At 41.3% G+C, this 60,948-nt stretch overlaps 5 protein-coding genes across 5 annotated transcripts in view; 3 read left to right on the top strand and 2 right to left on the bottom strand.

Moving 5' to 3' along the window:
• Positions 1 to 329, top strand: part of LOC307266949 (somatostatin receptor type 2-like) — a gene marked incomplete at both ends in the record, with an annotated part of 2,892 nt that extends 2,563 nt beyond the window's left edge. The window contains one exon of the mRNA XM_080049091.1: positions 1 to 329. This exon is cut by the window's left edge and continues 103 nt beyond it. Within this exon, the coding sequence (XP_079905217.1) occupies positions 1 to 329 (329 nt within the window).
• Positions 330 to 11,038: 10,709 nt separating this feature from the next.
• tnfrsf13b (TNF receptor superfamily member 13B) lies at positions 11,039 to 16,448 on the top strand (the record flags this gene model as incomplete). Its single annotated transcript, XM_080048594.1, has 5 exons — positions 11,039 to 11,060; positions 14,189 to 14,323; positions 14,834 to 14,950; positions 15,471 to 15,761; positions 16,180 to 16,448. 5 exons carry the CDS (start codon positions 11,039 to 11,041, stop codon positions 16,446 to 16,448), a joined length of 834 nt encoding a protein of 277 aa, XP_079904720.1.
• Positions 16,449 to 19,733: 3,285 nt separating this feature from the next.
• Positions 19,734 to 27,808, bottom strand: usp22 (ubiquitin specific peptidase 22). Its single transcript, XM_080048711.1, has 11 exons — positions 27,695 to 27,808; positions 27,238 to 27,339; positions 25,935 to 26,101; positions 24,988 to 25,135; positions 24,184 to 24,286; positions 22,736 to 22,894; positions 22,212 to 22,338; positions 22,017 to 22,108; positions 20,744 to 20,806; positions 20,036 to 20,185; positions 19,734 to 19,913 (listed from the first exon to the last, which is right to left on the bottom strand). The coding sequence occupies exons 1-11, from the start codon at positions 27,771 to 27,773 to the stop codon at positions 19,871 to 19,873; spliced, it is 1,233 nt and encodes a 410-aa protein (XP_079904837.1). The 5' UTR covers positions 27,774 to 27,808; the 3' UTR covers positions 19,734 to 19,870.
• Positions 27,809 to 36,928: 9,120 nt separating this feature from the next.
• Positions 36,929 to 48,464, bottom strand: cops3 (COP9 signalosome subunit 3). The gene is made up of 12 exons (XM_080048595.1): positions 48,316 to 48,464; positions 47,193 to 47,322; positions 45,271 to 45,383; positions 44,242 to 44,291; positions 42,624 to 42,716; positions 41,808 to 41,987; positions 41,569 to 41,709; positions 40,097 to 40,270; positions 38,985 to 39,071; positions 38,688 to 38,801; positions 38,457 to 38,537; positions 36,929 to 37,777 (listed from the first exon to the last, which is right to left on the bottom strand). The coding sequence occupies exons 1-12, from the start codon at positions 48,368 to 48,370 to the stop codon at positions 37,724 to 37,726; spliced, it is 1,272 nt and encodes a 423-aa protein (XP_079904721.1). The 5' UTR covers positions 48,371 to 48,464; the 3' UTR covers positions 36,929 to 37,723.
• Positions 48,465 to 49,573: 1,109 nt separating this feature from the next.
• Positions 49,574 to 55,319, top strand: nt5m (5',3'-nucleotidase, mitochondrial). The gene is made up of 5 exons (XM_080048609.1): positions 49,574 to 50,353; positions 51,512 to 51,612; positions 52,780 to 52,840; positions 53,091 to 53,205; positions 54,276 to 55,319. The coding sequence occupies exons 1-5, from the start codon at positions 50,087 to 50,089 to the stop codon at positions 54,413 to 54,415; spliced, it is 684 nt and encodes a 227-aa protein (XP_079904735.1). The 5' UTR covers positions 49,574 to 50,086; the 3' UTR covers positions 54,416 to 55,319.
• The last annotated feature ends 5,629 nt before the right edge of the window (positions 55,320 to 60,948 follow it).

Genomic DNA, 60,948 nt, shown 5'->3' on the forward strand with positions numbered 1-60,948 from the left:
GGCTCCCATTCTACATCTTCAACGTCACCTCAGTCACTGGCTCTATCAAACCCACCTCGGCCGTTAAGAGCACCTTCGACTTTGTGGTGGTGCTGGGCTACACCAACAGCTGCGCCAACCCCATCCTGTATGCCTTCCTGTCAGACAACTTCAAGAAGAGCTTTCAGAATGTCCTGTGCATCAAGAAGGTGGCGGGACTGGACGAGATCGAGCGCAGCGACAGCAGGGCGGACCGGAGCCGCATGGCTACCGACGCCGCCATCATCAACGCCAACTTGGAGACTCACAATGCTGCCCTGATCAATGGTGAGCTGCAGACCAGCATCTGATTCCACGTTGTCAGACCAATGGGCTGCCAGTGAACCGATGGTGACCTTTTTTGGTTCAAAAAATGCGGGGGCAGGAGGATGACGCAACAGCTGCTGTGCATAGAAGTTGACTCATGAGCAAAGTCCAAGAGAAAAATAAACAATTTCCTCGTTTTTTTTTGTTCAGAGATCAGGGAAAGTACACTGACACCAGCTCACAACTCTTGATATTTTGGTTACTGTGGCAACTTGAGCCTGAGGCTGATTAAAAAATGTTCATTGACTGAAGTGACTTTCATCACTCTAGGGACAAAGTGACGTTGAATCTTTACAAAAACAAGAATGCTTGTCAGCTTGAGGTTTCTATCAAGTTGTTAGAACTAATGCAGACTGAACCAAAATCGAAACAAGATGCCGGATTAGAGCGTGGATGGCTGGGACTCACGGGAGATAGCGGGGCTAGTTCCCTTGTGATAGAGAGAGTGATCTGAAGGGATTGAGCGCCATCCACGCCCCCTACCCCTTTGATGGAGATATTGAATGCTAAGAAGAGTCAGTATTGATTTCTCTGAATGTGGAAGTATTGCTGAAGAGGTCAATCATACATGTCAGTGGAAAACAGCTGGCGGAGACTTTGAAAAATAAATATCTGAAGACCACAACCCAAAGATGAACGATTTTAAGGGTCATGTTTTATTCATACCAGCCGATCAGTCTGGTCCTTACATGATCAAAAGAGCAACAAAATGGCAAAGCCCTCCTCGCTCAACACAACATCTTATTTGCCAGCGAAATGAAGGATGTTCTTTTTGCCCTTTGTAGCCTGCATCTGGGAGGATTTGCATTGATCTGTAAACTCTTTAACAGCCTGGATTATTGATTAGCTGGTAAGAATAGAAATCCTCTTGGCAGACACTCTGACCTATCCCCCAAATGAACAGCTTGACTTTGTATATACGAAACATTTTGGTGTATATATCCGGGGGGGAATTCCACCCATGGATGACTCTGTGTCGAAGCCAAAAGGAAATTCGAAGGTCATCCCTCCTGTAAAAAAAAATGTTCTTCTTCTTTTTTGTTGTGCATCAAAGACACCAGCTTAACTTTGTCTGTGAAAGTAGTTGCTACCTGTACCAGTGGTGCCATTGCAAGGAGCCATTTAAGTAAAGTGCTGTGTTTTTGACAATGTCAGATTTCCTCCTGAATTTGTGCGGTGGTCACCACCTTCAGCTTCACATTTGTTACAGCCATCGTGTGCTTGCCAAAAGTCCTACATTTAAACAGAAGGCAGGCAAATGAGGGGGGTAGAGAGGGGAAAAGGATATACAGAGAGTATGAGAGCGAGCTAAAGCATATGTTTATGTGTATCTACTGATTCTGTTAATGTGTGTGTGGGGGGAGGGCTGTGGGGGGGGACTTAACTCAAGACAGATTTGTAAAAGAACGAATTGAAAAAACAACAATGGATCCTACATTTCCCAACTGCAACTTGAAAGCGTCTTTAATCTAACTGGTAAATCCTACATTTTTGAAATTCAACACCCTCAGTCTGCAACACAGACTTTCTGGTGTAGTATTGTAGTGCCAAAGCCCAAGCTGAGATAACCTTAATGACATCATCAGGGGTTATTTTATCAGACTCTGGAGTGTGCTAAAATAAAGTGGATTTAGTGTTAAGTTACTCTTCAAATTTACACTCGGTATAGTCATAAGGCGTATTCCCACCTTTTATAAATTATATAAGCTTTATGCTCACTTGACTACATATCAAATAACACAAAAAGTATGCTATTAACAAGACCTTGACTGACTACATCTTGCATCTCTTAATGGCATTACATACAACGGATGAATAGTTAAAAAACACATAGTTAAGTGCTATTAAAACTCTTGTAGACTCCTTTTCTTAGTAGGCTATGTTTAAAAGCAAGTATAATGTCAGAATGCCTGATTAATTCAGGAAATCATCAGTCAATCAATCAGTGCAACATTGCAGAGTTTTGCGGCTCTATGGGCAACAATGCCGGTCTGTCAATCTACCACTTTGGCCCATATTAAAATATCTTAACAACTGCTGGATGGATTGCCATGTCATTTGGTACAAACAGGTTTGGTCTGGGCAGAATGAACTGTAATAACAATAGGGTAATTCCTTAACTTTCTATCTCGGTTTGGGTTGAAGACCAATTACCTGCAAAACTAAAGGGGTACCGATCAACCCTAGCCATGCTTTGTGTTTAATGCTTATTAGTAAAAAAGAGTTAGCATGCTAACACTTAAAACAAAGATGATGTGGTAAACATATACACATCTGCTAAATACAGTATCTGCATGTTAGCAATGTCGTTGTGAGTATGTCAGCATGCTTATGCAGGCACTGATCTCAAGTAAAGCAACAGAGCTGCCAGCCTTTTGAATTAGAATACCCATTCATTTGTGAAGGTTTTCCACACTAAAACCGTTCCAAAACCCATTAACTTGCTAGTTCTTTAGCAAACCAGTAACAGTTTGCATTGCCAACCCTGTCTCACTCCATTAAGCTGCAGCCTTGAAGGAGCCACAGGACAATATCTTGTCAAAATAGCCAGCATTTTGAAACTTCCTTATTCTCTTAATGTCGACTGGATGAGCCCATGTTTACAGCAGACATTAATTTGAATTTGAGCGATCAGGCTGCTGTGACTTTTCCAAGCAGCCCCTGTGGACCTCCTCCACACCTGGTTGCCTGGAGATTTGAAGCCTCCATTCTATTAATGTCATCCACCATATGCTGCAGTGTTACATTAACATGTTTTCAGTATATCAGTCAAGTCAGAAGCTATCAATCATAGCAGCCAAATAAATGAGGGACCAGACAGGGCTCCTCCTGGGAGGTGACTGCAGAAAGTAATTATGTGACGCGCCACACACACACACACACACACACACATACACAGGCCACACAGCCTACCATCTCTCATGACTGCTAGTAATAGCATGTGTGCAGGGTCCGCACTGTCACACTCTAACCTTATCGCTGAAAATGTGTCGCACAGGCATAGGCTCACAGCAAGCTGATAAGGTTTATCACCCACACTTACAAACATGTTCAGATTGTAGTTTAAAAAGCATATAAGCCTGTGAATCATTCTTAACATGCAATATATTTCTGTTTGTCTTTATTTGTCAGCATCAGTGGATACTCTGCAATTGTGCAAGTCACAGGTGCTGTATCACACAGAACAGTCACAAAGTGTGTGTGTGTGTGTGTCACAGGGATAAACTCAAAATCTCACCCATTACAATTAAGTATTTAGCATCCACAGTTCCTTACTTTTGCTCTCACTTTCTTTCTTTCTCTCTCTCTCTCTCTCTCTCTCTCTCTCAAGCCTGCAAAGCTGGTGAAGAATAATATGAACTAAAACAACTTTTACGCCCACACAAACTGAACTGAACTGATATATCTGAACCATACCGAAGGAAGCACACTATGCCTGTCATTGCCGCTGGCTATTTGGACCTAATGGACTTAATGGGTCATTCTGTTGTTTAATCCATGTTGATAAAACAGTCTGTGCAAAAACCAGTGTAAATGTAGCGCTAAGAGGACAGCTGAGTCAAATACGGCGTCTGTAGTAGCTGTTTCCTTTGTATAACTTTGTGTGATGAAGACTAAGATGTCTCTCTTCTTTTACGTTTTTATTTTGCAAACACAAGTCGATATTTTGCGAAGGGCTAGAACGTGCGGCATCCCGAGGATGCACCGTTCACTATTAACTCTATCTGTGGTGACCTCAGCTTGTTCTTGCATGGGGAAGGTTGAATATATACCACCTTCTGTGTCACCTCACTAGCCGAAACAGGTGTTACACACGTACTGGGTGCCCCCCTTCTTTTTTTTGCTAGATTACAAATCTCGGAGAAAAAAAAAAGAAAGTAAAAAAGCAAAAAAGGTACAGATACTGTATGTACTTTGGTTTGGGTTCACTTTTAGCAACAACCGGTGCAGCGTTGTAGCTTTTTGAGTTTCAACAAAGATTAAATATGTGTTGTTATTTTGGTCGAAGAAGTGAAATTGTACGTGGGTTTTAAACACTACATATTTCTTATTATACGCTACATTTTAGCCATACTGGGTGTAACTTACATGCTTGTTTCTGACTGTGAACAGCCATGGATTTGTACTTCTCTGTGTAGTTACTTCTATCTATGTGCCTTGGAACTTATTAATATGAAAATCATGTGATGACGTCAATGTACAGCAAAACAACATTGTGACCCGTTTCTCCCCAAAGCCAAGCAACCAAAGGCCTTTGTACTGTACAGACATGTTGGTAACCAAAACATTAACAAAGACCTGCTGTATATGGTTTTTAGTACTACAGTATTCCCCCCCCCCTCCCCAGCTTACGTTTGTGTGATGTCAGAAGCAGATGTTTATTTGTGACTCTTTATTGTTGCATAGAATATAATATAATGTGATCATTGATTGTAAAAGGACACGCTGATGTCCTTGTCTCTTCAAATAAAATGCAGGCTAGTTTCTGCACCCATGGTCGGGCCTGTATTTTTGTTTGTCAGTGACTGTGCAGCATGTGTGTGGGTATGTGTTAGTATGGACTCACTTGGCTGTGTATAATCACTGCGGCTGTATGTTCTAGAAATTCCCTGGAGTTGCAACTTGAAGGGGCCCAGTGTCCACTGTGCAATCCTTCCAGGAATACATTCACTGGAGGAACTCCAAGTTATTCCTCGATCCCTGAACACATCACGCAGGAAACACTATGTTGTATACACAGGGTACACAATTTGGGATTCAGGCAATTCCAGCATTTCTCAAGAGGCTTTTTTCAGGAACTCCTAAACACAGACGAGTTAAAATCATCACTTCCTTTGTCACAGGTGGCATGGCTCAAGTTTGGACAAACAGAGGAGACCACCCGTGAGTTTATTTATCCAAAACAAAAGAGAAATGAAGCTAAGAGGAAATAGATATAGCAAACAACCCAAATAAAGACAAGGGTGAAAGCCAGGTTGGGAGAGGAGATACAGACTATGTGAGCTTAGCCTCCCTGACTTCTGCACAGGGTTCTATTCAGTCAGGGTTATTGATATGATTGAAAAATATATGTCAAGACTGTTTAAATAGTCACTCTAACTACACTCAAATGTTGTTGTTAGCTCAACCTGTAAGTTTAAAGAAACATAGACATTCGGTTAAAAACCAGGCTAAATCTGCCACATCTAACATGATTTTAGCAGTTTTTTAGTGACTGAATGTAACAATATAAGAAATGCTTTGCCTCGAAACATAGTAAGATAAATAGACTACTGTCAAAAGAAACATTTTATATTTATTTTATTTTCTCTCTTTTCTTACCCAAATGTAACCCAGCTAGAAACATGATTTAGAAATGGCCATTTTGGTCAGACGGCCCACCAATTTGGACCAGACTGTTTGCAAATCACTACAAGTCACTTGACCCTCACAGTACTGCTATGTGGACTATAGACTTTTGTGTCTCAATACATTTTGTGTATATTTATACTTGGGTCCAGGGGGCTACCTCCTGAGTCATGTTACCACCAATCTGTATCACAAAGTCTTCCTTTAATGTATTTTGATCTCCGAGTGCATGTCCCCAAATGAAGACTCAAAAGGCACTGCTGATAAGAAGGTTGTATCTTTTTGTTTCAAATTATAGGTCACTATTGTAGGCCACTCATATGAGCTATTCCTTGGGAAAACATATTAACAAAAGCATGTTTCCAATGGTTTAATAGTAGATTCATTGAGATCTCCCCTGACACACCATTCCCTCATATAGCCTCTCCTCCTCTCTCTCTCTCCCTCCCTGGTTGCCTCCATATGACTCAGACTATGACAGTGTGCCAATTTGTACCGCCGAGGACTCAGAGTTCACTGTGAGAACAACTAATGTATTCTGTAATTATGTTGGCGCTCAAGGGGGGGTGTTCTATCTGTGCTGGTAGCAGGTGAAAAGATGAAAATGAGGACTGAAAAAGCGCAATGTAGAAGAAAGTGATTTTTTAGACCCACTTTAAACCAACATAAGTATGAGTTTCAAATGTTAATTTAGGTGTGAAAAATGTTAAGTCTGTGTTCCCTCAGTGTGGTCAGCAAAATAAATAGCATATATTACGGGTCAGAACTTTGGTAGCCTATGATCATGCCTCTGTATGTATGACCTTTTCCGATAACTAGATAGAAAAAATGACTTGTCAAGCTACTCCTGAAAAAATATTTTTGAAAAGGTCCGTTGCGTAATATGTGCTCACAGTAGAGACAAGGTTCAGGCAAGTAATAGGCCAAGCTAGAATATTGTGTGTGAGAAAAGTCAGGCAGCACTGCTCACATAAAGTGAGTAGGATGAGGCATTTTTTTGTACAGAACAGGATGGAAAAAGCGCACAAGATGTTCTGAAAGGGAAGAGGCTTCATTAAAGTCTCAGGTGAATCCCCCCCCCCCCAGGCCAGGAAGTTTAGTTTTCAGCTGGACTTCCTCTTTTGTTTTTGTTCTTTCTTTTGTTAACTTTTTCTGAAAGGTATTTGTGCTTCCTTGGCCCAACATAAAAACCTAAAACAACCCGCCTCCAAGGCTGGTGTTATAAGATCAAGTATTCTGGACTATGTATCATGCAGAACCTTGGCCTTACAAAGAATTCCCTCTGTTGAAGCTTTTCTGTTAGCCTCCAGTGTTTACTATTCTATATAAGGGATGTTCAAGGTGGGTTCAACGATTTTGTTGTCAAAATAACTTTTGGTCAAAATCAGTGAACTTCTCCTCATCATCTGCTACCTGTCTGTACTGTGTGTGTGTGTGTGTGTGTGCTAAAAGAAAAACACGTAGATTCTCAAGAACACTCCGTATACCTGATGGGAACTTCCAAATGAGGTCGGTAATTCAATATCAGTTAATCACTATGAGTCACCACCACTGTCACACACGAGTAATCATGTGATCCATTGGTAATTAAAGAAAAATTGTTTATAGCAGCTTTAATTGCTATTGATTATAACTGACAAGGTAGAACCATTGACATTTACTGTGGGTTTTAAATACTAATCAGATAATCAAGAGCAATTTGGAGCTATTATAAAAGTTTGTTGTATACGAGATTGTTGCGTGAACAAACTGTTTAGGGTTTGACTCCTAATAGTCAACTATTTAACAACTTTGATGGAAGGAGCAAAATGTGCTCATGAAACAACGATCATTCTATTCCAGCTATATTGGAGTGCTGAATGTCTGGTTTTTACATGGAATCGTTTAGTTTCTCCCAATAAATCATCATATGTCACCTATTGTGGTATAAAAATCAGCCTATTATACTGTTAATAAATAATTATCTCACCAGTGTGTGTTTAAATCGGAGTTCACAATAAGATACAATTATTATGCCAAGTTAAGAATGCAAACTGTGATTGGGTATTCTGGTGTAGAGAAAAAAACAAAGCCAATGTTGCAAATGAGAATATGGATCAATGAGCAGAAAAGGCAACATGATTCGACTTCAGAATCACCCCTAGTTGAGTTGTTGTGTGTTATCTGCTGAACTATTCATGAGATCAGAATCCCTACACCGCAGGCAGAAGGACATGCAGATAAATGCATGAAAGGGGGAACAGAAAGATGCCTTTCTCAACAAGTTCTTTGTGTGATAGCAGTCAGTTTCAAGGAACGAGATAAGAGCACCAAAGCCAGCACATCAGATATCTTTACACTTCACAACCTTCCCCCTGCACACATGTACGATATAAATAATGGGTCTGTTTTGGGTTTTCCACGCTTCTAGAAGGATCCAAGCACAATCAGATATTCCATCAGTATTGTAACGCATTGAAGGGATGAAATTGCAACACAGTCTGTCTGATCCAACCCCTTATGGCTGGAAATGTTGCTCGGAGGTCTGTTAGAATTTTAAGTAGTTTCAGCCCAGACATTCTTATCTTTCACACTTCATCTGATTATCAAAGTTGGGACAGAGAATATCTTTCTGTTTTCTTATCAGCTAAATTAAGTGTGGGATTGGGATCAATCAACAGAGTATTTCGCCGAGATCAAGGGATAGATTCATCAGTGAAAAGGATTTCTGTCAATCTGTGATAAGGGCACAGAGATTTGGCCGAAAATGATTGCCAGTCCTTCACCCAACAGTGTCGTTTCAAACATTGCAGGCTGTCTCCATCTACTGGTGTGATTCTGGTGTTGTTGGAGGAAATGTGTTGTATAGAATTATTTTTTGTATCTCCATGTGGGATATGTTGAGTCTATAAAACAAGGCCAGAAAAAAATAGCCCACTATCACAAACCTGACGTCTGCATTGGGCAGGCGGTACATTGCTTATATTTGGGTTGAGGACCTATTTGAATTCCTTATAAATTAACAATCTGTTGTCAAATGAATAATAGAAGAGCATGAACATTGCTCCTGGTTGTTGTTTGTGAATGCAAGGTTAAGCAGTTTTTACATAGCCTGATATTTGAATAGGTTGCCAAATTACTCGTATATTCACGAGTTGGCCATTTTTGGCCAACTCGTGAATATACTCGTGATTGATTTCTTCAATTTTTTATTCCCGGTAAAGGGTTTTTACTGGGAGTTTTTTCTCAGCCGAGCTAAGGGTGTAAGGGCAGGGTGTCATATTGTATCATATTGTATCGTATATCATATTGTATGAAATGTAAAGCCCACTGAGACAAATGTGTTTGTGATTTTGGGCTATACAAATAAAACTGATTTTGATTTGATTTTGTTGTTGTTCTGTTTTCCTTTTTGAACAGTCATGTGAACTAGCTTCCTTTTTAAAAACTTTTTTTTTCTGAATTTGACTACCCATCTGCAGCAGGTCTATTCTGGGCGTTCAGGTTTCTGTAGGTGGTTGTGATCCAGGCAACATAAGCACATTGTGAAGTGTGTCAGTTCTCGAGAGATGTTTTAGCGACTTGAACTGGCTGATAACAAAAGTCAAAGAGGGATTCCAAATGTACCATTAGAGTGGTTGTGGTTATTGTTATTGATGCATTGGCACCAAACTCTTGGCTTAACTACATGGACCAACTCTGTGTATCCAACACTAGCTATCAAATGTGTGAACAGTTTAACTCTAGGGCACATCCCATCTTTAATGTCTGTATCTCAGTGATGTTTAACTCATTAAAGTGGTCAGTCGTGATTTGGCAAGCAGCATTCTCTGGAATTGCTGACTGCACCTTTAAAAGTCATAAAGCAGAACCCATTAAAAGTTGGAAATCGAAACTAACACCTTTAAATGACTCGATACCAGAATTTCCGGCACCTTCAAACAGCTGCGCAGCAAATCGACCCTGAAACTCTCCAGGTGACATGTTTGATACATGGTCTGAAACCTAAAGCTGTTCACTGTTGATGTGATTTGTTGTGATCTACCATCATCTTCTCTCTTACTGAACTTGAAGTTCTACTATTTCAGGCTTTCTCTCATGACTTAGCTTTGATTTCTGCATATACATACATCATTGATTATAACAGAAGATATCAGCTGGGCAAAATGTGTGTGAATCAATAAATAAATGTGTAAATCACAATTGGACCAAAATAAATCTCATTTTGAAAGTCACTATGTACTCTCATCCTAAAACAACTCATTCTAAGCTACACATGGCTGGAGAGATCCTTGTTCATTTGAGAACCGAGCCAGAGATCACATACTGAAATCTGGCCTTGTGCTCATTGGAGAGTGAAAACATGCGGTGTGGAACCAGTTTCACACTGATGCACATTAGGTTTAGTCACCGTTTGACACACAGTAAAATCTGCCAACACTGAGTCACTGTGTGTGATCACTGTCAGTTTGGGCTCATTCAGTGTGACCTCTCTGAAGACTAATAAAGACAGATAGTTTTAAAATCATATTTAAGACAATTGTTTGAATTAAAATTGAATAACTTGTAATGTGGTGACAGTGATTTGAGTTGAAAATAAAGTCAATACAACTTTTTCATGGTTGACATTTTGACTTGTCACGGCAGGAGAAGAATGTGTGTGCGAGTCATTAAAGGTGGAGTCAGTGATTCTGGAGAACGCTTGTTGTCAATGTCACATTTTGGTAGCGGATGAGGAGATACTCACTGAATTTGACAACAAGCATTCTCCAGAATCGCTGACTCCACCTTTAACAATGGCCTTGGAACTGGAACATCTTAATTTATCGCAAGCTCCCTTATACTCGGAACTCGGAAATTTCCGATTTGGTAGTTCCGAGTTCCGACCTGTCTGTGTTCCAGTGCATCTGCTCGGGAAAGTATGGACGCCTACAACGTTTCTCATCCAAATAACTAAATGTTAGGCTCTAGCAATTTACCGTTGCCAGGTACCAGTAGATCCATAGACTACAATATGTAGTGAGGTCGGGAATTTCCGAGTTCCTTGTACAACTGGAACGCACCGTCAGAAGCCGGCTCATGACATATGTCACGACCAAACGTTATATGAGATTGGTTGGCTAAACCAGAGTGGCACTGAGCAGATCCAATAGTTTTAAACTTCAACAGACACCCGCGTCCAAGTGAGTGAACGTTTGCCAATTACAGCAGTTCCAGACCTTCTGTACAAATGAAATTAAGTACGATGGTCTGGTAGCACCAGGCTAATCTACTGGCTTAATCTTGTGGAAAAAGGCAACATTTTGAACAAATATCAGTAAATAAGGATACAAATTACTCAAATACTCCATCTATGTTTTAGATTATGTTGAAGATTGACTGTCCAGGTATAGGCAACAACCCAAAATGCTATAGAATAGACCAAGTTATTTGACAGTTATGTTTATTTTCCATTGGTCATTGTTAAAACATCCCAATTACTGTCAATCTGCTAAATAATGGCCCAAGGCAGAAAATTACTTTTTATACGCACTGCATTAAAGTCCAACCTAAGCGTGTGTGTGTGTGTGTGTGTGTGTGTTAGGGGAAGTGGGGTCCTCCTCACCCACATACAGGGGGAAGTCCCAGATCAAGCAGTGGGTTCATACCCAAATGAGCTTCCATACTGAGTTACAGTGCTGTCTCACTCTCATCTTCAAACCAATGATTCTCCCACAGCTGCTTCATCTCGCCTGGTGAGTGACCCCTCTCAATATATATATTTTTAACCAGCAGAAGGTCTAACAGCCTGAATGTAGTGTTACGATGTTACCAGTGTTTGTGTTCACTATGTGTGGTCCATGTGGGAAACAAATCCTGGGCCTCATCACAGTTGCTAACTATCATGATAACGATGAACACGGGATTTACTTTGGTTAACAGAAACATCTTTCTCTCCAGTTCTCTCTCTCTCTCCCTCTCTCACACGCACACACTAACGCACGCATGCACTCTCTTACACACACACACACACACACCCCGGTAACACTTTATAATAACTATCCGTTGTAACTCGTTAATAGATCATTAGTAAACTCTTAATTAATGATTATTAATGATTTGTTAAGTGTTTTTTAGCAGTTTGTTAAGGATTTATAACAATGGTAGATAGTTAATAGCTTAATAATTGAATCAGTTCATCTGGGAGGTAATCCGAGATTAACTGATCACGTCACGTTCAAGTCCATGGCATGCACAGTGTGTATTGAGTTTATTTAAAAATATTTTAAAATGGAGCTGCCCTCAGTTGCCCATGCACTGTATATAGTCTATAGCCTATTTCAGCCTCGTCGGTATCTCGGATTACCTCCCAGATGAACTGATTCAATTATTAAGCTATTAACTATCTACCATTGTTATAAATCCTTAACAAACTGCTACCAAACACTTAACAAATCATTAATAATCATTAATTAAGAGTTTACTAATGATCTATTAACGAGTTACAACAGATAGTTATTATAAAGTGTTACCCACACCCCTTACATGAGAAACTTAAAATAAATAGCTAAATATATAAAAAAAAGAATGGTACATTTAAATTATGAATTGGTTTGTTTAGAAATATGTACGTTTGTATTTGACATTAGCAAACAGTATTATTTTAGGAAACTAACAAATTATACTACCTTTAGGTGAAATGTGAGGGGCTGTAAGTCAGACACTGAGTGCTGATCAGCAGGGTGTGACAAATATATAACGAGAATAAATCTAGTTTGTAGGTCTGTGTGTGTGTGTGTGTGTGTGTGTGTGTGTGTGTGTGTGTGTGTGTGTGTGTGTGTGTGTGTGTGTGTGGGAAAGCAGCGGAGGACTGAAGAGGTTTAGATGTGTGTGTCTTTCACAGTCGGCTGACTCCGCGCTCCGCGGAGCGAAGAGGACAGTTTGTAAGAACAGAGACATGGTTTCTGAAAGGATGGGCTATGTGTTGCATCTGCAGCAAGGCCAGAATGTTGCTCAGGACAGGACCCTTGATTTGTGAAACTAGACGTTTATACACGTTCAAGGTCACTCTAAAGGAGTCGAGGTCTATGGGTCCGTTTAGCTTTTAAAGCAAATGCAAAAGAGAACTTCATAGTATAAAAGCCTTAACAACATCTTTCATATTAAAGTCAATGTCCCAACTCATTCAGCATATGCAGACTTATACAATATTCACTGATGGAAGTGAAGACTTAGGCAGTATTTTACAACTATAATGCAAAAGTGAATCTAACCTTCCGACAGTTTCCTACAATTTAACCAAAATTGTAATATAAAAAATATATCTTCTGAGCAGTTCCTTCTGTGAAAGGAAACATTTAACAAAGCTGCTATAAAGACATGGGGCTTGTATTATATTATATCCAATAGTACACTTTAATGTTGTAAACTAGTACTATACAGCATAATTATTAATACTCCTACTGTAATATACCTAATGGTACATAGTATAGTGCACTAGTGCAGTATAGAACAGTGTAGTACACTAGTACAATTTGTTAATGTATAGAGTGGCATACTTGTACGGAATAGCACACTAATATAGTATTATACAGTAGGCCTATGGTACGTCTCTGTAAACTTGTATAATGTAATATAACACAGTATGGTTTTGTATAATACGGTTTAGTACAGAATGGTATAGTTCTGTACAGCATAGTGGAATATAGTAAAGTATGGTATAGTATACTATAGTATAGTATACTGTAATATTGTATAGCATAGTTCAGTACAGGATGGTATAATTAAGTGCAGCAATAGTATAGTTCAGTACAGGAAAATGGTATAGTACAGGAAGTACAGTATTACAGTATTGTTTAGTTCAGTATATGATATAATACAGTATGGTTTTCTATATTACAATATGCTGTGGTATCATACAGTATAATATAGAATAGTTCAATACAGCATGGTGCAATATAGTACAGTGAATTGAGTATTGAGAGACTGTGTACAGCTAGTAGAGGTCGTCTTTGATTTATCACGTCTTTGAGCAAGGTATTCGTTTCCTGCCTGTTTCAAAACTGCCCCTGCTCTGCTATAAACAAAGCTTAGATCACATTAGGTTGCTGTGGATGGCATTACCTTTACCATTTGTCGACTTTCTTTTGACTGTGACCAAACAAAAGGGATAACCATTGATTTGAGATGAACAGGACTGACCACACACTACTTCTCCTCAATGGCTCTCTTCTTAGTTTGACCACATTTATGAGAGTTCTTATAACCAGTAACCTAAGCTAGTCACTGTATAGCACCTCCATAGTTAAGAGCACTGTCACCACTTCCTGCATCACATCAGAAGACACAAGATCCTTAGCAACTCATTTTAGTATATTTGTATTTATTTAGTACTGAACACTTTGTGAATCCAATGTGGACTTACAGGAAAAATCATTTCCCCACCTGTTTTTCCCTACATGCTACTTGATTTGCATAAAAAAGACAATATATTCAATATATTTCTGTGTATGTCTTTATGTGTTTTTTTTGTCAGTGTTAAGGTTATCAGGGCTGATGGGTAGAAGCTGTGATGCGGGTCAGTACTGGGATCCCTTGATCAAAAGATGTATGAAATGTAGCCTAGTATGCCAGTCGCCACAAGTCATCACCAGATGCACAACTTACTGCGGTGAGTACACATATACACACACATATATTAAAACATAAGATAAGAAATGTCAATGTAAACAGTACATTTCATGGTTGTTACAGCCTGTAAACACATTGTCACATTTACGTATGGGACTTTGATGATTGACGATGTTACCAGCCTATTGTCGAACTTACAGCATGCAAATCCTTTTACTGTATGTTTGTCGATCATTCTCTTGCGGTATCCGACTATATTAGATGGGTCTTGATAAAACCTGGTAAACTATGCAACAACAAAATAAATGTTATACAAGTTTCTAATTGTCCTAAAGCTTTAGTGCGTAAATTATGTCGCCCACATGAGGAATTCTGAGTAATTACAACACTGTCGGCCCCTACACATGAGGTAAGCCTTCGGTGATGGCGCATGGATTTTATTCCTTCTGCTGTACGTCCAGGTTTTTTCTTAGCAGGATATCAACAACTGAAACATTTATTGGGCTATTCTTGCTTGCTTTTACACCATGTTCCTTCCTCCTGTGTTAAGAGTCCGCAAGTTGCAATGGACTGCCTGGCCACTACTACGATGGGCTGCTAAATAAATGTATGAGGTGCGCTGAAGTTTGTGGCAGACATCCAGCACAATGTGCCCAGCACTGTCAGGGTGAGTACTGACCCATTATTGGCCTGGAGTAGTTTAAATAAGTAAGTGACTTTCCCTTTTCAGGATACTTCTCTGTTCTTTGGGGGCATAAATGTTCTTCTGAGTTAGACCTTGCAGGATACAGTAGAGTTGTCAGAACACGACTTGACTAATACATTCTAGTGGTAAAGAAAGATTTCTTGTCGAACAACACACCATTCACAGTGACCTTCTGGGATGTTGCAGACAAGCTTACCAACAGTAAATACAGTAGATATAGCTAGAAGGCCACAACTCCTTTACAATGGGTCTGAATGGTATTTGGTTGACATTGGTAGGAAATGCTTACTTCTGCGCAGAGATATAATTATGTAGTTTGGGGCACCTTGGAGGGCAAGGGGGTTGGAAAGTTCTAGGTCACCTGTTTTCATTTGCTATGGCCCTCCATATCTCTTTATCCCTTCATTACCTGGCATCTCTTTACCTTTGGTTGCCCAATAAAAGGACAACCTGCCTGAAAAATACTTTATTCCATCTTTAGATCTAACACCTGCTGTGACCGCTCCTGTTCTCCTGGTTGAAGAACCCATGCAGATTTCCAGAGGGCTCTCATTGCCAACGGCCCTTGGAGACTCCACTGTTGTGCTCTACTCCCTGCTGGCCATCTGCGTAGTCATGCTGTCTACTAGCCTGACCTTAGCCTTGGTCGTCTTTCTGAGGGTTACCAGGGGGGCAAAGACCTCCAAGCCAGCACCCAAAGGGGAAAACCGCAACCAGGAGTGTGTGGTCCAGCCGGGCCAGGAGGTTGGCCATCCGGGGCAGAGCGCCAAAGGTTGGTGTTGTATATCATTTAGATACAAGTCATATGCCCAAATCAGTGCAATCAATGAGGTGTATCTGAGCAAAGACATCTGATAGTAGTAAAAGTATGTCCACCTCCAGACAGATCTTTCTAGGTTCTACAAATAAGTGGTTTGCCCTCCAAGGAGGCCACAGAATGGACAAACAGAGGCAGTGGTGGATGACGTCATCTTTAGTAACTAGCTTCTTGTCCTCGAAGGCAACAACAGCTTGTGTATATTCTCCGAAACAACTTTTAGAATTTTGGTTTTAAGTAGAACTTTCACCACTAGATGACCCACACTATTACACACAGCACCTTTAAAACGTGTTGCGTCTCTAAAAACTGCAGTCGAAAAATATCCTTGCATCCGTTTTCATGTTTTACAAACCTCTCCGTCTTTCTGCAGACTCCGTAACCATTTCAAGCAGTGCCACTTATCGCGAGCCATCGGACGACTCCATTCCTACCGAGACCTGCGTGTGTCCCCACTGTTTCCCGGATCTGAAAGCACTAGGCCAGGCCAGCAGCGAGAGGCCACCAACAGCACCTTCTTACTCAATCTACCCACAGGCTTTCCTCCATAGAGCCCAGATCCAAAATGGATGGCCTCTCTGGACTGAGGGAAACCTATACACCTCTAGACAGGAGGTGCGTGAGGAGGCTGCATTGGGATGATACTAATGTGCTGCATCACAGGACATCTGGAATGGCCCAATATGTCCCCAGCCTACCTCAATGCTGTCAGTGTATTGGAGTATCAATTGCACTGTGGTTACTGTCACAGCATGCAGCAAAAGCTTTGTAGCGTTTGATTGTGAAAATAAATGCCGTGAAACCGGAAGAATTGACCCCTTTCATTGTGTCGACAAGAAGCAACAGCAGGTATGCATCATGAGCCATTAGTATTAAAATAGGATGCGTGTAAATTATAGTATTTACAACAAATTACAATAGCTTATATATAGTTATAAAAAACAATGAGAAATGTTTCCAAAGCAATTATTTGTTGTACTCCTTAATGGTCTCATGGCATGCTGAAGAAAGATGGGAGTGTGTGCCTGGCACACCGAAAGAGTATCACTGAGGAAGGGGCAGTGATTCGATTTAATATGATCATTTTCTAACCACAATTGATAGGGAATATGCGTGTCAATAATCCCCTAACAATACGTTTTTTTGGGGCTTAAAAGGCAGCAACGTTTAGAGCCTTGACACAGAGATCTGACAGCAATGCACTGGTTAGGATTGGCTGATGCTTGGCTGTTTACAATGCCTCAGTAGAAATTCAATAACCCCAAGTGGAACTAATGTAAAAATCAAGGGGCATGACAAATGAGCCAGTTATGTACATGAAAACGTTGCTCCTGGCACTGGTAAGTGTGATGATCCACTTGTTGTAGAAGAAGAAAGATAGGGTGGAGGCGGTAAATAATGGCAAAGTGATTGAAATCATACCTTTTACAAACGCCAACCAGTGCAGCAGTAAGTGCATCGGAAAACTACAGGCCATTGCCGCCCAAACAAGCTCAGTTACGGCCAAACTAAAGTGCTTTATATTGCTAAAGTAACGTAATTCATGTTTGGGTGTCAGCTTGCAGTTTCATCAGAAGTCATTTCTGAAAGCTATTGTTTCAAGACAACACCAGTTGCATTGTCTGAACTTATACGGCTTCTGCTCTCTAGACATGTTTTTATTGCATTTCCACCACGGCAAGTGAAAGACAACATAGGCTATAACAAGATATATCAATTACACAAATTTAGTAATATTAGCTCTAAGCAATGTTCAGAGCCCAAATCGAAGGGGACAGCATTAAAGTCTAAATTTAGAAGTAGTCATTCTGTGTGCAAGTTCTGGCTCAAATATGTGTAGTGTATGTGTGTATGTAAATGGAGTTTGCAGGGCAATGGTTATATTGTTGGGGTGATGGTAGAATATTTTCTGCACTCGCAACCATAAACATGAAGAGAGAATCGTCAAAATCATCGCCAACTGTTGAATCCTTGTTGATCCTTGAGGTCTGCTTGACTAGTAACCATAACATTAAGTCATGTTGTTCTGTGTAGCTACTGAGGCCCAGAGGGTACATAGAGTAAAAAAAAGAATTTCAGGGATGAAAAGTTGTACATTTGCAAATTCTGCAAAGCTTCTTGCAAGAGCTTATTTATTTGTTTTCCTTTAGCAAAAGTAAGTCTTACTTACCTTAATTATTACTCCGTAGATACCTGCTTTGATACCCTTCAAACTTATACATATACAATTCTCAAATCAGCAATATAAAAAAATTAACTTTAGATGCCTCATAACGTGCATTCACACGGCAATTCAACACAAATAAATGTCATTATATCATCAATAAATAACAGGCAGAGAAGTGTTTAGAGATATAGATTTTTATTTATTTGAGTGTCTTTCCATCACTGTGTCCAGTTCTTAAAGCAGTTACATGTGTGTGAGGAATGACTGACGGCTCAAGACAAGTTTCTTATTATTATGACCACCCCAGCCCCCCCAATCCCCATCCAGCGATATAGAAGAACAAATCCACTTTGAGGTTCCACCATTTGTCTCTTACATACAAACTGTACATATATATACTTTAAGATACATAGTCACCATGTGGGACCAAAAAAATAATAATCCTACCAAACTGTGATACCCAGCTCATACGGCATGCTGAATGCAAGTACTGATTCAGTACACAAACATACGGTACATACGCACGCACCCACCACACATGTCGTGCATACAAACAAGAACGCACACATACCTACTTTGTTTTTTTTCCTTCTCTTTATACGCCAAGGACATGTTTTATACAAACACACCTACACCACGATTTTTACCCCCCCGCCCCCTCTGGCACATATATACACACATACAAATTCACACACACAGACACACACACTAGCAAACACACCGAATTCGAGCAACATGCGGCCGACGGTTAACAGTGCAGGATGGAGAATCTTACACATTTTACTTGAGACATACGCCGAATAATGTGACAAAAAAATAACCCAAATTAAATGGGTAAACCCTAAAGTAAAATCAAGCCGCCATAGCAGCAGTTGCATGAACATTATCTGCCAGTTTTCTTGTGTATATAAGAAAAACATGATTGACGGCACAACGTAACACGGACCGACAATGTGAGGGGTTAAAGGAGAACGCAAAACTGTAAACAAACTTTTTTTTTAATCACAGTATGTATACAAAATATAATATCCCCCCCCCCCTTCTCCCACTGTGACTGTAGGAAGCAGCATGAGAGGCAGAAAAGAACAGATTCATTTTCTTACCCTTGTCCTTGTTGAAGAAAAATGTGTCCTTAAAGTATCTCCCTGACAACGGCGAACTCAGGAGGAATGAAAATGGAACTGAAGGTCTCTCTCTAACGTGTTTCAATACCATTTGTCAGGTAAATAAATTGCATTCAAAAAAATAAATGCATAATAAGACGAACCCCCCCCATCCTGGAAATATTTGGTCATTCTGGAAGGTGTGCTGCGTCCAACAAGTGCGCTTGTTTTTCCGGTTTTAGCGAATTCTCTTTTCTTCGCTAAAGCATTTCTTTTCCCAGCGTCGTCAGGTGTTACTGAACAGTTGAAACGGGACGACGGGGAAGAACAGCATGTGTGATCGAGTAAACCTTCCACAGATAAACGAAAAAATGAAGAAAAAAAAGAGGCATAGGACACTATCCCTCTATCGTCTGAAAGGTACAGACTGATTCTGGGGTTGTTTAGTTCTTAATGGGAGATTATCACAGCTGCTTTGCTATTCTTTTGTCCCCCTGAATTCAAGTGAAAAACTGTTTGAAGTGTGCAAATATTCCTTCAGGGCCCGCACAGATCTCTTTTCCAAAAAAATCTTGTGCATTTTGTTATGGTTCTCCTGGATGTGGTGAGGTGGAACTAGAGCAGTATGTAGTGAGGGTTGTTCCGTGTTAAGAGTGAGAGGTGCAACTTAGGTGTGATTGGGGTACGCTCGTGTTTTTTCCGTTCCCCTCTTGTAGCTCCCGTTACCTTTTTTTTGTCCCATGCAACTAATCCTTGCTCCGGCCCCTGGTCCCCGCCTGCAGGCTGTGCTCATGCTATTCGTACTCCAGGAACTGTTTGTGGTAAAACAGAAGGTACCTGGGGAGATACAATAAAGGTAAGATTACAGCGAGTAGAAACACATAGGCAAATCCAAAACATCTAACTAAATACAGTTTGATCATGAGGTGCTATGCTGCTCGGTCCTGTGAGTGGCTCACCCTTCACTATCCAGCACGTCCTTGATGCTGGCCTTGGTGATGATGGCGTCGTCACACTTGAACCACTGGTCCTTGTGCTGGCGGATGAAGGTGGTGTAATGGCCGCTCTCTAGTGTCCCCTGGTGGTTCACCACTGCAAACAGACTATACCTGAGACAGGGAGAGAGAGAGAGAGAGAGAATGATTAAACAAGGCGAAACATGTACTTCATTAAAACCACAACACACACAATTGAAGCTAAAACAAATATTTTATTTTACAATACACACTTATATATATATATTGGAATCATGATGTTTCTGTACTTCCCCTGTGAGAAGAAAACTGGGAAGGAACAGCTAGCTCACACTCACATATATATACCAGCATTAGAGCTACAATGTATTTTGATGTATTTAAATGCAACTTGCAGCAAAGATTTGGCTTTTCAGCTGATTATAAATTCCTGATCAGCATTTGATCAGGATAAACCCCTGTGAAAAAAAACATTGGGTGGTGGTGGATTCTCCCCAAAGCAAGGGATTGAAATTGATCAGAGTGAGAGCAGTGGGCTGAATGCATAAGTGGGATCAATAGTTTGAGGAGGAGGAGGAGGAGACAGGTTTTGTTGAAGAATGTATTTCTATTAATATTAACATAACCCCCAGGATGCACCCTGTGTGAGTGATGGATATTGATACTGGTTTATAACAGATGTGTGGGCCTTACTTGTTGTCATTGTTGAAGGGGTCCACGGTCTGCAGGTACTGCCCATTCATCCGGCTCTCTTTACTGAAACACACAGAAGAACGGACATAGGTTGCGTTCACACCAGCCTCGCTTAAAGCTCCCATATTATACACTTTTCGGTACTATTATACACCATATTATATGGTCTTAGTGGTCCCTAATACGTTTTTCTTTAATTGTTTGCTGAAAAAAACTTTCAGATAATTTATTGTACTATGCTGATGTTCAGCTAATCTCACAATGGCCTATTTTTTAAAAAGAGCTGCAGCTCCCCTCGTAAATATACAATCTTTGAGCTCCCCCCGCCCCCTGTCCGGAAGCGAAGCCAGATACGCCTCGCCCTCTGTCTGTCGGGGCCGTGGACCAATAAGAAATAGGGGTGTGGGCTGCACAGTGGAAGCTTCTGGCTTTCCAGTTTGTGAGGTCAGAAACGAGGAGAAATCTGACTGGAGTATATTGGGGGGGAGGGGTGGGGGTTTCAGAAAAGGGGAGAGTGAGAAAAGGAGAGATTGTTATTTTTTTAAATATTTTGGCAGTCTCTAGGCACACCGTGGACCCATGGATATGTTAGAACACATTTAAAAAGTGCATTTAGCATAATATGTGACCTTTAATACAGTTGACTCCAGGGTCCACCAGGTGTCAGTGGAACTATATCCATTAAATATACAGAGAGACCCACCTTGTAGCACTACATTTAATAGACTCTGGCTGTTACAATATGCACTCAGCATAATAACCTGCTGATGCGCTATGATGTAGGCTATGGTAGAAATTGCCGGGGATTCGCCTTTTTACTAGACAAACTGTCTGAACAATAATTGAACAGCTTTTTTTCTTTTGTTTACAATTAATAGTCCATTTGAGATTTGCGTTTGTGAATGTGATCCGAGTCATGTGAAAAACTAAACAATGTCTCCAACTCAAAGCTGGTGTGCACAAAGTTAACGGGCTATTTGGTTTTAACGTGACTTCAGTCACAGACAGTTCTTGGAATAGTCAGTACTCAAAGTATTAAAAAAAGTAGGCTGTGTACTCAATAAATAAATAAACAGTGATCGCACAGTGCAACAGACATGACTGAATAATAACAGCTGAATAATGTTTGCTCAAGCCTGAGGTCATTCCCCTCTTCTTCCTGCCCTCCCTTAGTCCCTCAACATTTGTTTGTGCAGTACACGTCCTTCTTTCTTGCTCCTGTCTGTCTCCTCACAGTGGATTGCTTGCTGCCTTGGTGGGAGATGGAGCTCACCTGGAGGCCATGAAGGGCGTCATGTCCAGCTCCAGAGGGAAGGAGACGTACGTGGTGATCTTCCGCCGCAGTTTGGCCGAATGCTCGAACCTCTGAGGACCAAACAGAGAGACCAGAGTTACAAAGACGCTGGGATAAACAATAACACAATAAACACATGCGTGCGCACACACACACACACACAGACGTTCTTACTTTGAGGTGAAAGCAGGCCACGATGGGCAACTTCTTCATGGTCAGCTGCTTGGTGGACTCCTGGTAACTATGGCAACCACTGCACTTGATCTTGGCACTGCTGCCCAGATGCTCTGGCCTGGTGAACCTAGACAGGAGAGGATGAGGTTTAGTGCCTGTGTGTGTGTGTGTGTGTGTGTGTGTGTGTGTGTGTGTGTGTGTGTGTGTGTGTGTGTGTGTGTTACTGACTGCTCTCTAAAAAAGGGCTAAAGGCCAAACATCTGTACACCGGTATGTAAACAAAGGTTATGTAAACAAAGGGGGCCCACCGTAGCTTGCAACATGCCCGTTTACAGAGCCTAGGCTGCGTACTAACACTGGATTTTTGTTTCAGTACGAAGTCTACGCACACACATTACGGACAGGTAGGGGGATCATGAGTAATTCACTGATTTTGACAAAAACAAGTGATTTTGATAACAACCTTTAACTGGCACGGATAGTGGAGACATGGGGGGAAATAACTGTGTTTTACTATGGTTCACCTGCGCAGACAGTCTGTGAGCGTGGTGGCTCCGGTGGTGTGACTCTCTCCGTTGAGCGCTGAGCCGTCCACCCCGGGGCTGAGGGGCCAGAAGGGGGTGGAGGAGCCGGGCAGGTCCAGGCTGATGTCCCAGAACGGGTCTATGGTGGTGGACACACCGCTATAGGAGGACCACAGAGACACACATACAGCAGGGTGAGACTGCTTGTTTGAGAGGACCAATTAGATGCTGTAGACATCCACTGTAGATTCAAGGGGTGGCTTGTGTTGTGTGTTTCATTCATTTTTGTACACCTTCCAGTCTGTTACCCACTTTCACAGGAGGCACAGTAACGACACTGCACTTTGTAGTTTTTTTTCCTTTAATCAGACAGACATATAAAGTGAGAAGGGGGAGACAAAAAGAAGGGAGATGGTAAAAGAATTCTGGCATCATCTATATCCTGGCTTAAGCCCCCTTGAACTTCTAGCCTTGGCAGCTGCGCTTGTTCATCTGGGCTATGGAGATAATTCCGTGCTGAGCAGCATTGCAGAAGCACGCACTGAGGCTTAGTGTCGGCAGTAAAGGATGTAAAACAAATGAAGTTGGGCTGATTAGCAATGAGAACATTTGGAGCGGAGACCATCTTGTCTAAAGAACTCCGTGCGCTAACATGGATACATTTCTTTAAACTGCTTATCTGTATGACAAGCGTGCATTTCCAGCTCACGTTGGTTGAGTGGTGGGGGTGTACCGATGGGCAGGTTGCCCCGTCTGTCAAACACAAAAACATAATGTGCACCTGCAGGCAAATTCAAAGCCTCCAAATCATTCAGCATGTTTTAAACAGTGGGAGGAAACCAGAGTGATTATAACCCACATTAGGTGCACAGACACACTGACAACTAAGAGAAGAAACCATCCATGTTTTGACTGTTAAAGCCACTTTATTCTTGTGGGTCCTTCATGCAATAAGTCATTAATAATTATGATTTTATATAGCACTTTTCAGCTGCATATATCTGACCAGCAGGGGGAACTAGAGTTCAACTTTACACAGTTAATGGTTTTCCTGTTGCTGCAGTGTAGTGCATTGCTGCAGTTCAGTGTGTGTGCACAAGTGTGTGTGTGACGTGTGTGTGCGTGCGTGCGTGCGTGCGTGCGTGCGTGCGTGTGTGTGTGTGTGAGAATGATGGTGGAGAGGGGAGGGAGGAGGGGTCACCTCAGGGCAGAGGATTATAGAGATTCTGATTCTGGATGGGTAGAGACAAGTGGAGTGTGTGTGTGTGTTTCTTTTGCGATCATTGGCTGGAGACTGCTTAGGGTACCATAATGGAACTGTACTGTAACACTGTGGTGAACACGGCCAGCGCTTTGTTCTCCCAGGCTTTCATCTCTTCATACAGTCTCTGGCGAGGAACTAAAAAGGTTTTCGCTGTTGCGTTTAGTGTTTTCGTCTTTGCACTTACTGGCAGACTTGACAGGTGACGTCAGACTGCAGGCCTCCAGTGAAGATCTGGTCGATGATGCAGTTACAGTGGTTGGGGTTGTTGGCTTTCTTTCCATTGTCATCTGTTTGGAGACACACACAAAAACACACACACACACACACACAGACACACACAAACACACACACACACACACACCAGCCACACACAAAAACAGTCATTTATCACAATGCCTTGTAACTTCACAGACACTCCTCTTTGCTGCTAAGCTGCAAAGAGAGACACAAAATGAGTGGTGCGGTTGGGTGTGCATTTATTAGCATTTCCACTGTCAAAACATGGGAAAGGGTATTGTGTGGTGTTTTTCCTCTTAATTAAATGAATGAGCGGGCTACACTGCGTCCAGCCACTAATAGGATGTCACGATTGATATGTAGCTGCCGCGGCCAGCCCTGTTCAACGGCTCTGACACATAGACTGTGTAAACTCTGACCGCGTCTTCCAGCATTAACCCAGCCTACCAAGTAAGTGTGCTGTCTGCAGTGGAAACGCAAGTCAGATCTAGGGTTACCGTGCCCAGCCTAACCAAACCGAACCGACCTGTGCTGCTCAGTTGAAACGAGGCAAAATATCCATCTTCCTAGCAGTCCTTAGCGCATCTCTCCCTTCTCTCTCCGTCCTTTTAAACGGCCCTCATCCCATCATTCCAAGCAGCTCTCCCCTGCTCTGTCCCACACTTCTTCCTTTGCATCTGCATCTCTTCATGTTCTGTTTGCTTATTCCCTATCTGCGTTTACACTAAGTTGAGTCATACGTGTGACCGACCTTTGCAGTGTCTGTGCAGGACGTCCAGCGCGGCGATGAGGAACTCGTGTGCGTCCTGCTGCTCGTAGCCGGCCAGGTGGCGGGCGTGGGTCCACACCAGGTGCAGCAGACGGAAGGGGATGTGTGGCGACCGATGGCCTGAGTAGAACTGGGGGGGGGGAGGAAAAGGGCTGAATGTGAAAAACTCTTTGATAAATACTAGTGCTGTCAAACGATTAAAATATTTAATCGCGATTAATCGCATTAATGTCATAGTTAACTCACAATTAATCGCGATTAATCACATTTTTATCTATTCTAGCCTAAATGTCCCTTGATTTCTTTTTGTCCCATTATTTTTTCTAATCTTAATGCTCTTATCACACCCATTCTCTACACCCTTGTAATTCAGTGTATTTCTTCTAAAATATCATAATTTGCAATTCAGTGCAAATAGCCCACAATTCCATCTGACTTAACAGTAACTTAACTGTGAGCCATATGTATAGTTTGTGGTGTTTCAGTTGTTCAAACATTACTAGTTGATTCAACAGCTTGTAAAAAAAACACAACGTTTGCTAGGCCATGACGAGCGTTAATTGCGCGATAAAAAAATTATCGCCGTTAAAATGGGTTTGCGTTAACGCCGTTAAACTGACAGCACTACTAAATACATCTTCCCCTCATCACTTGATATTTTGGAAAGACTTGAGGCATCTTTAATAGCTCGTTTTACCAGCTTAACTAGCTTATTGTCCTTGAAGGCCACCGTAGCTTCTGTAAAAGGGGAAAGCAAGGGAGCTTTGCAATCTAGAAACTTTCACCTCTAGATGGCGCAAAAAATACACCTTCACTACACACTGCACCCTTAAAATCTGTCAGAATCACACTGAATACATATTAAGGCTTCGTATTTAGATGTATGGATTTCTACGACTTTTTAAGAATTAAGACAGTCAGTCAGTTACCTCCTGGAAGAGTTGGGACATCTCGCACACCAAACACGAGTTGCTTTGCATCTCGCATTTGTGCCGGTCGGACAGGAAGAAGTCGCGCAGTAGCGGGGTGTGTGTCAGCGCCTGCACGATGCAGTTCATGAAGCACGTGTTGCCAAGGTTTATCAGACCGCGCAAGCCTGAGGGCAAGGGAAGAAAGAGACAAATTAGAAGAGAAGGATGGGTGGAGGAGTGAGAGAGAAAGAGGTGAAGAGAGCAAGATCATTTGTCCTGGCTTGCTGCAGTGGGGCACATAAGCTGCAATGCTGTTACACACATTCTTGTACTTCTATCTTTGTGAGGACATCTATTGACTAAATGCACCACCCAGCACCTAACCACAACCTTAACCATCATAACTAAATGCCTAATGTCAACATTCATACTAACCGCAACCTAAACCTTATTCTCAAATGAACTTTTAAAACTAGTCCTAACCCTCAAACAGGCATTTGAAGAAGTGGGGACCAGGCAAAACAAAAATGTCCTCACTCTGATGGTTAAAAGCTCAAACTTGTCCTCATAAAGATGCATCTACAAGTACACACACACACACACACACACATAAAGATGCATCTACAAGTACACACACACACACACACACACACACACACACACACACACACACACACACACACACACACACACACACACACACACACACACACACACACACACACACACACACACACACACACACACACACACACACACACACACACACACACACACACACACACACACACACACACACACACACAGTAATAGCTGATAGCGATATCCCTGAGGCAACGTTGGACTGCATGCAGGGAAACCCTTGTCGGATTACAGCGGAGCAAAGCACACGCTGGCACAGAGGAGGAGAGAGGGAGATAAGGAAGAAGGGAGGAGGAAGGAGGTGGAGGAAGGATGGATGGAAGTGATGTTTCGTGCTGTAATTTTCTCCTCCCAGCAGACAGTGCCAGCAATGTTAATAATGATTATACACTGCAGATCCCTGCAGGATGCTGCAAAGGTGTTGAACATATGCCAGGGCTCCTCGCCCCCACACACTACCCAACCCCAAAACTGCTTCTTCTTAATGATACTCCCTGTTGCTTCAAACCTATTCTGCTGCTTTGCTCTGAAGACAATAATGGCGCTTTCCCACTGTGTGTGTGTGTGTGTGTGTGTGTGTGTGTGTGTGTGTGTGTGTGTGTGTGTGTGTGTGTGTGTGTGTGTGTGGGTGTGTTTGAGTGCGTGCGTGCATGTGCGTGTTTCAAAAGGAGTAACCTACCAATAGTACAGTTGGAGGTGATTCTCCTTCTTTTGGGGTTGTGGCGGAGCAGCTCCAGCTCCCTCTTGGTGGGCTCCCATGTCGAGTACTTCTCCCCTATGCCTATAGGAAAAACACACACACACACACACTCACATGATTGCAACGTCTTTAACATAATAGGCAAACGTATCTGTATGTTTTCGGCCGTTCGTTTACACGACAACAGCGTTTTGGGGGGACTGAAAGCGGAAAAACTCTTTGGAAAACATCACGGCTCCTCTTCACACATACAATTTACAGTCAAAAAGCCGAACTCATGTTTAAAGACAACATTGACAGATGAGCGGATAACCTAGCTGTGTTTGTGTTGTTATCTCTGATAAGTGTATCCCCCCCTCCTCCTGTGTGTGACACTACTGGGGGTCACCATGTGTGATGTGCCTTGTGTGTGTTTAATGCTGTCTCAAAGTCATACCTTGCATCTTCCAGGCTTTCCTCTGCTCCTCTTTGGCGATCTGCTCCATGTCTTTGTCATAGATGTAGTCCTGGCACATGAAACAGTAGATTCCTCCATACAGCAGGTCAATGGCTGAGGGAGACAGTTGAGAAGAGGGAGAGAAATAAGACCGTTAAGAGAGCTGTTTTTATTCAGATGCGAGGACAGCGTGGACAACCGAGTCACCGGGGCCCCGTTGCCATGGTGCTGAGAAGAAGCCCTGCTATAGCCGGGCTAATCACATATCTGCTGACACCTTCCAGGAAACCAAGGGGGAGAAAGAATGCCGAGTCAAAAGGTGAGGCAATCTACTGTGTAATAATCTCTCAGCATCACTCGCTCTCTTAAATGTTCAAACACAGACCTTAACCCCTCTCTCTCTCTTTCTCTCTCTCTCTCTCTCTCCATTCTATCCCTCACCTAACCCGCAGCTACCTGTTTGCTGTTGCCGTGACAACCTGTCAGTCGGCACGTTATCCTCTACAGGTATGGATTGATTTTTTTTAAAGGAGGGGGAAAAAAGGAAGAATATGGAGGTAGGGCAGGAAGGGAGGAAGATCTTTAGTTGATTATTGGGGGGGAGACAAGGTAGAAAAAAAAGTTAAGAAGAGGATGGGGTACAAGTGCAAATAGACAAAATACTTGTACGATCCTAAATATGGAAAGGGTCATCAGGTAACCATGGGAACAAGAGGAGAGGATACAGAGAGAGAGAGAGAGAGAGAGAGAGAGAGAGAGAGAGAGAGAGAGAGAGAGAGAGAGAGAGAGAGAGAGAGAGAGAGAGATGAGCCCAATACAAGGCTGCGAACAGCATTGAGCCAAATGCACCAAACGCTTGGATGAAAGGGATGGATGAAAGAAAAGAAGAAAAGGAGCCCAGGTTTAATGAAGGCCAATTCCACAGGGTTTAGCTAAAGACGACTTAATTACCTCCTCACCAGCAGTCTGCTGAGATCCCTCTCTTTTCTCTCTTTTAAATTTTTTTTCTCTACAGTATGTAATAGACCGTCTCTCACTCTCTCTCTTCCCCACTGCATTTGACTCACGTAATTAAAGCGATTCTGGAGCACTCTTGTTGTCATATGTGTATGTCCGTACCGTGTGTGTGCTGAAAAAATAATCCAGTGTTAATACACAGCCTAGGCTTTGTAAACCTGTATGTAAACAGAGGGTATGTAAACAAGGGGGGGCCAACCGTAGCTAGAGACATGGCCGTTTACAGAGCCTAGGCTGTGTATATTAACACTGGATTTTTTTCTCCAGCGCATACAAGGTACGGACAGGTAGCAGATTGTGAGGAGATATTCACAGACAGTAAAGATGACTTAATTACTCCCCACCACCAGTCTCCAGAGATCTGTCCTGTTTCTCTCTTTCCAATATATTTTCTCTCTTTGTGTATTATACCGTTATTTACTCTAAATCAACTCCTAAAACACACACACACACACACACACACACACACACACACACACACACACAGGATGCAGATTGGAAGCAGCTGCCAAAGCCAGCCTTTTGTCATGGACACCCCAAGTGTCTCTGCGGCGACATGGGCTCTCCTCTTCACACAGCCTTTCATTCTATTATGTGGAGAAGAAAAGGCGCCGGGCATGGAGCTGGTATCGCAATGTTTACACCAATGGCGTGTGTCTGAGATAATACACTCACTGTTGATGTTGTCTTTTCAACATCGCCTGTGTGTAGTCTGTGCTATTGGTTCTGCACGAGCGCTTTTGCTACATAACATCTCTACGCAGCCTTCACCAGGGCGGAATGTCTCAGCATTGTTGCTTTATTATGGCTGCCACATACTGCTTGACGTCCGCATCACGACAACTGCACACTGCTAAGTTCCTTTGGAATGAGAATCTTTGAGGGGAATGTCACAGGTGCTGTTTCACACAGAACAGTCGCCAAGTGTGTGTGTGTGTGTGTGTGTGTGTGTGTGTGTGTGTGTGTGTGTGTGTGTGTGTGTGTGTGTGTGTGTGTGTGTGTGTGTGTGTGTGTGTGTGTGTGTGTGTGTGTGTGAGAGAGAGAGAGAGAGAGCAATTTGTGTGTGCTGGTGTAGTGATCACAATACAATGGATGGATGGTAACACTGAAGCCACCATCCACTTTTGAGTATGTCCCTATAACTCGCAGGTAACAACTAAACTCTAGTGTCCACAATAATACTGTCATCATCCCTCACACCTTTACTTTATATCATAGGCAGGCAGTTACTTTTGTTTCTCATACAAGCCTAATTCTACTCTCATTGTGCAACTTTATTTTTGTCTGCCTGTGTGTATGCTCATATATATCTGAGAGCACCAGACTATGCCAAATGCTGGTGCTATTTCACAAGATCTGTCTGAGGTGTGATGAATTGATGATTTGAACTAGAAGTGAGCTTACCTGTCCTGTTTCTAACAATGGAAAATAGGCAGATGCTTTTGTTAAATCCTGCCATACAGAAGGGTGACCAATAACAAAGACATCTGAATGAATGAGTAGAGAGAAACAGTCGCAGAGGATTCCGTGAAGTGCACTAGGGGCTCACTGGATGGTTTGATGGTCATCCAGATGAAAGCCTTTGCTCGGCTGCACACGATCAGTGGTTGACTGTGTGAGATCAGGTAGCAGCACACACACACACACACACACACACACACACACACACACACACACACACACACACACACACACACAGCGATCTCCTCTGCAGTAGTTTAGTGCTTGGTGTGCTGTGCAGGGTTTTGATCAGCACAGGCAGCGTGTCCCTGTGGGAGTAGCATGGACTGTTCCAACTGTTCTCTGTGTTTTTTTGCGAAAGCCCACATTTTTCCTCGAGTACGAGGCCGCACACACACACACACACACACACACACACACACACACACACACACACTGAGTGTTTCAAAAGGGAGAAAGCTGACTTTAAAACAAAGAGTGCTTCATTTCAATCAACCACCCACACAGTCCTCAGTCCCTATTCATTAGGTTGACTAATGCATTGTCACACTAATTGGGTGCCAGAGGCCAAATAAACACAGGTGGTATTCAAATGCCCCTTGAGGCCAAACCCTTCAGACTGTCGCAATCATGTAGCATAACAGTTTGGATTATTTTTTTTTGATTGATTATAAACCACGCCGGTGCCACAGTCAGGCAAAGTAGGAAAGTGCAATACATGACTAACTCATAGCCTAACAGCTTTATGCAAGCACAGCAGGCTACACCTTTAGTAGTCACTCATCTGTGTAATTAGCCCACTCAGTCTCAGCAGCCTTTTGTTTGCGGAGGAGACAGCATGATTGACAGCATCTTGAACATGGATGTAAGTTTACTTTCAACATTGGGGGGGGGGTCTGGGAAACAGTTAATTTCCTGCATTTTGGTGGACTTTTATGCATCAGTTTGTGCCTTTTCTGCATCACTTTATGGTGGAAATGTCTTTATTTATGTAAAGAGGATGAGAAGACAACATTCAGGTAACACATGTAGAAAGCACGTAGACAATGGCTTTTGCGTGTGTGTGTGTGTGTGTGTGTGTGTGTGTGTGTGTGTGTGTGTGTGTGTGTGTGTGTGTGTGTGTGTGTGTGTGTGTGTGTGTGTGTGTGTGTGTGTGTGTGTGTGTGTGTGTGTGTGTTGGGGTGCGCCATTACCTAGGTTGTGCCTCTTGCTCTTGGCGTGCTCGTGGATGTGTTTTTTGGCGAAGCAGGCAAAGAAGACGCAGTGGAGGCAGGAGTGGAGTCGGCTGAGGTGGGCGCCGCACATGTGACAGATGCATGACTTGGCCTGGCAGAGAGAGAGACAAGGCGTGGACACAGAGACGGAATCATTAAATATCTCCTCACAATCCGCTACCTGTATACTGTGTGTGCGCTAGAAAACAGGTCCAGTTTTAGTATCCTGGGCCCTTTGATTACTAGTTTACAGAGCCTAAAGAGAATTGTTTCCATCAACATCAACATGTGTATAACAATGGATAAAGTTACTACAAGTACATTTCTTTGCCTCCAGTGAAACAAAAGATGTGTTTGCGGACTCCTTATGGGTGTTCAGGCCTGTAACTTTAAAATCCAGGATGAAGCTGATATTATAGTGTCTTTTTCTTCTTCTGTGGTGTGTGACCTATTTCTGAGTGAAACAGAAAGACGTGGGTGGGTGGCAGAGTGGGATCTGAATCACATCCTTCAAATTAGATCGTGTCGCTCCACAACGGGCCCATCCTAAAGTTACAGCACAGTATGGAGGAAGAGGAGAAAAATAAAGAAAATGCCCAACTTGTATTTGGCTTAAGAGCAGCCATCTTTTCCTCAGAAGATGGCGGAGACCAAATACAGAGCTCAAAAGGAGATTTAATATTGTCCTAACACATTCATCAGAGGGATAACGATACCATATCAAATTCTATACTAATGTTGCCCTGTGTCTGCCAGATAAAGTAGGCAAATGTTTGCTAAAACAGTCACCATAATATAATAACTAACTACTTCATTATAATTTGTCAATGGGTTGTTATTTGCATACCCTGCTGCCAGTGCCCATGCATCTCATTGAAATCAATGAATGCAGCTTCAAATAGTTGATGTTGGTTCATTCTTTCAGTGTCAGCTAACCTTGAAGGATAATGGAGAAATTCAAATCGCACTTTAAAAATATTCTAATGCACCATGTGGTAACGGCCTAGAGGGAGCTACAGTGCAGTGGGTGTGACTGTGTTGGGAGACATTTTGTTGTTCATAGTTGTTCAAAGCTTTCTACATATGTTCCTCCTGTGTGTGTGTATGTGTGTGTGTGTGTGTGTGTGTGTGTACAGGATTTTAGACTTGTGTTCATGTAATAACTGTATGAAGCTAAATCACAGTATGTTAACGATGCATACTTTGCTACATATTCTGTTTGATAGTCACGTAGCAAGGAGCAGGGGCGTAGGGGGAGATGGCTGTGGATGAGAGGGGATAGAGCAACAGTTCAAAAGCAATGCAGATGAGAATGAGTGAGCCGTGCTACATGCTAATTTGATGCCACTGCAAAAGGTTGAATTCAATGAAAAGAGTTACGTTTAATGAGTTCACTAAATGGGTTCTGCTAAGTGAAATGCATTGCTCTAACCTTTGGTCGACGAAATGTCAAGACACAAGTGAAAAATTCCTCATCAAAGGATCATTACACTAGATACAGATGGATTCAATAGAATAGAGGAGCAAAGTTGAGAAGCATGAATTAAGGCATTTAGGCATTTTGATTAAAAAAAATAATAATTAAAAAAGCTGCGGATCCAATTTCTATAATTTGGCACAATGATCAGAACAATAATTAATAAATTGAAATAAAAAGTGCAGTAGCTGAGCCTTTTTTTTTTTTTTTTAAGATATTGGGGAATAAACTTACGAAAGGTAAACGGGAGTTTCGACACCACCACTCATCTTTCACTCGTCTTTCCATTAAATATGAAGCTACAGAAAGCCTAAGGTTGATAAAACCTGGCAACAAAAAAGCCTGCTACAAACACCGATTTGTATTCCAGTCTCATACAGACACACACACACCTCCATGTTTAAGTGCTTAGACAGCACATGAATTATAAAAAAGGCATCAATATGCAACTATCTCTCCTCACTCGTTCTAGTCCAGCTGTCGCAGAGAAGAGAACATTGTTTTCATGTCGGAATTTGAGTCTGTCAAGAAATCTGTATATCCTCCACTGTGATAACTGCAACAGTCATAGTAGTTCCGGACATCCAGTAGCTCTGCTTTAGCACACTGTGTGGCCATGTACTAACTGAGTAGTAGGAAATGATGTCTCTTGGTGAATTAAAAAGGAATATTCCCTACAAAATAAAAAGGCATCATATTGTACTAGATGATGTATATTGCGAAAAAAAAAACTGAGACAAAAAGTGTAGGGTAAAAGAAAGACGAATAACCCAGCAGAGGCATTCCTCAATATTTGCTGTCGTGTCCACCGTGGCATTCAAACAAGATCACACCGAGCTGGGGAATTAAATGAAAGCCTGCAAGCTTACCTACGTGCAAAGGAAACATCAGATGGACATTTATTCTTTAACGAGAGCGAATGAAAGGCAAAAGAACACGCTGCCATAAAAATCACACATCATATTCCAAACCGTGCTGCAGTCCGTACAGGGAGACAGAGTTAGGTATAGGTCGACTGACACTGGATTTTTGATTTGCTGATATGAGAACTGCAACGATTAATCGAATAATCGATTGTTAATCTCTTATCAAAATAATCGCCAACTATTTTGATAATCGATTACCGTAATAATTTCGAGAATTTTTTTAATTAAAAAAAATCTAAATTCTCCGTTTTAAGCTTCTCAAATGTGATTATCTTCTGGTTGCTTTAATCCTCTTCTGACAGTAAACTGAAATATCTTTGTGTTTTGGACAAAAACATTTGAGGACGTCAACATGGGCTTTGGAAAACTGATCAACTTTTTTCACCATTTTATGACATTTAACGATTAATAATCGATTCATCGAGAAAATTATCGACAGATTAATCGATCATCAAAATAATCGTTAGCTGCAGCCCTAACTGATATCATACAAATCTGATAAGGATATGATTGGTGATTAACTTCAGAGCAGTAAACAAAGTCATATTCAAAAGAGACTGCGGGTGGTGCCAGGGTTACACTGGGTGGAGGCAGCAGCAGCAACAGTGTCTTGACAATAGAATAAAGCAGAAGAAAAATTTGTGCAGATTATCACATGGTTCAGCAAGACATATTGGTCTTATTTTGTCTGTGGTGGCTCGGTGCACACATGTACAGGTATGCAACTCCTACTGTCTGACGAAAAAAGACCATTTGTAAATGAAACCATGAAGATGCGTAATAATAAGTAATAACTTCATGTTATATAACCTGATAAATGAGAATGCCCTTTCCCCTAAAAAGGCTCCAGTCATCGTACTCCACTGCAGCACTTTGGGGGGGGAAACCACATTTATTCTTTTAGGTGAACCGAAGAAATCCAAAGCACTCGCCATCATTCATTTAGGATTTGACACTTCTGTGAAGAGTTGAGGCGCCTTTGAATTCTCAAGGTGAACCAACGCTTAGATGTCCAACCCGCGTAGGAAGGTCAAGGACTGACTGATGCAGACTGAATCTTGACAAGGGAACATCTGAGGATTAGACTATAGAGGCATCAGAGAGCTTTATCTAAATGATGGGACAGAGTTGTATGATCTGCATTGTGACTATTAAGCCAGGTCAAGTGTAGCCCCCAGTAAGTTAATGCACAGCAGGGTCTCTCCAGCCCTGTCTGCTCTACGTAGATAGGAATGTGTGTGTGTGTGGGGAGGCCTGGGACCGACAGCAATGAACCCTTCACATATATCACTGCTTATTTCAGTGAACCTATAGCCTCCTGAAGCACCAGCGCGCACACACACACACACACACACACCTGCTCTTTGTTTTGCACAGGGTTTAGCATCTTTACGATAAACATCAATCAACAAAATGTGTTTTTTTCTCTTGAGAACACCTTAAAAGACAAGCTGACTAAAGACACACACACACACACCCCCTATTGTGGTTAACCGTGGTTGATACTGACACACAGTGCAAAGATGGCAGTGAAGCATAGGCTACCTGTCATTGGGGTTTGCAGAATAATTGTTCGCTTTGGTAGTGGAGGAAAAGATGCATATAATATTATTTTAATCAGTGGGCCTATTTACAACAGAGCCAGGACTTTAACGTGTGTCCTACGGTGACAGATTGAGAGCATTGCTCATTCGGTTTGGCAATACTTCACTCTTTAAAATAAATTATTCTTGTATTTTTTGGTTTATTTTCTGAAGTGGTAAATACATATGAATTGATAGGCCTCGACAATTGAATGAATATCATATTCCAATTTCCCCTCAAGCGAGGAAATACCAACGTGTAATGCTGGAGGGAAGTCACCCCAGGCGCAGCGCCAATGCAAAGTGATGCACATCAGCCTGATGTTGCGGATTACAGCTTTGAAGTTAAAGCGAAGTGAACGTTCGGCTATGCGGGCGCGATAGTGTTCAGTTTAGGCTGTTTTTGCAGCTGTGGTGAGTCTGTCAGGTGTGGAGGTTGGCATATGGACTAGTTCTAACGTGATACATGGGGAGACAATTGCAACCTGACTGACTCGACTAATTATAATAGAGCAAACAGTAGTGTCTGTGCGTTGGACGTTTGTGTTGTTTTCAGAAGGGCGGGGAACTGCCCACGCACGCGACGCCAAGCAGCTCTCTCACATACACTCACCGACAGACTGACAAACAGACAGTCAGTCTGGCATACGTTAAGCAGTCATCTCAAAGCACACTCGTGTACTTGTAACTTGTGTCACTTATTTACCTTGCGTTTTCTGGTCTCTGCTGAGCCGCCCCACACGAAACACTGATAAATAACCCTGAGGTTCTGCTTCCAGTTGTCCACTTTGAAGCTGTTGACATGGGGGCAGCCTGCGGGACTCATGGTACAGTCACAGCATCCGGCTCTACGCTGTCCACTCTGGGGCGACGAAACCTGTTCAAGTCCCTCAGCCCAGCGCAGACCTCGGTCCAAACGGGCTGGCTTGTTAGCTTGCCAAGTACGTTATCCACAAATTGCTTAGGTTCTGGCTATCTGGAGATGTCCTGTTTCCAGTAACGGAGACACGCGCAGTAGCAAACATCGGTAATATTTTTCCCCCCAGTATTCCTCTATTGGACATGAAACTACAATAGTTATTTGTGAATTTAAATCCAGAATAGCGCTGTGTAAGTGGTAATTGACATTCGCTATTTACATGTTAGCAAGCTGGCTAAAGTTGGTTAGCAATGGAATTTCAACAGTAGCACACACGGTGAGTGTCGTCAAGACCCACCTCATTCATAACGGTAGACCAATGAGGTACGAGCGCTACGAATGATTGGCGTGTGTGCCAACTTTCTTATCCCGCTCAAGCCCCGCCTCTGCAAAGTGGCTGCTGCTTCCTGATTGGTGGCGATATCTTGGGAGCCACATCCGTTTGTTTGTAGAGATTCATTGGCTGATAGGCTTCAGCTTCATTGTATCAGGCGAGGATTTTACAATGTGACAATCAAGAGTGGATGATGGAAAATCCACCACACAGCAGGACCTCAATGGAAGAGCATCTTTTCACAAAGGCATGAAACACTCAGAACTATATTCTCAAACAATTTATTATTAACAGATCCACAATCGCAAAAGCTCAAGCTCAAGCTCCCAAATGACATGACAGTTTGTTTTCATCTGTTGACTTCACCTCTTCTTGTAATAACAAGCCGCCAAAACGGTTTTTCTATACAGTGCTCTAGCGACCTCTAGTGGATCCGACCTAAAAAAACAAAAAAACAAAAAACAGGAAAAACAAAACAAAACAAAAAAAGGGAAAATAAAAACAGTGCACCAGATTGTGTCGTCTCCTCCATTGTGCCGAGTTTAGTCAAGGGCATGTCCAGAGAGAGATTTGTACACATTTGCTATTGATGTTATCTACATTTTAACCATAAGAGGTGAGAGATGAAACGATCATTGCAGTCTTTTTTTTTACAAATGTAGAATATATCAGATGTATTCCTCGTCGGGGCCATAAGATAGATTCACCTCCTAATGTAATGCCCTCCTGTCACGGCTGTCATGCAGCAGAACCAATACAAACAGTGAGATTATTCACACATGTGTTTTGGAACAAATAAGTCCAGTTTTTATTATTGTGGTTTCTGTTAATGTAGCAGTGGCGCTCCAACCTGAACATTGATAAATAAAACACTGACAATTTGTAATCTTTTTTCCTTTTTTTTTCCTTCCACTGTGAAGAAAGAATAACCAAATTTCATCATCATTCCACACAATTAGATTTTTCCTTGACCAAAGTCCTTTATGCAATAGAATGTTTTTTTTTTGTTTTTTTTCCTCTTTTAAAAAAAATCCAACTCATCCTTGGGAAGAACGTGTTGGGCTGGCGGCAAGCGTTCTGTCCCTTGTCCAGGGCCCCTCATGAATAACTTGACGTTTTGCTACCGACATCGTCCTCCTGCGATCCCATACTCTGAAAGAATAATAAAAAAACATGTGAAGGTTGAGAAAGTGACATGTTTCAAAATAGACCAAAGAACTGGCTGACAAAACCGGTCCCTCTTGCACCACCGTCAACAATAGCTGATAGTTGTGTTATCTCTTGGAACTAGCCAGGGGATTTTTCCCTCAAAGCTGGTTTATGAATGAATTATTGTGATAGCTCTGCTGAAAAAAAAACAGAGCTGCTCCCTTTATGTTTGCCTATATTCTAAAATGTAAAGCTATACTGTGAAACTTTTTCATATCAATACATGTCGGTTACATTCAAACCATCGGCAGACAAGTTGACACAAAGTTTATCAAGCCTATAATCTTCACAAAATTCTCTATTTCTCAGTATGGCAGCGTATACAAACTGGTTGCGCCCCCTGACACTGTTGCAGGAGCTTTAGAAAAATCCCAAGAAGCGCCCCAAGAAATGTTTCAGTGTGTGATTTTTACTGCAAAAAAAAAAAAAAAAAAAAAAACCTGGACATACAGCAGAACGTATAAAATATATGCGCTACCAACCCCGGCTTAACTCATTCATATGCGCCGACAGTGTTGTTGTAATTCCTCATGGGGGCGACAGAAGTTTCATACTATAGCCTTGACTCTACGCAGTAAATCATGACATTCCCATACATTGATGATGTCAAACACGGCCTCACCTTCTGCACAAATTGTGGGTTTACTGTGATTTCTTGATCCATAGACTTTAGTTTCTCATCCAGCTCTATACATTTCAACATCTGAAAGGAGAAAAAAAATAAAAAGACATAGCTTCAATTTTAAAGCACTTACAACCCAATACACCCTTTAGGATTTCATACGTAGCACTATGATGAGACTTCTTGCAAATAAAATACAACAGTGGCAGAGATAGGGGTGGACATCCTCACCTCTTGGTCAATTTTGTGGAGCATTGCTGGGTTGTTGTATTTTTCGGGGTTATCGTGGAAGCACACCATGCCATCCTTTTGGTTAATGCTAGCGTAAATCTCACCATCTTCAATCTGCACAGGAGCACAAGGGGAAGAATGATGAAAATAAGAACGATCATTTATGCTACTGATCAACAGTAAAACTTATACATTAAAGGCTTAAATGTTTTGCTGATATAAACATTTCAATTGATTTGCTGATGTGACATGTCACGACTGGATTTTCAAAGCTTAAGTCTCTCTGGACCAACTCACCATGTGTAAGACATATTTCTCCGCTTCTTGGGGACCTGAAAGCTGCACTCTACTCGCCATGTCTTGCAAGGACAGCGTCAGGAAGGTCTGCAGAAGGACGATTAAAAAGAAAACAAATGATGTTAAAAACAGATGTTTATTGTACCGTTCCTCTGACTTCAGCCAAATAATATGATTGACTTAATGGAGATTATATGATGGTCATCTAGTGGCTTTTATTTTCTGGGATGACTGTTGGGTGCATTCAGAAGATACCTACACAGAGGAAAGGTCTAAGATAGAATGTGAAAGTTCATTTCAGAATATTGCACAAAGTCACTGTAGCATTGCCTTTATCAGCCATGAAAAAAACAAACAAAAACAAAGCTGAATCAAGATATAATATCAATGCTGCCTCTCATGTCATGCCTTTGGCCCCTTTCACACATTTCACACTTTATAATTATCCAGGGTTTACCCAGGAGAGCTCTAAGTGTGAACACAAATGTCCGGGTTATTCAACTCTTTTTACTTATTGTTAATACTTTTTGCATGGGTCGGATTTTTCCCGGAAACGATTTACAGCAGACAGACTGGAACAGCCTGTGTTTCCTGAACGGTACTAAATCAAAGTTCTATCTGATTCAGACATTGGCATGGCACTCTAGATTCATGTCAGTTTTGCAGTAACACCGTCTGCCTTCACTCTCCATCCTTTTGGAATGTTTCCGCCCATTTCGATTTGATTTGTCACTTCCGATGAAGTGGTGAAGGAGTGAAATACATTTCCAGAAACTGTGGCCCATGCTTCAACATTTATGTAAAGCTCGATTCAAATACAACTAAGAGATTATTATTGCTTTATCATACTTTTCCAAGGTCCTTCCACTGACTAACATGTACTCAATTTCCCCCCCCCACCCCCAGTCTAAACCAAACTACACTTAATCTTTAACCCGGAGTCAAAACACCAGTTGCGCAGTATGTAGTGCTATAGTTCAAACCGCAGCCTTGCCACACAAGGAAGACAGAATTAGATGCATTTCGTCAGATTTTTCTTATGAAATCCTCTGGCATGCATTAATAAAAAGGAAAAAACAAGAATGCACAACCACTGTGGCCCGCCTGCCCACCTTTGTTAGCCTCTGGATGTTCTTCTTGTAGAGGGAGGAGAGGCACTGCTTGACCAGGCCTGTGTTGTTGTCTCGTGTGAAGCTCTCACTGTGTTTGTTGACCACGGCGCGCAGCTCGCCCGGGTTGTTGGTGGTGTAGACCTGGGCCAACTCGTGGTACGCGTTGCTCAGGGGCTAATCGGCAGCAATGGAGGACAAAAAGAAGAGAATTACTCAACTGCACAACACCTGATCAACTGCACAAGTGGAGCAACCGTAAGCAACGTTATCATTAAGTCACTGAAGCCCCCTTCTTCACACCAGAGCGGAATAGAAATTGGTTTGACTTGAGGAAACTACAGGTGCATCTCAAAAGATTTGAATATCAATGATAAATTAATTTTTTTCTGTAATTTTCCTCAAAAAGTGAAACATTCATGTATTCTAGATTCATTACACATAAAGTGAAATAAATCTAGAATAAAAGGTTTTCAGAAGGTTGACATGTCTGTATTATAAATCCTTTTTTTGATAGGTTTTATGTAATACTCGAATATTTTGAAATACTGGATCAGCTAATTTAAAACATAAGAAAAGCCTTACATATTTCACTGTGTAATGAATCTAGAAAAAGGAAAGTTTCACTTTTTGAATGGACGTTTCTACAATATTCTTATTATTGTTTTGGATGCACCTGTAATTGGAAGCTTAAAGCACAACAAGTTGCCCACAGTATAACTTCTTATCATCAGTGGCTGTCGACTGCTGCTCCCATTACTACTGTTATTTATTGGTTGAGATTTAATTTCATTTGACATTATTTCAAGTGCAAAGAGGAGTAGTTAAACAGCAATGCTAGTTTGTTTACAGCTGCTTAACTAAGCACTTTGGACTCTTTGTAATAGTAATGACTAGGGCTGCAACTAAAGATTATTTTGATTATCGATTAATCTGTCGATTATTTTCTCGATTAGTGTTTTGGTCCATAAAATGTCAGAAAATGGTGAAACATTTTGATAAATTTTCAAAAGCCCATGTTGACGTCCTCAAATGTATTATGTCCTAAACACACAGATATTTCAGCTTACTGTCATAATAGGATTAAAGAAACCAGAAAATATTCACATTTGAGAAGCTGAAATCAGAGAATTGACGTTTTATAATAAAAAAATACTCTAAACAATTAATCGATTATCAAAATAGTTGGCGATTTTAATAATCGATTAATAATCGATTCGTCGATTAATCGCTGCAGCTCTAAATGACTGATTAACTACAACAGGTTCATAAGGTTACTTGACAATGAAAATAAAGGTTTGTAAACAAAGCAAAGAGCTATGCATCATGGCCTATACCTTTAAAGCCACATTATGATCTAAAGTTGATTAAAACTGGTCTCAATGGGCCATAGGTCAGCACCATGTACCATAAATGCACCAGCTGTGCCAAAAGAGCAAGGCCCAAATGATGCCATCCATGGTATTTGTCCTTACCTTGATGAACCTCCCTACTATTTGTGAGGTGTATTTGGGCAGCGGCTGCACTTTGCCGTGGAGGATGAGTGACACCAGGATGTATTTCTTATAGGCTTCCAACATGATGTGGCTCACTGCCATGGCTGGAGTGGTTATTGCCTGACGACAGAGCACATGGGACAAATTCAAAATGAATTATTGCATTAAGAAAAAAAAAACTATTTTCCGAAGCTATGTCATCGAATGTGTTCATGTACCTGTTCATAAAAATACATTGCTCTTTCAAAGTTTTTGAGGCCCGTGTAGATCATGCCACCGTAGTAGTAGTAACATAAAAAGTGCTTTGCGTCGTAGGCTCCGTTCTCCTTACAGATGTCCATCATGTCCAACTCCAAGAAGGGCAGGACGGGCTTGAAGCTCTTTGCTAACAAGCACAGCTGCAAAGAGAGACAGGTATGTAGTGAGGCACGGGGATGACTAAGAGGGCTGAAATCGGACAGTCACACTGGCAAAGGGAGTGCTGCTAGGACTACGCCTGTGTTTGAATTATTTAAACACCACCCTTTAAATGGTGTATTCAACCAGTATGCATTTAGTAAACAACAGTGAAGATAGCAGGGATACTCTGGAAGTTGGTTATAAATTAATCAGCTAGAAATTTCACATTCAGTAGCAACATTAAAAGGTGGAGTCAGTGATTCAGGACAACGCTTATGGTCAAAATCAGTAAATATCTCCTCACAACCCCCTACCAGTCTGTATTGTGAAGAAAAGACAGTGTTAATACACACCTAGGCTCTGTATACGGGCAGTTTGCCAGCTACGGTGGGCACCCTTTGTTTACATACTAGTTTACAGAGCTAAGGTTGTGTATTAACAGCAGATTTTTTTTCTGGCGCACACACCGTACAGACATGTTCTAGATTGAGAGGAGATATTCACTGATATTGACAAAAAGTGACTTTGAAAACAAGTGCTTTCCAGAATGGCTGACTGCGCCTTTAAATGTGCGAGTACAATTATGAAGCCAACTAGGATTAGATCCATGGTGTGTTAATGCAGCAGAGACTCACCTGACACAGGTCTGCATGAACTGAGGTAAGTTGGTTTGTGTTCATCTGCATTTTGTCTATTGCCTGTTTTAGGACGACAACACCCCTCAATGGCTGTCAGAGAAGGAGAGAATAAATACCAGTTACTCAGCAGAAGCTTTCCAGGGGCAACCAAACACACTGAAAACAGTCTCGGCCCGTAGCGCACTCTAAAATGCATTGAAATATTTAGATCGTGAATGAAAAAAGGCCAGAAATGTTTCTCTCGAATGGTTAAAGCCAGCACTACACTGGCAATACAATGACTCATTTGGGCCTCTTCAACACTTTTTCAGTGTAAAATAAAACAATAAAAGTGTATTTATTTTACTATTTGTATTGTCACGCGCATACAACATTTCAAAAACGGTTTCACCCACTCAAGAGGGACATTGTTAAGACGCTACACAGTGTCCTTAAAAAATATTGTACGCACAAAAAGGGAACATTCTGGTAAGGACTTTTCACAGAAAGGAGAACACCGAGGAACTCATAGGTTGCGTTCCGAATCGCATACTTTCTACTATATAGTATGTAGAAAGAAGCTTTAGGATGTCCCGATTCTTGTGGACAGATTTAGGATGGTTAGAAGTACCCGGATGTCCTACTTCATGCGGCCAAGATTGTTAGTGTTGAAAACTGCATCCTATTTGGGCAATTCTGACCCACAATCCAGTGCGCACGTGAAGTGACGTCACATCGACGAAGCCTCCATATGAAAACAAACGGGGATGCGACGGATATAAAAGCAAGAGGCAAGATAAAGGCGCAATGTTATGATGAAATAAGAGAGTAAAGTATGTCCCAATAGTATGACTACTGCATCCTAACTAGATTCTTTTTATCGTCGGATGTACTATGTAGAATAGAAAAAAGAAAGAGTATGAGTTTCGGAACGCAACCATAATACAGAGAAGAGCCACACGAAGGCTCTTAGCCAGGTGGGAAGAAGCACATGTTTCTCTGTTATGTTTACTAACCAGCACAAGACAAAAGGCTTATGATTCAACTGGTTAAGTGCACACACCAGCTCATGTTGCATAGGGGGCACGGGGCTTTGTCATGTGCTGTTCAGAAATTGAAGCTGTGTGTGTACGTGTGTGTGTGTGTGTGTGTGTGTGTGTGTGTGTGTGTGTGTGTGTGTGTGTGTGTGTGTGTGTGTGTGTGTGTGTGTGTGTGTGTGTGTGTGTGTAAAACAGAGCTCTGCAAATGAATACACACAAAAGGCTCAATAGATTTAGATTAGATAAACCCAAAGTTCATCCTGTAAACGCTGATCTTTAAACTATTCCGTCTTCATTAGCGACCGTGACACTTCAGACTGCGGCGAAGGCTGCTGTGAGTCATGGATATAAACAAACTGCTTTTGCACGAGCCTATTAGCATTAGCATAAATTGCATTAACCATTAATAAGGTAGTCACTGAAGACTTTACAGTTTCCTGTGAGGGTGTGGAGAAATATGTGAAGAGGTTTTTTCATTAGGGGGCCATTCTGTCATATTTCATCCACTGTCATGTTGTTGTTTCTTTACATCATATGCTATATGTACAAAGGCTAGCGATTCAAGTAAACACCTTAGTCACAATCAACAGTCTTACCTGTTTCCGCTCTACAAGGGCGTTTGTCATCTGGTGGCAGAGACCAGCAACTGTGAGGAGCAACAGACAGGAAGTTAGTAGATGAATGAAAATTGATGATCGACTCTTTTAAACGGTTAGTTATGTATAAAGCATTGCTACACACATATACACGTCATTCAAGTGTATGCATCACACACACAACCCACTATATCTAAATAACAGAGTTTTAGGGAAGCTACAATGGAAGGATAACTTTGCAAACTGCCAAAGAGTACACACACTGGAAGAAGTTGAAAAGCTAACAGTTAACTAAAAGCTACTAAGAAAAAGTCATTCAGACGGATAACGTACTACGTGATTTTAAATTATAATTGAATAAAAAGCTACAAGTCACTTTGCAGAAAAATGTGCCACTGAGTTTATTGTAAAAACTAAAAAAGGGACAAGTTGTTCTTCACATAAAGTAACCTAAAAGTGTTGTTAAGTAACAAATAAAAACAATAAGCTAAAATGTCCACGGGTGAGCTGACAATCAAGCGTCCTGGAAGGTGAATAACCCTGAGATCAAAACCTGTCCTATATGAAAATGTCCCACCTGGACTTTTCACAAGGCCTGTCAGATTTTTGCTGTAAACTAATCTAGATTTCCTGTCATCTAGGGATCATCGATGGGGCTTCAGTTAGAGAAGCAATGGTCAAATAAAAATAAATATAAATTCCTTGAAAAATGCCCAAAAATGTTTGTAGTTTCAGTATTCAACTACACAAAAAAATGGCAAAAATAAATATAAGGAATTGCACTACTTAAAATCACTGTGCAAATATGAATGCAGTTGAAAGTGTTGAAATTCCACATATGGCCACAACTGGGGTGAAGCACATGAATGAGAGAGAGTGGGCCTAAATTTAGATGTAGTATTGTGGCACAGTTCAGCTGACGAGACAAGAGTGTAGAAATCTGTTCTTCTTCAACGTTTGCAAAAATAAAAACAACTAGCACAACAACAGGAATGTATGAGTGAGAGTTTGGGGATAGTCTGGACTTACAAGTGTCTGTTGCATATCTAATGTGCTCTCCGTTGCAGGTACTGATGAAGAGCTGGACTTGGGAGAAAAGCGTCTCAAAGTCAGGGATGTTTGGCATGGAGAACTTCACAAATCTGGAACAAAAAGGAGGAGAAGGCTAAAGCAAAGACATGTCAGTGAAAACAGTGGGACCTTGTTATGTGGGATGTCTGTGAGCTCATTTTCATATGCAGGTTTGTGTGTGGTTTGTCCAACAAAAAATATAGGGGAGAACGGGGGAATGTGGGACATCGGGTAATGTGAGACATTCCCTGTATATAGGCAACGGAACATATTTTTGGTCATGCGAGATTTATGTTTTCAAACCCCTCTCATTTCCCCTTGGCCATGAAGGAGAGGACCTCATGGTGATGTTGTAAGCATGTTTCTTTCACAAAAATGTCTTTTTTGCATGTAAAAGTATTTTTTTTCCTTCCGTCAACTTAATCAACCGTTGTGCCAAAGCAAATTGATTCAGGTAGGAACACTTCTATCATACATGTTGATGAACTACCAACATATGAAACAATGTGATGTTGATAACTGAAGATTAGCCTGAATTTCTGAGAGGTAGTTTTTTTCTCAAATTGTGGCAGTGGGGTAAAGTGAGACAAATGCTGTGGGGTAAAGTGAGACAGTGTCTGTGCCCTCTTTTAATGAATCCAATATATTTGAGGTAGCAAGGAGACTAGTTTGAATAAGACAAAAGACAATGCGGCCGGAGGAGGGGGTTGAATGGTTGAAGGGGTGTCAGCAAGGGCATGGTTTGGCACGTATGTTTGTGGGGTACAGCCGAGTGACATTTAACATCAATAGACTAAGTAATATGTATTTATTCAATTAATGATTCCAATAAAACAAATGCAGACAAATATTAATCAAAGACTCGAAAGATGGAAAAAGACAGCTGGGTCTAGTCCCGTGTTCTGAGTTCCAGGCTGTTTTAGCTGGTTATTTTGCTCTGATCCCCAGACACTAGCTGGCTCTAAGGGTCCTGTTTTCTGACCCTCAGACTGTGTTTTAATCTAACTGGTTCTATCTGTCATTTGAATGTTAATTATTGAATATAAATTGTATGTTGTATTTGATCAGAGTTACTTTCAAGTGTTTAGAAAAATGTTTTGCTTAATTGACCAAACCCCATGATTCTGTTACTAGTCCAACATTAGTTTTGGAATATTTGGTTTTAGAGCTAGCTGTCAGGATTCTAACTGTTACAACATGTGTTGTTATGGTAGTTTCTGAGTGGGAAAAGTAAGTGTATCAGTTTACCCCCTTGATTTCTCTGGTCTGTCTCAGTTTACCCCTAAACTCGGGTAAAGTGAGACACAAGACAACTTTTTTTAGAACAATCATATTTTCACTGCCCTTTGTCCTGAATACATTCTGATAATGTCCATTGTTAGGAAACATCCTGAATTAATGGGAAATGTGTACATTTTACTGATGAATATTTTAGCTCGCTTAGAGGGGAGCAAATGTAAAAATGGTCTCACATTACCCCGTTCTCCCCTACTATAAAAAATTAACCACATGTAAACAATACAATGAATCAGTGCAAATAGTTGTCAGTGCAAAATGAAAAGGTGCAAGTCAGTATGTAAAGGCTCACTGATGTATACTGCATAACCCATGTTGTAACCTAATGTATTTTTGCTGATGCTTCAACAGAGCCCAATCACCACCAGCACATTTATATATTGGCCCGAGAAGCATGCCGTTTGCTCATTGGCTCAAGACATTTTTTTTCCCATAACTCGATGGTATGGAGGAGGCATTTCGGTCTGTGCCAAAACACAATCGAACTTCCATTACCCAGCTCTACTGGAGAGAGCAGGGAAGAGTTCAAAACCGCTGCAAACTACAACAATGGGAGCAAACCTGGAAAGAATGAGGCTACTTACAGCACAGCCAGGACGCCCAGGGAATGTTCCTGGATGTCCAACGCCCCAAGCACCGTGTCCAGGTGGGACAGGTTTTTGGCCAGCAGCTCCCCACTCTTGTTGATCAACTCGCATAGTTGAGTCATCTGGCCTGTTGTAGGGATAGGAGAACAGAGAGATGAAGCCACCATGGACCATTTCATAAGCCCTTAAGATCTTTGGAATGATACATATTAACTCGTATCTAAAACAGTTGCTTCCACTGAATGCTAGATGGATGCCGATCCAATTTTAGAAATCAGGGCTATTTATGCAGGCATGTTGTTTTGGAATTACATTAGTCGGGTTGTTAGGTTGGAATTTGATGTCATCAAATTTCAACTTTCTTGTTTTACATGCTATGGTACACATGCACAACAAATGTGTAACTGCCCTGAGTGGTAACCAAAATTAGAATGTTTTATAACGTTCCCCCTATCACGGTCAGTGTCAGTTATGAGGTAAAATTAATACAATTTACTACAAGAACAGGGCAATACTTTTTTTCCAAGCATGCAGAGGCTTTTCCCCCATTGTGTTAAGGCCAACACTGATAAAATAATTGCTATTTTTTGTCTGAGAGAGTCAAGAGGCTTTTTATTTTGAATGTAGAAAATAAACGGACGTACACAATTGTTTATAATCATCCTGTGGCAGGGTATTTCAAAATATATCGCCCGGTCAAGTGTCCTGTCAAGGCCTTGCAACAGAGAAACAGCAAGTGGGATTGACAGATGATTTTGAACCAATAATATTCGCTAATTCAGTCGCCCAGCCAATCACGTGGGGCCAGGGCGGGACTACCGGCAGGCAATCCCCAGAAATTATTTCCTAGATCAAAAACAAAAAGTAAGATTTTGACATTTTCTTAGATAAACCACCTAGTTTGCGGCTATCCTTTGCGTCTCCGTGTGGTAACACATCTTTTGATGATACTTTACAGAACTCTCGAAACCAGAAAAGGTCATTTTTGCGCTGTGTTTACATGATAAAGCAAAAAGATGGCTCTAACCAGTTTGGCTGCCTAGCTATCGGCAAGGCATTGGTTAGCATATGCTAGCTAACTAGCCAATACTTCCCACTCGAATGAGTTTAGCAATCCTACCTTGAGCGGAGAGCTGCCGCACATTGTTCACAAACTGCTCCAAGGCTGAAGCCATTATTTCCTAGGTCAAAAGTGGAGGTAATTTGCACTGTTTTTCATTCAAACGTCAGAAACAACTCCGTCCGGACTGACTAAAACAGGGGGCCACACAGCCGCCACTGAGGTGAAGCTATCGCGAGATCCAAAGAACAGAGCAAACGGCTACGAGATTTACGAAAGTACTGCTGGATTCTTAAAGAGACAGACACACGATTTGCTGAAAGAGTTTGTAACATAAATAGTTAAATTTCCATAATTGTATTTTTATTAGGAAAGTGACATTTGTTGTGCTTGTCTTAAGGAGCCACAGTTGTCTATTTCAGACTGCAGTGCCAATTTTCCTCGAAGAAAAAGTAAATACAGGAAATTACGTCAAATTTACCGGGTCGACAAAGATAGGCTATTATAAAATGTGAGCGCTCCTGTCTTGAATCCACTGATTGTAGACTGCACACACAGTTTCCTCATTGTTTTTCTTCTGTAAATATGCCTACATAAACTTCTGTATAGACCTTGCACTTTGGGACCCCTTAGAACACCTGAAATGTTATTGAGGTGTCCTGATAGCAAATTTAAATTACGTGGATGATTAAAAAGAACAATTGGCACGTATCCACATTGGTGGCTTTTAATGGTTGTTTTTATTCTGATCTTTTTTTATTATTTTTACTAGACACTTTAATAGAAGACCAAACTTTTTTTTATTCACATTAAAAAAACATAAAACCATGTCTCTTTTCCTTCAATACAAAATTCATAAACTTATTTATTGTATGTTATCTTTAATTGTCACCATAGCTTTCAAAAGTGTCACTGTAACTGTGATTGGTGGCTAATGCAACTTTATACCTGAATTAGAATCATTGGTATATAGGCTATTTTATTATTATTATATTTGTATTTTACCACAATTTAATGTTAGAACAATTTTTTGGCACTGTCTGCCTCTGAGTCATCCCATCAGTCCAGTCAATAAGAATTGGCTATTACTTGTCGTTTGGACAGAAAAGCCTATTATTCCTTTAAAAAAATTACCATCAATCTATGTAATACCATATTAATAATAATAGTAATAGTGGTGGCAAAGACGTTTTTTTTGTTGCAATATTGTAAAACTGCACATTTTGACACAGAAAACGACAGGAGTGAGCTGTCTCTACACCTCCAATATCTTTGCTGCGAGCAGGCTTGTACTACAGTTTGTTCTCCCACCCTGTCCGGCTCTTCTACCCTTGGTTCTGACTGCAGCACAAGCTGTGTACCACTCGTTTTAGGCCAGGCTGCTCTGACAGCCACTGTTACATTATGCAGTGGTTTAAAAAAAGGCTCTGAGTGGGTAGCTGTCCGGCTAGGGTTCACACACATTGACAAACGATGCTAACAGCTCCCAGTATACTGTTGCTAAAGGCATGTCACATTTGACCTGTCAGCTAAAGTTAGCCACCGACCGTTAGCTCAACTGCATCTGACTAGCAAGGAGACGGCCAGAATTATAAAGTTAAGCTAGCACCGAAACAAAACTTAATGGGGAAGAAAAATAACGACACAACTAATGCCAATTGTTGGAAACGTCACGGTTTAACTGACGCATTGTTTTATAGAACTTTTGGACTCCTATGCGGATTTTCTCCGGTGTTTTCCTGCCGTCGTGTGTAGAGCATAGATAGTGGTGTAGAGTAGTGAAAGTATAGGCTAGCAGGTGTTGCGGAAGCCGCCCAGTCAAGGGTCAATTATGGTATTGCAGTTCCGTATAGCGCGCCTGCTCGGGCTAGGGAAAAGCTTCCGCAATCCGTTTAAAGGGATTTGCATGAACATGTCGTCCGCCTCGGGCAAGAGGCTGCGGGTTCTCGTCGACATGGACGGGGTGCTGGCGGACTTCGAGGGGGGCTTCTTGAAGAAGTACCGGGCCAGGTACCCGGACGAGCCCTACATCACCCTGGACGACAGGAGAGGGTTTTGGGTGTCAGCGCAATATGGGCGCCTGAGAAGCGACCTGAGTGTAAGTGACATGCACAAGATGACAAAAATAGTGGGGGGAAATTTCACATCTAGCCTAGAGGGCCCTCGCGATGGTTTAATTTGACTAGAATCCAATGATCGAGACTATAGGCCGGCCTATATCCCATTTAGATCATGTGTAAGGAGGTAGTGACTGGTGACAGCTGAAGTGAAACAACATTCATCATCAGCTGGATCCTCAGACATCTTTGCTGGGCTGTAGATCAGAAGTTTACAGCCTTGTTTTGCTTGTGGTTCATTGAAATAAATCATTATAAAGGTTCCATATAGCCTATGCGTTTGCATATGGGATGTTTTTCATGTTGTGTTAATGACATGTATTCAAACATCCGTGGGGGGCAGGGGAGCGTACAGTAACCAGTAGCCTACCTTAATGGGTAGCACATTATCAATAACATTTTAATAAAAATGGAAGAGTGTAAGAAACATTCCAAGACACAACATTCCAAACAATAAAGGGTAATCCTCTTGAAATGATTGTGAAGTGTAGTAATGGTAGCTATGCCTAATAGGCGCTCCTGGCATCTTATCTGTGCATTCCTTGCTTTATAGATATTTAATATGAGTACAATATCTAAAAAATAACAGGTTACATATTTACCTTAAAGAAATAAAACTTTTGATGGTAATTTCTCTTTGAGTTTCAAATGTGTTCCCTGTTTTTTTTTTTACAACAGGAATACTGTGCACCTGTCTGAGCATGTGCGGAGTGTGTGTCATAACCCTGGCTTGTTTCTGATTGGAGGAATTCAGGCTCCAGTTACAACTGTCCCTTGTTAATACATATCTTAAAAGCTGTATAATATGTGTCCTATATGTTATATCACCCTAATAACACATGTCAGCTAATCGTAAACACTAGCAGACACGATGGTAAAGATTGGCAAAGTAATTTTTCTCAGTCCTGGTTTATTATTAAGAGAAAAAACACAAGAACGCTTCACATTGCAATCTCATTCAGCAAAAGGTTTCAGAAAAAAAGTTTTTTAGAGTGTCTTGCTTACCATGAAAAGGTTGAACTTTTGATTTTCCTTCTTAGGAGCACATGTAATGCTCACATATAACACCTGATCAATGTACACACTACACAGCTATACTAAGATGTGTGTGTGTGTGTGTTTTTGTGATTGGACTCCAGGACAAAGCCATCAGTATCTGGGAGTCCAAGGACTTCTTCACAGACCTGGATCCGCTGCCGGGAGGAGTGGAGGCGGTCAAGGAGATGGCCAAGTTGGAGAAGTAGGTTTCCAAGATACTGTTCTCTATATAAACTGATTTGGCTGCTGCTGTTGTCATAGCCATGCCTTGAGGAGGTCAGACAATAATGACAATGACAAAAATATGTTGAGAGCCATAGGCTGTAATGTGTGTCACACACTAGTTAGGGGGCCATGTTCTTTTGGTGCACTCTGCTGCATTGGCCTTCCTAGAAATGGTCCTATATCTGGCCTACATCGAGAAACGACCCCTTTAGTGAAATATCAATCAAGTGGCATATGTATGTCAGCATGTAGGAGGCTTTGATTGCATTTTCCACCATTATTCCCAGAAGGGCACAACAACACTGAAGAATAATAGCTTAAAATAGCCGCCGTAGTTATGAAGCTAATGTTTACATTTCCTCTCCTTGCTGAAATGAATGGGTTGCTTTAAAGGTCCCATATTATGCTAAATGCACTTTTTAAATGTGTTCCAACATATCCATGCGTCCACGGTGTGCCTAGAGACTGCCAAAATATCAAAAAAAATAACAATCTCTCCTTTTCTCACTCTCCCCTTTTCTGAAACCCCCACCCCTCCCCCCAAAAACACTCCAGTCAGAATTATCCCCTTTTCTGACCTCACAAACCGTAAAGCCAGAAGCTTCCACTGTGCAGCCCACACCCCTATTTCTTATTGGTCCACGGCCCTGACAGACAGAGGGCGAGGCGTATCTGGCTTCGCTTCCGGACAGGGGGCGGGGGGAGCTCAAAGATTGTATATTTACGAGGGGACCTGCAACTCTTTTTTAAAAAATAGGCCATTGTGAGATTAGCTGAACATCAGCATAGTACAATAAATTATCTGAAAGTTTTTTTCAGCAAACAATTAAAGAAAAACGTATTAGGGACCACTAAGACCATATAATATGGTGTATAATAGAACCGAAAAGTGTATAATATGGGAGCTTTAACCACAGGCAGGTGCTCCAATTAACCTGTTTGCTTATCAGGGAAATTAATATATTTATTAATTTATTTATTGCCTCTTCTTTGTTATCCTAGCAGCAAAGGTCTACTGCCCGTCTAACCCAAAATATTTATTCATTTCATGTCAGATTTATGAGCAGCTGGAAAATAGAAATGTTTGGTATGGTTTTTCAATGTTTCCACTCTGGTTCCTGTTGTTTCCCTTTTCTCTCCGCAGCACAGATGTCTTTATTTGCACCAGCCCTATAAAATATTACAAACACTGCCCGTATGAGAAGGTAAGGAATCACTCTGCTACCTTTGGAAATGATGACTGCGTTTCCTTTTTCTAATTAGATGTAATCTGCTGTGTGTGTGTGTGTGTGTGTGTGTGTGTGTGTGTGTGTGTGTGTGTGTGTGTGTGTGTGTGTGTGTGTGTGTGTGTGTGTGTGTGTGTGTGTGTGTGTGTGTGTGTGTGTGTGTGTGTGTGTGTGTGTGTGTGTGTGTGTGTGTGTGTGTGTGCGCGCGTGCGTGTGTGTGTTTGTCCAGTATGCCTGGGTGGAGGAGCATTTGGGTCATGACTTTCTGGAGCAGGTCATCCTGACCAGAGACAAGACATTAATCAGCGGGGACCTCCTCATAGACGACAAGACAGACATTCTAGGTGAGGTGTGTGTGTGTGTGCATGGAGTGTTTTTCTTGTTGCTATTCAACATTATTATTTGGTTTCTTTATTAAATAAATTAAATAAAACAATGGTTTATTGATTTTAGACAGAGGCTGTTTGCTCAGTTCTTGCCAATGACGGTTGCTTATTGTCGGCATGAATAAAAACAGGCCCTGGCAGATTTGAGTAGCTGTAGCTAACTATCTCATGGAGCTAACATTTGTTTCGTAAACAGTTTAAAAACACCTTCCCCAACTATAATTTGTAATATTTCCGGTGACTTGTTTTAGAATGTGCACCCAATGGCTACACACATGATATCATGCTTTAAGACTAGGTCGAAAGTTGACTGTCCCATGCAGGAATGATGATCCATGTGGAACATATGGCAGTAAAGACACGGCATTGTTCTCTAGCTAAACCTGATTTTAGTTAAATGATATAAATGTAAGTTAACACTTTTATTTAACATACTCCTGTTTGACTGCTTAGCTTACATATATTTAATTTCAACAGTATGTTTGAAAGAGAAAACGCTTTTAGAGATGCTAACATTAGGCAAAACTCTGATCGAATCCAAGACCAGCTTCCACAAAGTGGTGAAATACAACACAGTGGAGGCGCTACAAGGCTTTGTAAATGTAACCTGCTGGGACCACCATACACTTAGTCATGATGTTGTTAAGGTAGCTTGGTTAATAGTGTAGGTAGTAAGCTAGTTATACAGGGGAGAAAAACACACTCAAACTTTGGACAATTGCACTATTGGTTGGTGGAGGGTTTAGCAGATACAAGACTGCAGCTGAAGTATTTTTGTTGTGTTGGACTGGGAGAGTGTGTTTGAAATATTAAAAGATTGCATAATCCCATTTGTGCAGTGTCATGTGGGTGTAATCACTGCATACGTCTCACACAGTGCCTCGTATTGCGCATCACAAGACAGCTGGCTCACAGTTAGTCAGGTTCTGTGGGCTTGACTACAGCTCTGGTTTGATAGGCTCTTACTGTACTACGCAATGCAACCTGCGCCCGCTTGTCACTCACGCAACGTTTTGTCTCCCAATCAGGCGTGGAGCCCAATCCCACATGGGAACACATCCTGTTCACCGCCTGCCACAACAAGCATCACACCCTGGGCCCCTCACAGAGGAGGCTACTGTCTTGGTCCGACGACTGGAAAGCCATACTGGACAGCAAAAGGCAGTGATCGCAAAAAAAGAAGAAGAAGAAAAAACTTTGAAGTACTTTTCTGGAAAAATTGGGGAAGGTTAAATATGAAGGAGAGGGATTCACAATGATCATATAGGGTTAGGGTTTGGAGGTTTTCCAACAAAGCAGACACTTGTCGGTGAGAGGGCATTCACTCTTTCCACCACAAGGGGGCACTCTAAGACCGAGTGTGAAGCCAAGGGTTGACACCTATTTGACTGATACAGCTTGATTGTGAGGACAAAAATGATTTCAAAAAATAAGTACACGGTAAGTCTGAAAGGGCAGACTGAACATATTATAAGCTGCTCTGTGTATGCATACTTTGTTTTAATTTCTTTCTTTTCTGTTTGTGTGTGTCTATTGTGGCCATTTTTTAAAAATTCTTGAGCCACTGTTTTCTTCACAAAAAAGGCTTCATCAGCAGTTGACTGTATAGTGTTCCGTTAACAAAGTCAGTGGACCGTGATTTTACTTACAAAAACAGGGTTTCCACTACACTAGAATCTACAACAACAGCCTCCACGGGTCACAGGCACTGGCAAGAATGTGCAATACATACATAAACACAGGAAAATGACCCGCACACACACAACATCACGGCATTCTTTTTGATGTACACTGAATGCACTGCAATGTGTCTTAGGTCACAAGAGTTACCTCTGCAACGCACACATACATAAACTACAGCTTTTGACAGCTGATATTGTCATAACTGGTGCTTTAAAAAAGAAATTTAAATTTCATATTATTCTATGCATTTTAACTGTTAAACCGATGAGAAAAAAAAGACTTGTACAGATACATACGCATGTTGCCAAAACCATGATAAAGTGTTGAATATATTAAAATGACAGAAACATGTGTGCTGAATATGAAATGATATACAGTATATATTAAAGATTATATTGTCAGATTGTTTTGTTGTTAAATACATTCACAAGGTTGAACTTTTTTGACCATATTTTATTGAATCTAACAATTTGCCTTTTGTATTATGACACTAAAATAAGAAAGTAGTATTACCTCAATGTTTCGAAAAACCGACCAGATTTGGTTGTGTTGTCTCTTCTGAGCACATTTCATCAGGTTGAAACCAAATGATTGGGTTGAAAAAAAGCCTAGCATTTGTAAAATTGGAAATACAGTTCATCTCAAAATATTAGGACCAGTAAAGACAGTCGCATCAGCCCACCAAACTGCTTTTGTTTCAGCCAGGGGAGTGCAAAACTTCATCACTGCCATCTTCTGTCGGATATGCATATTAAAGCAAGCGTGCGTTTGTTTTCCAAGTGTAGCATTGTCCTGCTAAATGGTCAATTAAGACGTTGTGGAAGTGGATAAACAATAAATTAGAATCCATTTTGCTCAGCTATTATTTTGCATGTGTCTGCTAATGTGTTTTTAAAGAAAAGAAAAGAACGTTGGATGCCGAATGTGTGTCATGGAAAACGTGCTGTGTTATTGTAGTCTAATGCACAGACATGCTAATAATGTCCACGTGCCATTTTAATGCGGTGTTTCAATGCACCACCTCGCTTAAAACGCACACAAAGGAGAAAATCACAGTAGGACCTTCAGCATGGGCACTTTCAATGGTCTTTTTGGTGCAACTAAAGGTGCATTGGATTTTATGTCTTTGTTTTTAGTTTTTACACTCAACTTTAAACATAATTCTGCAAGCTTCCCTCCATGGTTTGACATGTATGAAAAAACATAATGAACCTGCCTCTTTGTTGCCCCTTTGTTTTTATTTCCTCTGTCCGCTGATCACATTAGATAAGAATACAGGAAGAAGAAGCATACTGTTAAGTCTAGACTGCAATGTTCCCCCAGTCAATTGTATTAACAGGATAGACTTTTCAGCCCGCTATCAAACGTTGACATCTGCCTCCTAAGACACATAAACCTTTCATTTTGGTTTTGATTTTCTCTTCGTAAGTTCTGACGCCATTCATTTGCATTCCTAGTGAACCTGGCTTTATAGCACAGAGGGGAGAATCTGGCCCTTTATCCGTCAGACTTCTAGAAATTACACAAAGGAGTGCTATTAGAATGACATTTTAAGAGTCAAAACGCAATTCCTTGTTGAAAATGAAAAATGAGGCCCATTAATCAAACGACCTCTTCTAACAAAAAAGTAGGATTAATCCTTAAGAGCAGCTCTCTGGTCAACACATAATGAATCACATGTATGCTAGGAAAGGAACAGACCAGAATGTTCCAACTCCATGTACCCTGATGTTCAATCTTCGTAATGCAGGAAATACTATTGTGCAAGCTGTCTCTCCCATCAAGGAGCTAACCTATTTTATATACACTCCTATGGGCTTTGTAGAATTGTCACTATACACACTGGACTGTGTTAGGAAACCGGATTTTACAGAAGATGGATACCCTAAGAGGAATGTGTTAAAGGATGGGGGCTCAGATTTCTGTCTAACCCACAAAAAGCATCTTTTGCATTCAATAGTAAGAAAGCCTACACTATTCAATGTCTTTGAGGTCTTTAACCCCCACCATTTTGTGTGTGTGTGTGTGTGTGTGTGACCATGTGCACTTCCAAAGGCACGCCATTGCTTCCTCTCTGTAACCCTGACCCCCACTAACTGCTTAACCTGGCGGTGTAAAGGAAGTCATCAGAAGCTCCTGTCTGTTCCACTTGAATACTCACTTATGTTGCTTGCTGTTTGAATGGAGTTAAGTGACAGCAAAGAGCCAGTCAACCGTTGCACGAGCAACACAATATGATGCTGCACGTGTGAAAGTGGAACATCACCCATTTTTTGTCAATGAATGACAAATGGACTGCTTATATAAAGTTTTTATTTTTTATTCAAAGCCTCCTTGGCTTATTTTTAGCACAGTCACCGAGTTTAGGGGGCAAAAGAAACCACGATGTTGAAGTGGCCTAATAGATGTCATAAGAGAATTAAAATATGAAATGGATTGCATTTTAGTAAAAGCTATGAGCTACAACCTAACCCTTTGGCTGGATGTGTCAGCGGTGTAAAACAGATGGTATTGCAACATGGCCAATTGTGTGCAATCATTCTCCATAATGGTTCGTCAATGGGGAAGCATCTGTGGAGTTGGATAACCATTCATCCGGCTCACAGCGCTCTGTCTTGGGTTCATTTGAAGACTCCCGTCTACTGACTACTTTAGGCTTTTAAAATGGCACTCAGATCTCAGCGTGAACCAGAGGTCTGTTGTGCTGCTGCTGAGTTGAGGCTATTGTCTCCTGGGTTTCATTTTTAGCCATGTGTTGTTGAATGGAGCGCAACCTTTGCTAGCATGTCATTGATAAAAGAGTCTTTGCAGCGTTCCAAAGGGGGCTGGAACCCATCCCAGCATGCATGTGGTAGAGAGAGGCTATGAATGGTTTCCATACAAGGATGAATACTAGCCATTTATTTTTTTGTATGTTGTCAAATAGGTGCGTTTCTATTATATTATATAACATCTGAAATCTGTGATGTGGGTCCTCAGCTAGGCAAATCTTACTTAAAAAGGTGCTACAAGTTAGCCTGGAAATCCAGACCTGCCACTATCTTTATGGCCGGTATGAACAGGAGGAAAGCTTACAGCACCCAAAGAGTTGTTTCAATATAAATATTGGCTTGTGAGTCACACATTAAGGCAGACTTGAAAAAATGTGAACCTCTCCTTTCAGTCAATTGTGTTAAAATGACACAAATTTGAATTGGACAAGGTTGGCTTTCACTATGGCGTGAGTAAAAACATTTGCAGTCCACAAATGAAGGACCAATCTGTGCCTCACATGCAACTTCACGGTGACTTATAATACTGTAGGTCTTCAAAAGCAACAAAACATCACTGAAAGGACGGCAGCGAAAAATTGACCAATTTCGGACTATTTTCCCAAGCTTTGTATTGAACAGTTTCCAATAGGCATGTTATATTGTGAATGCAATTTAACTAACAGATGCAACCATGTAATACAGTTACATCACTTTACTGTGTAAAATAAATTGTGACCTTGCAGAGCATAAATCTACAATAAAATATACAGGAGATGTGAACTCCTTTCTCCGTTTTTGTAAGTAAATGAAAGCGGCCTTAGCCATTACCCAGACACCCACAGAGTGACTCACTTCCACCAACCTGCCTGGTATAAATCATTGATTTGTGTATAGTCTCAGGCTCACTGACTCTACAGTCCGACCCACAGTCTGTTATATTTCTTCTTTCATATTACCTGGAGGTAAAATTATGCGTCATTCTGTTTTTTGTTATTACATTACATCAAACGGCATTGGGAAGGGAAATGCACCCCTGCCCTGACCCTTATTTCTTTCAGTGTTACAAGAATACTGTCTGGCACTTTAAGCCACGGTTGCCTTTGTTTTTTCCCCCAAAAAATGAATGACTATAATTTTTAAGATGGAATGTATTTTTAGGCTGAAGTCCATAGATATCCAGCGTTGATATCCAGCATGCATACATTTCAAGGATTAGTTTTTATTACCGTCTGGGTTACTACCTCTGAATATACTTTGAGAGCATCAACTAACACTATAGTATTGTACTGAAAACAAGACTTATGCAACTCTTACTTTTGTTTTTAGCTATTTAAAGGAGACATGCTATGCTCATTTTTTGCTTCAAATGTGTGTTTTTTGGTGTCTACTAGAAGCGATTTCTCCGTTTTTTTGTAGAAAAAAAACATAATTTTTCACACACTGCCCATTTTCTCATCACATATTTCCATCCCTTTTCACCCTCCGTGTGAAATGCACCGTTTTAGCACCTGTCAGCTCTTTTTGAAAAGCCCTGTTTGCTCTGATTGGCCAGATCCATTTGTGACCGATCAAGAGTATCTGCTTAAGCAAGTTACCTCAGAGTCTCTGGCATCTCATTTGGAGCTACACATGGGGGGGGCTAATATTCTAATGGACTGCAGAGTGTTGCGTCACACTCCACAGGTCATTTGAATAGCATGCCGATTCACACATTTTCTGACCCAAACAACTGACAAGGTGTTCTTATTTCAGCTTTCGTGGCCTGGTAGGGAAATACCCAGATACGCGTGCACAAACACTGAAAAAGACAGAAAACCCAAATATACCATTGGAAATTGAAATGCATTATGAAGCTGATGGTAGCAATGATGTAAGCAAACCCTTGTCTATTCACACAGCCATTCGGGGACATTCTGTGCGAGTTTGTCACTGTGAATGACCTCATATGACGCGTTGTTTATACAAAAATATCGATAGGTGCAGGTGCTAAACATTGTTCTTTTTTTCTGATCAATTATTGGAGTTCCATTATGTAAGAATTGAAGCTTACCTACTCTTATATCACCCTTGCTGTAGGCCATTTGAGGTGGAGAGTGGCAAGCTGAATCCCCTTGAAGCCTGAATACAAAGTTCCATTTAACCGTGAAACATAATTAAAGCAAACTTATTACGTATCAGAATTAACTCTGATTACTGTAATACAGCCTTGTTTCAACTGCATACTGGATTTCGCAAGTGCGTCAGAGTCCTGAGGAAATCCCGTCCAGAGCATTACAACTGGGATTGAACAAGAATGTCTCTTTAGAGCCTCAGGGCCTTATAAGATTGAATTTAAAGGCCTCATGGGATTGTACTTATATTGAGCGTACAGAGGAAGTTTGTATTGTTTGCGCAACAGGGATGTAATGTACAAGATGTACTCACAGGGTTTGGAGTCAGTGCATATAGGGTCAGAATCCACGTTTTGATTAGACATTACATTTAAACTAGTGCTGCTGATGTTGAAGGTTAATAATTAAGAACTGGACACTGGACATTGTTGCTTTCAACGGAACATAAACCAATGTGCTTTTTCTGTGCACGTGCCAATGATTTATTCCTATAGACAGAGTACATTATGTGGTGCGAAACCCATGACCGGAAAATTCTGGAGGTACAGAAAGTGTAATCAGGCACACCGAGTAGACAGGAGTCGGTCAGGTGGAGCTTTTCCTCTTTGCTGAGTTGTTTATGTTCCTTCCATCACAGCCCCCCTCCCCCACATACAAATACACACACACTGTTATCCTCCCATTCTGTTTGGACTGCACTCCTTCCGTTTGTCTAATTGCTTTACAACAGAGAAGGAAAGAGACACCACGCTTTGAGGTGTGTTTACAAAATCTTTTCCAGACCGGATCATCTGTACATCCCACAACAACATTAAGTTGGGTTTTACAGCCTTCCGGTTGTCTGTATCTAGAGCTAAATTCCCCCCTATGATTATCTTTACATACAAACTACTCAGCTTTAAAGGTGCAGTGTGTGAAAGGAGTTGGCACTCTTCAGAAAGGGAATATAATATTCATAAGTAGGTTATAATTAGTGTATATAATCGCTTGAATGTAAAAGTTGTTGTTTCTTTTATCATCTTAGAATGAGCTTTTTGTATCTACATAGAAGGAGGGCGTGCCGCCATGCTGCAATGCCATGTTTCTACAGTAGCACAGAGTGGTCAAACTTAACAACCTTAAACGTTTTTGTATACAGTGGATGTCAAATGCAC

This window comes from Ammodytes marinus, assembly GCF_949987685.1.
Source record: "Ammodytes marinus genome assembly, chromosome: 20".
NCBI classification, from domain to species: Eukaryota; Metazoa; Chordata; class Actinopteri; order Uranoscopiformes; family Ammodytidae; genus Ammodytes; species Ammodytes marinus.

What these genes read in the sequence shown, in the direction of transcription:
- usp22 (XM_080048711.1), bottom strand. Translation starts at nt 27,773, where the DNA reads ATGTGCCAGGACTACATCTATGACAAAGACATGGAGCAGATCGCCAAA. An exon ending in GAAAGCCTGGAAGATGCAAG is followed by an intron (nt 27,340 to 27,694) that starts GTATGACTTTGA and finishes TTTTTCCTATAG; the next exon opens with GCATAGGGGAGAAGTACTCG. An exon ending in CTCACAGACTGTCTGCGCAG is followed by an intron (nt 22,339 to 22,735) that starts GTGAACCATAGT and finishes TCTCCTGTCTAG; the next exon opens with GTTCACCAGGCCAGAGCATC.
- cops3 (XM_080048595.1), bottom strand. Translation starts at nt 48,370, where the DNA reads ATGGCTTCAGCCTTGGAGCAGTTTGTGAACAATGTGCGGCAGCTCTCC. An exon ending in TAGATATGCAACAGACACTT is followed by an intron (nt 44,292 to 45,270) that starts GTAAGTCCAGAC and finishes TGCTCCTCACAG; the next exon opens with TTGCTGGTCTCTGCCACCAG. An exon ending in ACCCACAATTTGTGCAGAAG is followed by an intron (nt 37,778 to 38,456) that starts GTGAGGCCGTGT and finishes TTATTCTTTCAG; the next exon opens with AGTATGGGATCGCAGGAGGA.
- nt5m (XM_080048609.1), top strand. Translation starts at nt 50,087, where the DNA reads ATGGTATTGCAGTTCCGTATAGCGCGCCTGCTCGGGCTAGGGAAAAGC. An exon ending in GAGATGGCCAAGTTGGAGAA is followed by an intron (nt 51,613 to 52,779) that starts GTAGGTTTCCAA and finishes TTCTCTCCGCAG; the next exon opens with CACAGATGTCTTTATTTGCA. An exon ending in AACACTGCCCGTATGAGAAG is followed by an intron (nt 52,841 to 53,090) that starts GTAAGGAATCAC and finishes GTGTTTGTCCAG; the next exon opens with TATGCCTGGGTGGAGGAGCA.